General features: G+C 31.8%; 2 protein-coding genes and 1 long non-coding RNA gene across 12 annotated transcripts in view; all 3 read left to right on the plus strand.

Moving 5' to 3' along the window:
- LOC120085880 (probable leucine-rich repeat receptor-like serine/threonine-protein kinase At3g14840) overlaps nt 1–8,592 on the plus strand; it is a 14,132-nt gene extending 5,540 nt beyond the window's left edge. For 3 of the 5 annotated variants that reach the window (XM_039042134.1, XM_039042133.1, XM_039042137.1), the window contains 19 exons: nt 1,927–1,998; nt 2,103–2,174; nt 2,280–2,351; nt 2,436–2,507; nt 2,616–2,684; nt 2,765–2,875; nt 4,342–4,413; nt 5,137–5,202; nt 5,296–5,355; nt 5,454–5,489; nt 5,597–5,637; nt 5,788–6,149; nt 6,284–6,476; nt 6,648–6,797; nt 6,889–7,007; nt 7,093–7,303; nt 7,387–7,624; nt 7,746–7,896; nt 8,049–8,592. In XM_039042134.1, coding sequence (XP_038898062.1) covers nt 1,927–1,998; nt 2,103–2,174; nt 2,280–2,351; nt 2,436–2,507; nt 2,616–2,684; nt 2,765–2,875; nt 4,342–4,413; nt 5,137–5,202; nt 5,296–5,355; nt 5,454–5,489; nt 5,597–5,637; nt 5,788–6,149; nt 6,284–6,476; nt 6,648–6,797; nt 6,889–7,007; nt 7,093–7,303; nt 7,387–7,624; nt 7,746–7,896; nt 8,049–8,402 — 2,521 coding nt within the window. In that variant the 3' untranslated portion in view covers nt 8,403–8,592. The remainder of the gene's footprint in view (nt 1–1,926; nt 1,999–2,102; nt 2,175–2,279; nt 2,352–2,435; nt 2,508–2,615; nt 2,685–2,764; nt 2,876–4,341; nt 4,414–5,136; nt 5,203–5,295; nt 5,356–5,453; nt 5,490–5,596; nt 5,638–5,787; nt 6,150–6,283; nt 6,477–6,647; nt 6,798–6,888; nt 7,008–7,092; nt 7,304–7,386; nt 7,625–7,745; nt 7,897–8,048) is intronic. The other 2 variants (XM_039042135.1, XM_039042136.1) reach the window with 2 other exon arrangements.
- A 26,816-nt stretch (nt 8,593–35,408) lies between these two features.
- On the plus strand, nt 35,409–36,086 carry LOC120084724. The gene is made up of 2 exons (XR_005483759.1): nt 35,409–35,633; nt 35,712–36,086. It is a non-coding gene; the product is annotated as an uncharacterized LOC120084724 (long non-coding RNA).
- Nucleotides 36,087–38,392: 2,306 nt separating this feature from the next.
- LOC120084723 (probable leucine-rich repeat receptor-like serine/threonine-protein kinase At3g14840) lies at nt 38,393–52,707 on the plus strand. 6 transcript variants are annotated; one of them, XM_039040537.1, is made up of 24 exons: nt 38,393–38,513; nt 39,505–39,682; nt 41,650–41,721; nt 41,814–41,882; nt 41,961–42,032; nt 42,123–42,194; nt 42,267–42,338; nt 42,446–42,517; nt 42,603–42,674; nt 42,776–42,847; nt 42,922–42,993; nt 43,742–43,813; nt 44,435–44,500; nt 44,607–44,669; nt 44,752–44,787; nt 44,889–44,929; nt 45,131–45,507; nt 45,591–45,786; nt 49,256–49,414; nt 49,627–50,046; nt 50,162–50,399; nt 50,776–50,926; nt 51,551–51,926; nt 52,563–52,707. In XM_039040537.1, exons 1-23 carry the CDS (start codon nt 38,411–38,413, stop codon nt 51,887–51,889), a joined length of 3,084 nt encoding a protein of 1,027 aa, XP_038896465.1. In that variant the 5' UTR covers nt 38,393–38,410; the 3' UTR covers nt 51,890–51,926; nt 52,563–52,707. The 6 variants fall into 6 exon arrangements, 5 of the variants coding, with proteins under 5 accessions (XP_038896465.1, XP_038896467.1, XP_038896464.1 ...); XM_039040539.1 differs by having other exon boundaries at nt 49,627–49,739; nt 49,836–50,046; nt 51,551–52,703; XR_005483758.1 differs by lacking the exon at nt 52,563–52,707 and having other exon boundaries at nt 50,793–50,926; nt 51,551–51,688.
- The last annotated feature ends 19,382 nt before the right edge of the window (nt 52,708–72,089 follow it).

Below are 72,089 nucleotides of genomic sequence, written 5' to 3' on the forward strand. Positions count from 1 at the left end.
TGCGAAAATATCTATCAACCAATTTTTTAAGTTTTCGGATTTTTTTTCTTCACATATCTTCTCGTTGCAAGAAATAGTTTCACTTTAATTTTCAATGTTTGCTAGCATATGAAAGAAAAAATGGATCATTCAAACCCCATTTAGTAACCATTTCATTTTTTTTGTTTTAAAAAGTTATATTTTAGATTTTTGACGAGCTATTTTAGGTTTTCTGTTTTGAAAAAAATAAAAACCATACATGTATTGATTACCATTTTGGTTTTTTATTTTAAAAAAAAACAAAAAACATGCTTGGTAATTATTTTTTTGTTGTCTGTTTGTTAAAATTGAAATAAAAATATGTTAATCATTTTTTAAAAAAATAATAAATTAAGTTTGATGACTTATTTAGTTTTATTTTATTTTATTTTTTATAAAAATAGAATTAAACTATTCTTACAATAACTTTTCATCTGAAATACATACTTATAAAATTATATCTTTATTTTTAATTTATGTGTTTTTTTAGATCCATATAAATAAAAACATTATCAATATTTTATACGCATAGATTCATCACAAATAAAATGAAGAAAATTAATAAACATAAACATATAGTCAAAATGTTAGAAAATAGGTTCATTTGGAATGCAATAATGAAAATAATTAATCTAAACCTAATGAATTTACATTGTATACTTAAGACAATTTTGTTTATTCTATGGTACTCACAACATGTAATGAATAATTATTTCTTAAGGATAAGACAAATTACTAACATGTGAATGAACACTTTAATTACATGATTCGACAAACTTATAATTTGTAAATAATTTTTATATAAAAGAGATGAGAATTGGAGTAATAATCCTTATGTTTGTATGTATTTTTAGACCGATAAGAAAATCACATATTTAAAAACTATTAGCATTTTTTTAAGAAAATATACACTCTTCCTTAAGATCGTGTCTACAAAAAACACACAGAGTTTTGGTTTTCTAAATTTTAAAATAATAATAATAATAATAATAATAATAGTAATAATAATATTTGTTAGAAAAAAAACGTAGAGGACAAATATGAAAAATGAGATATATATTCTATTCAACTAATCATGCCTTTATATAGGTTTACAAACATAACCATAGGAATGTCAATGGTTTAAAGCTATAAATGTTATCAAATGCTCATAATTCACATAACTCCTATAACTCAAAAATCACTATTGCTTACAAAAAACTAAAAGTACAAAACCCAAAAATCACACTAAATGTCACAAATAAAGTTTAATAATAACAAACATTTCAACAATATTAGTGACCGTAGTAGTAACAACAATTAAATTTTTTTATATTTTTCAACCAAACTTTGAATTTTGAAATAGTTTTGAAAAAATATTTAAATTATTCTTGTTAAAAAAAATAAAATGAAAATTGATATGGAATTGACATGTATAACAAGAAAATGTTTTGAAAATTATTTTCCATTTAGTTTCATATAATAGCATTTTCTAAGATTTGAAGCCAAAATCTCAGGAGACAAAAACAATTGTTACTTATTATATATTTTAATAACCACTATACCACAAAGAAAATCTGAACAAATGTCCAAACTTATTGTTAACCCTAGTAAAAAATAAAGTATAAAAAACAAATTATATATATATATATATAGATAGATTCGGAGGATGTGAAAAGTGTCATTGAATGAAATTAGTCACCAAACAAACTTTTTTTTTTTTTTTTTTAAAAAAAAAAATAAAATAAAAACAAAAAATAAAAAACAAATTGGTTACCAAACATATATCTTGAATTTTGTTAGTTTTTTAGATATATTTCTTATATATTTTTGTCCAAGAAAAAAAAATACAATATTTAATTTTCAATGTGCTGTAATATTTAATTATACTCATGAATTAATTTGGAAAATGTTATTTTGCATGCATAGGAACTTAGAAGTCAATCATCTATCAGGAAGTTTACCTACAACACTTGAAAATTTGGTGAAGCTGGAAACATTGTAAGGCCATTTAATTTTATCTTCTTAATTTAATTAATCTGGAATCTTCTTGGTTTTTCCTTTTTCTCTGTTCCAATTGCAAACATATTATTATTATTATTAAGATATCTTGGCTCGAATAACTTTACTGGAAAGCTGCCGGCATCTCTAGGAAAGCTAACCTCATTGACCTCAATGTGAGCAAATTTAAAACGTTTTTAATTAGTGTCCATATTAGTTCCAATACTTATCTGTATTGACATTTTTCTCTCTTTTTTGTTTGTATTGCAACATTAATGCAGTAAAATCAGTGACAATAACTTTGAAGGAGAAATACCAACTTTCATTGAGAATTGGACAAATGTTGTGAGCATGTGAGAGATTCTATACTTTCTCACTTATTTAAATTTCACCATTATTATGCATAACCGAAGTATTTTTTTTTTTTATTGCAACAGAGAGGCTCTAGCAAGTGGATTGAGTGGTCCTATTCCTTCTCAAATTGCTCGTTTGACCAAATTAACCGACCTGTTCGTAAGCACTTTTGATTTCGTGGTTCTTTTATTTCATAAAGAAAAAAGAAACATAGGGGATGAAAGAAAGTTGAGTTTTGTTTTTTCCTTTTCATACACATGCAGAAGAATCAGTGACTTGAAGGGGAGTTCAAATTTTCCACCTCTTCAGTATTTGAACGAAATCGAATATCTGTAAGTGTCTCTATATCTCTTAATAACATGTTATTAATATAGCACCTGAACCAATTAATTTTGTTTTTGGTTGATTGCAGAATATTAAGAAGTTGCAATATCACTGGGTTGTTTCCCGACTCCTTAATTGGTTCATTCATGTACAGCAACAACCTCATTTATATGTCCACGTTCCCCCGCTTGAAAACTTTGTTAGTATCACTTCAGTAATTGGCCTATAATTTAACTATATGAATACTTTTTCGATCATGCATGCATACTATATTAATTAAGTACAAGTTTTTTTTTCCCATCAATACGTGATAGAAACTAAAAAAGAGGTAATCTATCACACAATCGTTCTTGTTATGCACAATGTTACAACAATACAAACAACTTAGAAAAAATACAAAACCTAAAACAATAACTGAACACAGAGGTAAGCTTAGTGTAGCTCAGAGGAGCCTAGGAGAGAGTTCAAGAGAATCCATGAGAGAGCCTAAGAGAGCTTAGAGAGAGCTCAATGGGACTTGTGAGGTAAGCTTAAAGGAACCTAAGAGAGCTCAGAGGAGTCTAAGCCTAGAAGCGAGCTTAGAATAGTATGAGTCGAACTTAAAAGGAACCTAAGAGAGTTCAAAGGAGCCTAAGCCTATAAGAGAGTTTAAGAAAGTATGGGTTGAATTTAGAGGTGCCTAAGAGAGCTCAAAGAAGCCTAAACCTATAAGAGAGCTTAGGAGAGTATGAGATTGAGCTTAGAGAAGTCTAACCCTAGAGGAAGGCTTAGGAGAGTTGAGCTCAAGCTTAGAAGAGCTCACAGAAGCCTAAGTCTAAAAGAAAGCTTAGGAGAGTCGAGCTTGGTTGAGCGATTGTGGCTAAAGTCGCGCATATTCATAACGGGCAAGTCTTTAATAAGATGTTGAGAATTTAACTGATGCATTAGTTACAATAATCGCTCAAATATTTAACTCGACGGTTTCAAGCATTAAAAAGGAGCATTATGACCCTCAACATCGGTTACATTTTACTTCCATATAAAAATGATCAAGACCATTAATTGAAGGTATGTAAAATATCCCTGCTATTTTTCTATTTGTCTAATTATTTAGAAACATAAAACGGCTTGAACGTCAGAGTATGTGTGATTAGACACCACACCGATGTTTATTTACTTTTTTCTTGCAGGCATTCGGACGAATCTCTCCGAAAAAAAAAAAAAAAAAGTTCACGGTTAATGATTTTTTGGCATCGATATTTCGGAGAAATATTTAGTTTTCTCTTATTTTTCGAAAGAGGACCTAATGATGGGTAAATATAATACAAGAGATATTCTAACAAATGGAACGAAACATTTAATAAAAAAAATTAAAATAACTAAGGCAACCATCCTATACAAAAATCTACAACAAGCATTACAAGAAACATCCTCCTGTCAACGGCTATTACAAATACAACCTGAGAGACAAAAGGTACAAAACCCTTAAACAAAAATGGTCAACACAGAAACTCTAACAGAAGTGGTTGATAAACTGTTGTGTTGCCTAGAATCTCTTATATTTTCATTTTGAAATTTGTAGTAATTATCAAATTCTCATAGTAGCAAACACACTTTGTTGGTTGCATGCTACCATTCATTAAGTTAAATTACATTACCTTACCATTTGATTCAAATATTTTGCAGAGACCTCAGCTTTAACCAAATAAGTGGCCACATTCCTTCCAACTTTATGTATCTTAGAAGAGTAGAGAACATGTAAGAAACTTTAATTATAATCTTGTGGGAAGCTAAACAACTCAATTTGACAATCTCTACCAATGATTAATGAAATTCATATTATTAATTATCTTGTAGTCCTACGGGAAACTTATGTCCAATAATATAAATTAATGGGGTAACAGTATAGATTACTGATTACAGATTAATATGAAATATTAAAAGTGATTCACTTCAATGTTCTTTATATATATATTGTAAATATCTTTTATTTTTTATTATTAACAAGTAGAGTTGTTATTTGTTAATCAAAGCTGGCTTCTTGTTTATTTTTATACATACATACATACATACATTTATAATTAATTTCATATGTTGTTCTAATTGTCTAGTGAAGGGAAAATTCTCCATACCAATATTTTTACAACTTAATTTGGTTTAACAATAATAGTTGAAATTATAGAAACACATGGCTTGATGGAAAAATGTTGGAATGCTATGCAATAAATTGAATTCTAACACTGCTTACTGGGAATAAAAGGCCTTTTGTCTTCTATATTCTTTTTAATTATTTAAAGCACAATTTCTTTTTAAATTTTAAAGGATTAATTGTGTCAGTCAAAATCTCCCTCTAGAGTGCAGCCCCAACTCAGTATTAATGAAATAGTTTATGTTGAGAAGTAGTATCATAATATAGAACACTCCCTAATGTGCAGGAATGTCGACAATCATATTGACTTGTGCTAATATTTACATGTTTAGATTTTTAACTGGAAACTTACTAAATGGTCCAGTGCCTAATTGGATGCTAGAGGAAGGAAACAACATGTAAGTTTCTTTTTAGAAAATTTACCCTAGGATTAGTTTCTTCCATATGTTATATTGTTCTTGAATTTAATTATCATATACGTCTTTCAACAGTGATCTCTCTTACAATAATTTTGATCATCCACTATCTTATAGCTGTCAATCAGGAAATACGTAAGAGTGCCATTATTTTTTTTATTTTTTTATTTTTTTTAACCATATTGTCATTTATATTGATATACTTTTTAAGAATATGATCGTTTCTCATGCAGGAACTTGTTTGCAAGCTCGAGAACAAAAAATAATTCGTAAGTCTTAGATATTTCTTGGGTGTAAACATGTAATTGATTTGATGCTATTTCACTTAAATAAATAGACACTGCATTAACTAACCGACATCTTGTTGTATTATCAGTAAACTTGTTTCTTGTCTCGACAACAAATCTTGTTCTGACAGTAAGTCAAAATTCTATTTGCGCAATTTCTTTGTTCTTTTAAAATTTCATAAGTGGCAAAAAAAAAAAACAAATCAAGAGATCATGTCACAAAAGGAGCAATTGTATTGTTATTTTGTAAAATTAATAAATATGTTGATACTGTTTGCAGATTTGTATGGTCTCCATATAAATTGCGGTGGAAAAGAATTAATCATTAATGCTACTAAGTTTGAAGGAGATGAAGATTCAGGCAAGGCAGCAGTGTTTGTCTCAAGTAAAACAAATTGGGGATTCAGTAATACTGGTCTATTTTCGGATGATACTAGGTGTCCAGCTGACTATACTCATAGGAATAATCGTACCAATGGTCTATATGAGACTGCTCGAGTTTCCCCAGTATCTCTTACATATTATGCGTATTGTCTTGTAAATGGAAACTACAACATAAGCCTCCATTTTGCAGAAATTGTAAATACAAATGATACAATTGTTGGCCGTTCTGGAAGACGCATTTTTAATGTTTACGTTCAGGTAAACTATGACCTTTTGTTATCCACTTGGTAGACATATCTTCTCTCAAAATGTATTTACTTCTTCAATATTCAAGCATAAAAATTTTGTCATTACTAGCTCAAAAGTCCCTTAATTCATATCTAACATTGCAGGGGAAGCTAGTGCTGGAGGATTTTAATATCGTAAATGCTGCAGGAGGTGTGCTCAAACCTATCATAAAACCATTCCAAGTTGCTATTACTAATAATACTATAGAGATTCGATTCTACTGGGCTGGAAAGGGGACATATTCCCTTGAGAGTGGAGCCTATGGCCCTCTGATATCAGCCATTTCGATCGAGTACGGTAGGTTGATTCTTATCATAGTCATTCCAACCTTAAGACGTTTTAAGAGATAATATCATATATTTTGTATTTCTAGTCTCATGCTTCATATGACTGGATGCTAGTTCATCTCTTGTTCATCATTTTATTTTACTATAAATTTATGTAATTATTATCTGTCTTCAATTGAAGCCGACTTTGTGCCTCCATCAAAAGCTCGAAAACTCTTACCAGTAGGTGCAATACTTGGAATTGTGGCTGCAGTTGCCTTTAATATTGTTTCAATCCTTGGAATTCTATGGTGGCAAGGTTGCCTTGGACGGAGAAGCAGACTTAGTCAAGGTAATTTAATGGATGTAAATTTCATTGGTTAACTTGTGGGCATTGTGTTATAAACTTTTTATTCTTTCATTTACACACGCTTCTTATGCAGATCTCGAAGGTCTAGATTTACAAACTGGTTCATTCACGTTAAGACAAATCAAAGCTGCCACAAATAATTTTGACGTTTCTAATAAGATTGGAGAAGGTGGTTTTGGTCCTGTTTATAAGGTGTTTTCACAATTCAACACAATATCAATCTCTTCCTTGTGATATTTGTATGGTTCTGATGTGAAGTTCTTCTGTGAGAATGTAGGGTTTTCTCTTGGATGGCACTATAATTGCAGTGAAACAACTTTCGTCCAAGTCAAAGCAAGGAACCCACGAGTTTGTGAATGAGATAGGCTTGATATCTGCTTTGAATCACCCACATCTAGTTAAGCTTTATGGATGTTGTACTGAAGAAAAACAACTTTTGCTAGTATATGAATACATGGAAAATAATAGTCTTGCTCAGGCTATGTTTGGTAAGTTTTTTATTATGTGCTTAAAAATTATGAACGAATTTTGTGAGTATTGACCAAATTAATTAACGTTTTATGAATTGAAGGACCGAAAGAAAGTCGATTGATATTAGACTGGCCAATAAGGCAGAAAATTTGTATTGGTGTAGCCAAAGGCTTGGCTTATCTTCATGAGGAATCAAGATTGAAGATTGTTCACAGAGATATCAAAGCGACTAATGTATTGTTAGATAAAAATCTCAACCCCAAGATTTCAGATTTTGGTCTTGCCAAGCTTGACGAAGAAGGAAATACCCACATAAGCACACGAATTGCTGGAACTTTGTGAGTAATTTTGAATAAACTGTTATTTTTTGCCAAAATTGATCCAGCTAGCTTTTGAATCTTTGAATTCTTCTATAAATACAATCTCAAATTAGTTATGTCTAATATCTCGATTTTGCAGTGGTTATATTGCGCCAGAGTACGCAATGCGAGGTTACTTAACTGATAAAGCAGACGTTTACAGTTTTGGCATTGTGGCCTTGGAAATAGTTAGTGGAAGGAGCAATACTACTTATCGATCAAAGGACGACTGCTTTTATCTGCTTGATTGGGTAACTTAACTTTCATTCTTAGGGGCATTTAGTTTTTTTTTTTTTTTTTTTTAATTACATTTTATCCGGTTATGTCGATTGTAATCTTACCGGTATTCTTGTTACTACTTTGGTTAATAAATAACCATTTATGCAAATTACTATGGTTTCAGGCACTTGAATTAAAAGAAAAAGAGAGTTTAATGGAGCTAGTTGATCCAAGGTTAGGGTCCGATTTCAACCAGAGAGAGGCAATGATCATGATAAATATTGCTCTGCATTGCACCAATGTTATTCCAACAGAAAGGCCTAGCATGTCTTTAGTGGTGGGAATGTTGGAAGGCAAGGTTGCTGTGGAGGAGTTGGCTTCACATCCAAAGGAGTCAAGAGCAAAGATGAGTGCAATGTGGACCATTTTGGAACAGAGTTTGAAACGAATTGACAATCAGAACCAAGAAGAGATTATCTCTATGGACATCTCAAATGCCAATTATTCTTCAACATCAACGAGCAAAAATGTATTATGAGTTTGATTTTGTGACTCTTGAAACTACTTCTACAACTGCTTGTAAAGCCTTAAATGATATGTTGTGATCATCTCTAGATTTTGATTTTCTATTATATGCACAATTTACATATCTTCCTTCCAAATATAATGTAAACTATTTATTTCTATTGAGATGACTCTTTTCTTATTAATTACACCAAATTCGACAATCAAAATTTCATTAAGTTTTGTGTGCTAACAGATTTAGATCTTGGATTTTCTTTATTTTCACCGATATCCATTGGCAAAGTAGAGATTCTGAAGAGTGAGAATGATATATATTTTGAAGACTTTAATATAATACCAATAATATATATTTCATTTTAAATAAGATCGTTATATACTATCAAACAACAATTAAGATAAACAGCTACAAATTAAGTCCTTGGACCACATGCATTTAAAAGTTAAGGGATCAAATCATCCGCTTACCATATAAAATATTAGACAATATCATAATTATTATATGGGTATTAAAAGTTCTGGTTCGAATCATAAACAAAATTTATTATGTACAAGGTCTCGTAGTCGTAAAACTACTAATTGTAAATTTATTTATTATATACACATAAATATATTGTATTTGTGGCAATAAATTAATCAATTGAAATAGAGAATATAAACAAACTGAAGATACATATTAGATTGGAAGCAGATTGCATATCAAACTTAACTATTGTAGATAGGCAACTAGGGGCCATATATCATTTTGATACAGCTTAATTTCCCTTTTCAAAAACTCCGAGAGATGGGTTTTACACATCTTGGCCCTTGTGTTGGGTTGGGTGGTTTTAAATATCAAATCCAAAATTATGTTTGGTTTAACTATTATCAATATCTTGAGGTTGTAATCACAACTTCATGGATTACAATTGTATGGATTATCAGTGACCTCTGTTTCAGAACTAGGTGGAAGCCAATTGGAGGAAATCGAATTCCATAGCTCAGCTTCTCTCTTTAACAGAGGTCTTCTGGGGAAGAAATTCCAATTAGAATCATTGTCAGAAAGATTAGAATTAGATGAAATAGCATAAAGGCGAGGATCCTGCGTGCAGAGAGTACCATTGGCGTTCCAATGTGATGCAAAAACAGTGTATTCGATGACCCATTTGATGTTGCCCAGCATAGCCGCTTGGAATTTAGAAAGGACCTTTTGCACTGACGAATTTGCATCAACAAACTGCTTATCTATAAAAGAATAAATTCCTGAATTTATGTCTAAATCTCGTAGCCAAAACAAATTATTCATAAATAAATAAAGTGTTTATGTTACAATTCCCCCACTTGTAGTTACTAAAGAGTGCACGTGTTTAACAAAGGCAGCCACTTGTCAGGCAAGAGTAGGAAATTGCATGCATTAGGAGAAGAAAACAACCTCTTTAACAATTCTGAAACTAGAAAGAGAGAAAGGGAAAGAAAGACGGGAGAAGATGATGAAGAACCAAGTAGCAACCCACTGTTAGTGGTTCCGAAGAAATCGTGATTCAGTTAGTTTAATTTATAACTAACTTTATCTTGTAACGGTCTGTTGTTGGTATGTGTTATAACTACCACTGATCATAAAACAAATAAAAGTTTTACATGATTTCTATTTTTTTTGTAAACAAGATAAGTTGTACGCAATCTTTAAGTGAAAAGAACGTGAATCTTTTCGTGGACATAGGCATATTGGCTGAACAATGTAATCATATGTATTTCCTCTTCTTCTCTTTATCTTCTTCTTTCGTTCGACATCAATCTTTCTGCAAATCACGAAAACACAATCTTGTTATCGAATTGTATCAAATTCCAGAGTATCGAGTTGAATCGTGTATCAAATTTCTTCTATCGAGTTAGAGGTTTTCTTCTTCGAGTTACTTCGGGTAAAGATTAAGACTCATCGAGTAGAGTCGAGTATCGATCAAAAAGAAATGTTCACAGTGTGGGTAGGTAAGTCCTGTTAAGAAAGAAATGTTCACAGTTAACTCATGTAGCTCAATTAGAGCGAAGGATGACTTGTTAGACGGGAAAAATAGCTAGACGACACTAAAGCCAAAGACGGGATTTTAGAAGAGTTTAAAGGAGTTTAGTAGTGGGATAACCTCCCTTTTTAGATGAGGGTTTGTGCAATGATCCAGTGGGGAACGAAGGAGTTCCAAATATTGTAACTAGCAAGTACTTATATAGAACCAACATGTTTATGGTTGTTGAATCCTGGTGTTATGCGAGAAGCCAGGATTATTTGAGTGGTGAGCCTAGTCACAACTAAAAAAAACAAAATTATTTGAGTGGTGGAGCTTTTTATTGAAGAGAGAATAAAGTATGGACACTAATACCCAATCTTCTATTGATTTCTTTCCCAAACTTGTCTTGAGAAATATTACAATATCACTATATATAATCTCACAAAGTGTCTTCTTAAATTTCTTCAATAAATCACTAATAAAAGTAAATGAAGAAGATTACAATAATCAAGACAGAATTTCAAAAGTTGCAGTAATTCTTGACTCTTCGTTACTCAAACTGCCATAACTTTCCATAGAAATCACCAAACGACTTGAGACTTGAACCATCAGAAAGTACACATCCGGGCATCATAATCCATAGGTCGCATATTTAATTTAGACATCGTTTGACCTTCCAAATGCCTGCTAAAAACCGCCTAAAAACATGACAATTTGAGTTTAATACTCAACCTAACATTCTCATGAACAACATTCAACACTTTCTCATCTTTCTTAATTCTTATGCTTGTGGTTTCTTGGGCCGACTATAGCAGTAGCTGGAATAACCCTACTGTGGTCAGGTTGTTAATGTCGGTCCTTTTCTCACAGTTTTTATCTTCCTCAGATAATGATGGTTCTTTGATAGATGTGTCGCCACCAGAAAATCCTTCCATTGGAATAGGATTCTGGTTTGGTTAGTGTAACTCGAATTGTTGAGGGGATATTGCCACATTTTTTATGGACCAATACTGTTTCGAAATTGGTTGAATTCGTCAAATTTAGTCGTCGCGTCTCTGTTGAATGTACCATGAATACGTGGGTCGTCTCGACTGACCAGCCATTTCCCGGTGGTTTATGTTACAGTATGTACCATGAAACAGTCTTATCTTCTATAGCTAATGTTAATGGTTGCTGGTATGAACCCAGTATCGTTGCTTATGATTTTGATCATCGCTTCAACCAGATTCGACTTTCTCCAAGTGCTTCGTGCAATCTTCTACAAAGCCTCCATGAGCATCTCTGATTTGGACCAACGTGTCCATAATCCAAGCATGTAATGGAACACCGCGAAAGCTTGTCCACCTCCATAACTAAGAGTGAAGCAAGGCGAGACATGGGCGAGACATGCAAAGTAGACTCCATTTTTTTGAAAACATAATAACGACCAACAGTAACCCAGTCATGATCGCCGAAAATGATGGAGTTAGCATGCAATTAATGGAAGCAAACAGAATCATTAAACACTCTAACTCATCAATTTTGGCAAAGAAAAAAGCATGCTCATAAAATAACAAAGAGGGTTTAAACTTATACCTTTGAAGACCTTCTTCAATCCACGAAATTAGTTTGAATATTTACTACAAAAGGATGTAGACTACCACTTGATCTTTCTTACTAAGCTCTTGGATCTTAGATTGAGTTGTGAAACTCAAAATGAGTTGAATTTAGGGAGGAAATTTAGGGGAGAATTTATTTTTTGCAGGAACTTGAAGAACTCTTCTTCGATCTCTTTTCTTAGAAAAAATCTAGTTTGCATGAATGTTTTCTCAACTCAATCTTATGAGTTTTGTCCAAGAAACTCATGCACTGAGATTACCTAGCCTTAAGACAGCTTCTCCTTCTCCAATTTAGTGGAGTTGAGTGGAAGATCAAGGTGTTCATTAAGTGGGAAAATCCCACTTTTAGTGGATTTCTCCAAAATCCATATTTCTCTTTAATTTTGAAATTCATTTCAAAATTAAAATCATATTTCAGTTTTAATTCTTTTAATTAAATTAAAATTTTATTAATTTTACAAAAATTAAGTTAATTAATTAATTTTTCAAATAAAATTAATAATGAATTAAATAATTTAATTAATTCTATTAATTTAATATCAAATATTAAATTAATTAAACATCAATTCTACTACCATGAATTTCTATCCATGAAATTAATATTTAAATCAAATTTAAATATTGTTCAATTGTTCAATTTTGTTTAATTAAACAAGTAATTATATCACATATAATTACTAATTCCCTTAATTTGAATTTTGAACGTTTCAAATTAAACCAATCATTTTATTCTAAGGTTTATTCCGTTTATGAGCTAGTAGGGGAACCTAATGGACCTACAAATCAAGGACCCCAACAATCCGAGATTAACTGGTTAAACTCTTTAAACCAAAATTGACCACCATTCGTTAATTCCAGGTCACTCCATTAGAGCTCAGAAGTTACACTCCCCTCAATGTAGATATATTGTGTCTACTAGATATAACCATAATTAGTAAGTTAACCATTCACAGGTTGTTTATAATAACGACTGGGTCAATAGCTGTTTTACTATCCCACTAATCTTCTAATGAACAATTGGTTTATGATCCAATCATCAAGAAGGAATCCCTCTCAGGCCAATGAGAGGGTGGGGCCCTTTGTTCAAGACTCGGAGTCAACACTTAAGGGAACAACCTCTCTACTATGCCTAAAAAGTGAGTAGATGTAAATTTCATCTTGCACCCTATGTCCCCAGCTATCTATCCGAAGTGAAATAGGAGGCTTATTGAGCCGACGCTGTTGAGTCAACCCTCACCTATGAAAATCTAAGGATAATCTCAAATAAACAAGAGTTCATAGTTAGTTCAGGATTAAGGTCAAGTTACCTAGGTCATCGTTTTGAAATAGTCAATCTTAAATAGTAAACAACGTTATAAAGTAAGAGTGACTTATTTCTCGATACGGTCTTATGCAAACTCATTGCATAAGATGCCCCTACTCGGATATCTCCACATGAACGATTCAGGATCACATCGTCTGTACTAAATACAAAGTAGGTCACATCCAATAGTGTTACCAGAATAAGATACCCAACCTTATTTATATACTATAGACCGTTTTGGCTATTTACTTGAACTTTATCCATCTTTATGTCTCCACATAAAATTTGAGAATTCAAATAATAGCCATGAATCTTTAGTTTATCGGATTTAGTCTTTACAAGTGCAATTTACATATTCAACAACAACTATATTAAATAAACTTCAATAACATATTTATTGCATATAGAATATGTTTAATAGTACAAACTGTGGGTTTTAGGACATACAACCCAACAAACTCCCACTTGAGTGGATTTAAATATATACAAATTTATACAATGTTGAGTAACGAGAGAATAAATACAATAAACTAAGGCATCAGATATCCAGTATTTCTCCCACTTGTCCTAGTTCTGTCTATTTCGTAGTCCTATTCCTACTAGGTGACCCCCGAACACTTTAACTAGAAGAGCCTTTGTAGATGGATCAACTAAGTTATCTTTTAAGGTTATATGTGTGACGATCACATTTCTTCGGTGTACGATCTCCCAGATGAGATGATATTTACGCTCAATGTGCTTTTCTCACTCATGGCTTCTAGGTGTTTTAGAATTTGTAACTGCTCCATTGTTGTCACAATAGAGGGTGATGGGTTGATGCATATTTGGAACTACTTCCAAATCAGTTAAGAAATTTCTAAGCCATACTACTTCTTTGGTTGCTTCTCATGTAGCTACATACTCAGCTTCCATGGTAAAGTCAGCAATACAACTTTGCTTGATATTTCTCCATACTAGTGCTCCTTCATTGAGAGTGAATATTAATCCTGAAGTTGATTTATTAGAATCCACATGGTCTAAAAATCATAATCAGTGTGTTCTATAAGGATCAGATCCTTAGCACCATACATAAGCATATAGTTCATTGTTCTCCGAAGAAGCTTGAGGATGTTTTAAATGGCAGTCCAATGATCATATCCAGGATTGGACTAAAATTTGCTAATGATTCCAATTGCATAGCGTATGTCGGGACGTGTACACAACATGACATACATTAAACTCCCAACTGTTGATGCATATGGAATTTCTTTCATAACCTCAACCTCTTGAGATGTCTTAGTGATGGAACCTTTGAAGGTCCTCGAGCAGAAGTGTGGAGATCGATCCAAAAATTTATTTTCACATAATTAAAATTACAAAGTACAAATGTTATGCATAATCATAAATTTACAGCATGCAAACAAAAAAGAAATGAGAGAATTATGGTGAGAGAGCTAACCCTTGAAGAACGGTCTTCTTTGTGTATCCTCTTCTCCAAAAATCACAAACTCGAAACTCCACAATGGATACCACCACTTGATTACCTTAGTATTTTTTGGGTGAGAATTCAAGAATTTTGTGGGCTCTGGCTAATTTGGAAAAGAGAATTTTTTAGAGAGATAAGAGGAAATGATGGGATTCAGATTTTCTCATAATGTTTCTATGGAACTGTAATCTCTTTGTGAAACCACACCAGGAAGAAGAAGAAGCACCCATTTTCCCTTGACCCACTAGCACGTATTAGAGAGAAAAGAGGGGGGAGAGAGTTACATCTCCCTCCCAAAATGATTTTTAAAATAAATTAAATTTATTTATTTTTATAAATCAATTTAATATATAATCATATTATAACTACCTTGTCATATAATATATATTAAACTATTTGTTATATCAAATATAACACATAACCTATAGTTTCTATTCTCTCACCAATGACATTTAATATAAATCTCATTTATATTAAAATTAATTATATGAATCAAATTCACATAATTAATATTTGAATCATATTCAAATATTGATTTCCTCTCAAATAAACTTTATATTATAATGTATCAAATACATTATAGTAATTATATGATATATAATTAGATTAAATTAATCATATCACATATAATGAATTCTCTCAATTAATTTAAACAATTAAAAAATCCTACAAATTAATTCTCATTAATTCTCGTTGAGCTACAGAAGGGACCTCATGGACTTGTAGCTTGAAACTCCGATGGTATGTGAATAATTAATTAAACTCCTTTAATTAAATTAGTTTAATTAATTATTCACCATTCATTAACTGTCGAACACTCCACAAAAAAACGACTGCTACACTATTTGCACTACAAATATATTTCTATGTCCATTGGATATAATTAGTCAACAGTACAATGACCTTTCACAAATTGCTTGTAAGTACAGTCGAGCTAAAATTATCGTTTTGCCACTGTAATTACATCTAACTCTTTAAGTGCCACTATTTCTCTAATGAACAATAAATCATAGCCAAACTATGACCAAATCACTCTCGAGCAGAGAGAGTGTGGTGTCACATTGTTCAAGCCCTAGAATCATCCCTAAAAGGAGCAATTTATCAACTTTTCTCGACGTTAAAGGAAGGAGTGAATTCCTTCTTATGTAGCTGTGTTACCAGCTCCCTAATCAGACTTATTGATTTAGCGATCTGGCCACTCTCACCCATACAAATCAAAGAACCGCCTTTATAGACAGAAGTTTACAACTTACTCAGGATTTAGGTCATATTACCTATGGTCATCCTGGTGAAATGTATGTTCTATTATGAACGGCGTTATATAATGAGACTAGTCATTTCGTTGTACGGTCTTATACAAACTCCTTTGTATAGAATATCCCTGCTCACATGTCTCTCCACATGAATGATCAGGATCAGATTATTTGCAGCACTTTACAACAATTGTAACATCTAAAAAATGAGCCATACTCGCAGTGTCACCAAGATAAGGTATCCAACCTTATCCATCCACTACAGACTATTTAGGTTATCACTTAAACATGATCCACCCGTATGTCTCTACATACATGTTTAAGCTACAAGATAACATTGGATGTTAGTTTATTGGTTTATGGGTATAATGCAACTAAATGTCAAATAAAACATCATATATTTTATTAGATAAATAAGATGTTTATACAATACAATTACAAATTATAGGATCCTACGAGATTTAGGGCATCAACTCCAACAATTAGGAGACTGTTCTTTAGACAAATGAATTTCTTGCCTGAAAGATAATATACCTTTCTTGGGATTTTGTATTTTATATTTAGACAATATATTTTCTATATAAGATGCCTAAGATAATGCTAGTGTTTTGTTCTTGCGGTTCCGAACTATTTGGATCCCAAGAACATATTGCGCTTCTCCAAAATCCTTCATTTAGAATTTCGTGGCTAGCCATCTCTTGAAGTCAACTAGAAAATCTACTTCATTCCAATGAGTAGAATATTTTCAACATATAGAACCAGAAAAGCTATAGTTTTGTTGACAATTTTCTTGTAAACACAAGGTTCGTCTGATAGAGTAGACTAACATGTAGTGGAACAAATCAGAATCAATAAGCACTCTAATTACACTTATTTTGAGTTCAAAAACATGCATTAAAACAAAAATTCAGAGAAAGGGTTTCAAGAACTACAATCTTTGATGAATCTCAGCAATACCAGCTTCTTTCTACGAATTGGATCTTCGAAACAATAGAAGACTACCACATAGACCTTGTCTACTATTCTCTAACTTGAATTAAGAGGTGGAATCTCTGAATTTGAGCTGGATTTAGTGAGTTCAAGAGATGTTTTGAGCTTGAGAGTTTTTTCAGAATTTTCAGAAGAATTGAGTTTTTCATCCCATTAAACTAAAAATGAACATTTTATATATTCAATTCAAGTAAGCACTTAGCATTAATGCAATTTGACACTTCAAATTGCATTAATGTTAATGCTTAGGTGTTCAATTTAGTGGATTAATCCAACAAAAGTTAGATTAATCCACTATCAATTATTTTTAATAAAATCAATTTTTTCACACAAGAATTAAATGAAATTTCATTTTCATACAAACAATTTTAATTAAATTCAATTATGAATTTCAATTTTGAAAAATGATTTATTTAAATAATAATTTAATATCAAATATTAAATTAATTAAACACCTAATTAATAAATGAATCCTATTCATGTAATTCAATATTTAAATCAATATTTAAATATACTAATTTCTCCAATTTTCGTTTAATTTGACTAAATTAAACATTTCAATTATATCGAATACAATTGATCAAACCCTAAATTGAATTTGAACATTTCAAATTCAAAAACCTCAATTTTGATTTGAATAATTCATATCCTCTAAATTCACTAATTCAAGATAAATTTTACGAGTTAGTAGAGGAACCTTATATACCTATAGATTATGAGCTCCAACGATTTGAGATTAATTGGCTAAACTCTTTAGACCGAATTAATCAATATTCGTTAACTACCAAGACATACCACTATAGCTTGACAGTTGCACTTTCCTCACTGTAGATATATTTCTGTCAATTTTTAACCATAATTAGTAAGTCGATCTTTCATAGGTTGTTCGTATTTACAGCTAGGTTAAAATTATCATTTTACTCCTGTAAATACATTTTGCTCTTTAAGCTCCCACTGATCCTCCATTTGAAAATTTTGTTTATAGTCCAACTTATAAACTATGACTCTATCGATCATGAGATGGTGGAGCTTCATTGTTTAAGACTAGAAATCAGTGCTTAAGAGAACAACCTATATGTTAACCCTAGGTCGGGTAGGAATGAATTTCATCTTACAAAACTATGTCCCCAACTATATATTTGATCTTATCCCCAAAATAGAAGGCTTATTGAGCAGTGCTATTGAACTACTCTCACCTATGGCATTGGATCATTGTTTGGCGATGGCGGTTACTACACTATATGTTCTCTTTAAAAACTACTCTGACCTTGATGTTCTTTTTAATGTTTATATCTGAAGACTTCGTTTTTTTCTGATTGGTTTGCACTAGATTTGTTGATGTTACAACATTTGCTAAGACTTCTTTAATGACATTTACTCATGTTTGATTTTTGGTCATCAATGTTATGTCCTTAAAAAAATATAAGTCAAAGGGGGATTTTGTTGAATGTTTTTTTTATTGGCTTTATATTTTTCTAAATACCCGGTGGTTTCTGTAGTTGTCTCAAATGTAGTTTTAACATCAGGTTTTGACAACATAATATTTTCCTACAAAATACTTTCCTAATCTAGAAATATCTAGCAGATTGATGTAGTCTGATATTTTCTTTATTGTGGAACGACTTATTTTCTCCTATTTGGGAGATGTTTCCTTTTCTGGATTCATCTATAAAAGAAGTGTCTTGGTATTTTTTCTGATGAGCATTTTTATTACGTCGATTTGTGTTTTTCAGAGCAAGACTTTTTTAGTACTCCGGTCTAAGTGTTCTACATTATTGTCTTGCTTATTGCGCACTTTATTCTCTGGGGCAAGTTTTTCATCCGTTGATTGCAATACTCTGAAGATTATTTGGGCGTAGAGGGAGCTTATGCCTTAACTATTAGAGAAGAGATTCTCAGTCTTAGGGAGGGCCTAATACTTAGCTTCAGAGAATCGAGTTCTCCATCTTAAGGGGATCCTAAGGTTCATCAGTGAAAGAAGTTCACTATCTTGAAGGGAAGATATCACCGCGAGAGGAGTCTCATCACTAATATCAAGCTCAGGGGGAGCTTAAGTATATTTGAGAGGAAGTCTGATACTTAGGGGGAGCCTAGGTGACCTGGAGTTGAGCTCTACGTAAGCCACTATAGTAATTGGTGTATCATAAATAAATACTTGAAAGAACTCTTATACAAGAGTACCTCTGAGCGGAAGCGAATCTTTCCAAATACATTGTGACAGAATTACCACATTTACATTCACACAAACAGATATGCATCAAACTAACAAATTACCGGCATACTTGAAGATAAATAAACAAGAGAAGGAGTAAACTCACTAATTGAAGACTCTTTTCACAGCAAATCTCGCTTTCTCCATGAATGGAAGCTCTCACTCTCGCTGGAACATCTGACTATCATTCAGCAAAACTCCAGTCGTCAGCCATAAAAAGACTCCTCACGAATAGATGAAGAATGGGAACGACACCATCACTTAGAACACTTAGTATTCTCGGAGTGAAAATCCAAAGAATGGCTCTGTTTAGATTTGGTAATGAAGAGAAAGAAAAGAATCATATACAACGATCAAGCAAGTGGGAGAAAGGCCAGTTTATCGTATAGACAAGTTTAGGTGAGGTATACAATCGTGTAGGAAAAAGTAGGCGATCATCTAAACGATCATTTAGTAAAAGCTCGGTGCTAAGCGATCATTTAGTAAAAGGTGGCTGATCATTTAGTAGATGCGCGCGCACGTGTAAGCAATCGTTTAGTAAAAGTGAACTATCGTATAGTCTCTCAATTGCAAACACTTCATGAGCAATTAACCATGTTTTTTCCAAAATGAATACAGTTTTCATTTTATTCTCCAGTTACAAAAACTGAATGGAACTTCCCACTAATGCGTGGTTACGGAGAAAACGGCTGCCAATTATTTCATAACTGTCCAATTAATTAATAATAAATATAATCATATTATATTCATTAACCTATAGTTTAATATCATATATCAACCATACTGTTTTCTCCTGCACTAGATATAAATCATATTTATATCCAATTCCTCCAATTAATGTATCTCATATATAAAGTCAGTCATATCATATATAATTAACCAGTTCCATTATATCATATATAATCGAACTCCCTCTTGTCAATTTGAATATTTCAAACTAACCCAAAAACTGATTCTCAACTTGAATCAAAGCTGCCAAAGGGACCTTATGGACATATGGCTCGAAGCTCCAACGGTATGTGAATAGCTGACTAAACTCTTTAGCCACGAGATCTACTGATAACTGACATAAATACCATTTATTATGAGACTTTTATTTAGAATTATGAGGGCTAACAAATAGAAAACGCGGTGATAATACTTAGAATTTGTGAAAATTTGAGTTTTACGTCGATTAGCACCTAAATCCTCACCGACCCAATATTATGCGTTACTCCGTGCCAAAGTGTCTATTTTTGTAGCTATCGTAGGAATCAAACGCGTGCATTGGAAATAAGCACTCGCAATCAAACGCATGCGCTGAAGCCATGCAAACGCAAAGATAAATGCATACGCTAAAAACCGAGCTATTGCGTAGATGAATGCATGTGGTGATCGCATGCGTCCATTGCATGGAAGTTGCGACAATCAAGCGAATGTGATAATCACTTGGAGGTTGCAGCCACGGAGTGATAGCCATAATAGAAGATCGCAAGATGGGTAGAATGTATTGATACTTCAGTTGAATCAAGCTCGAACGCATACCTTGGGAGTATCAACAAGATAAGACGATGTGACATTGCCCATATCGCGACAAAAGCAGCAGTGAGCCATAATGCAATCATGATAGTTGTTGGCTTTTAAACTCTATAAATAGCCTTTTGGACCTTCATTTCAAGGCATTCGAACTTCTATCTCAAGGTAGAGGTTTGCGATCACAAATGAAAACTTGAGCAAGATTTTCAGTAAGAATTCTTCATCTCCACGAACCAGACCGAGTGACGACCGGAGCTTTCGCTAGAGATAGAGCTCGAGAGAGATATCTCCACCATTCAGCCATGGCACCACCGGCAGCCTTGACGCAGAGTCCTTTGTTTCTCCTCTAACCTCTGTATTGTATTACATTTTAGCTTAAGATATTAAGACACTTTGTAATCAATGCATATCTTGATTCCTTCAATTCCATCTTCTTCATCATCTTTATCTTTATCATCGTTTACTTTCAGTGTTTATTTATCAAGGCGATCGCATACTTAATCGTGTAGGCTAGAGATAGGACGCATGTAGCAACCCACCGAGAGATGTGCGTTGTGCAAGTATAGTGAGTTAATCCTATTTGCTTGGTGAAAGGCTGTAGCAACGCTTATCTATGGTTTGTTGCAATGCTTGTCTCTAAGTTAAATAGCCGCGTTTAATTGCCTGAGAAGGTAAGAGATGGAATGCAATAAAGCAAAGTATGTATTATTCCTAGAGATAGGCACAATCTTATGCTCGACGCAATCATCCTCTATAGAGATATAGTCATGCGGTTGACCACCGAAAGGTGTGCGATGCGTTAGTGTGACGAGCTAGGATTACTCGAGCGATTTAATTTACTAAACATTACTATGCGTTAATGGTTATTGCGTATCTACCTATTCTTACCACAAGTCTTCTATTGCTCAATTTGTTTAGTTAGGAGTAAGAGTAGTGTATAAATCCATTAAACTTCTTTTTATTTTTATTCATCGCCTCAAATGCATTGCTTCACAAACATTATTGAGTGACAAGTCCTTGTGTTCGACCTCGGATCACCCAAGAAACTTGCGTTCGCGTGATACTTGGCGTGAGCATAAGAAAACTTGTGATAGGAACGCGTGGTCATTGCACGCCAGATTAACGCATTTTCATTCCGACGCATGGGCGTAAACGTATAGCTTAATTCATGTATAACGCATGATTGCGTGCGCAACCCCAATCTCATCAATTTTCTATCCAACATCCACCATTTATTAACTGTCAGGCATTCCACTAAAGACCAACAACTGAACTCTCCTTACCATAGATATATTTCATTGTCCATCGAATATAACCAATCGTCAGTACAATAAACCTTCATAGATGCTCGTAAGTACAGCTGGGCCAATTTATCGTTTTGCTCCTGTAGTTACATCTAACTTCTTATGTACCACTGATCCCTCTATTGAACAATAAAACATAGTCCTACTATGTGTGGACACCTCTCGGGCCATGAGAAGGTGTGTGGTGCCACATTGTTCAAGCCCTAGGATCAGCCCTTAAGGGAGCAATTTATCTACTTATCTCTGCTTCAGGGTAAGAATGAATTTCATCTTGTGTAGCTAAGTTCCCAGCTCCCAAATCAGACGAATCCTCAAAGTGGTAGGTTTGAGTCGGCGACCTGGCCACTCGCACCCATGCAAATCAAAGCACCACTTTCAATGGTAGGAGTTACCAACTCATTCAAGATTAAGGTCATGTTACCTATGGTCATCCTAGTGAAGTGAGCTCTCTGTCATGAACGACGTTATATAACGGGACGTTAACATTTCGTGGTTAAGTCTTATACAAACTCTTTGTATAGGACACCCCTGCTCACATACCCCCACACAAATGATCAGGATCAGACCATCTATAGCAAGTCACAACACTTGTAACTATTCTACAAAGCGCGACGCATCCGTAGCATTACCAGGATAAGGTTTCCCTTCTATATCCATATACTATAGACCATTTTGGTTATCACTTAAGACATGATCCACTTGTATGTCATCATATACATGCTTAAGTTACATAAAGACAAGCAGGGATTTTAGTTTATTTGTTTGTGGTAAAGCAAATCTAATATAGATATGTTGATTCAGATTTTGCAGGTGACCAAGACAAAAGGAGATCATTAATAGGTTATCTATTTTTATATGGTCCAAATTTACTATGTTGGAAAGCAAATCTTCAGTCAATCATAGCCCTATCGACTACTGAAGCAGAATATATGGCATTATCAAAAGCTATAAAAGAAGCATTGTGGTTAAAGGGGTTGATGAAGGATTTTGGTATCAATCAAACAGTAGTTAAGATCTACTGTGATAACAAAGTGCCATTCATCTTTCCAAAAACCTTCAATATCACTCAAGAACTAAACACATAGATATTAAATATCACTTCGTAAGGGACAGAATAGAAAAAAGTAAAGTCAAAGTTCATAAAGTTCATACCAGCAAGAATGATGTTAATATGCTTATTAAACCAGTTTCAAAGCTTAAGCTCTCCAACTGTCTTGGTCAGATCGGCTTCCAGCTTCCTAAAAAAGGGTGAAAACAAGTTAGATCTGGAAGGAGAAAAGCTTGCATGTTGAGCTTAAGGTGGAGATTTGAAGTATAAAATAAGCTCAAGCATACAAAACAAATCTTCAACAGCTTATTACATTTTTATTTACAGTTCGTTATGTAACTACTTGTATCAGCTAAAAAGTATAAATATGCATCATTTAGAATTTCGTAGTACAATTTTTCATAAGCTTACAAGAAAGCTACAAGATCTGTAAAGAAAAGTGGGACTTAGCTCTTGAAATAAAAGTTCTTCTCTTTCCCGTGGATGTAGGCACTATATTGCTGAACCACGTATATCTCCGTGTAGATCTTCTTCTCTTCTTTCTCTTTATCATATTGCATGTTCATCTTCTTTTTCATTCACACAACAAAACTCACGCAAATAATCAAGAAAGAAAAGGGTTAGAGAGAGGTTTCCTCCGCTCCTTGATCGGCGATGGTGGTGGTTCTCTTCCCTCTTGTTCTTCTTGGCACCACAGCACAGCTCTAAAGATCTAAAACTAAGACTAAGCTAAAAATAAGACTAAAAACTGAGAGTTGAGAACTTGGAACTAAAAAAACTCCTTCATCTGGTGGGATTTCTTCTATTTATAGGCGTCAGTCTTCTCCAACTTGATGATGAGCAGCATTAACTTCCATACCTTGGTCAGTCACCTGACACTCATATGCTTTTCAGACGCCAACCGCTGCAGGTGCCCATGCTTGCAAGTGGTGATTTGACACAAACAGCCTGAATCAATGAATCTTTCTAGCGTTGAATCCCTCCGACGCATGGCCCAGGTGTTAGACTTTGCCTGCAAAACTTTTCTTAATCATGCGTTAGCCTCTTGTTGAGATCCTACAATATCATGCGTTAGTGCCGCAGTACTTTAGCAATAAACATTATTTTGCATGAGTTTGATAATGTTCGAGTAATTCCATGCATTTCTTCTAAAAATGATGAGATTTTATTATTAAAGACCCTAATTGTTCCAACTTATGAGCCACAATAACTTATATTTCTACAAGTTATCACTGACTCACATACAATCTCTCTTTCTTTATTTCTCTGTCAATTTCAATGCCAAGAATCCTTCTAGATTCCCCTAGGTCTTTCATGTCAAACTCTTTCTTTAGAAGCATCTTGACTTGCCCCAACTCTTCTTTGGAACTCCCAGCCAGTAGTATATCATCTACATAAAGGAGTAGATAAACTAGTTCTTTGAAGCTTTTAGAGTTTGTATACACACACCAATCATAGGAGCTTCTCTTGAATCCTATTTTGGAGATTACTTCATCAAAGTTGTCATTACCAACACCTTGGTGACTGCTTGAGTTCATAGATTGATTTTTTTAGTAGACACACCAAGTCATCTTCTCCTTTCTTCACATACCCTTGAAGTTGCTTCATATAGATAGTTTCATTCAACAATCCATGTAAGAATGATGTTTTCACATCCAATTGTCTAACTCCAAGTCCTTTTGAACAACTAGGGAGAGAAGTAGCCTAATGGATGTGTGTTTCACAATAGGAGAAAAGACCTATGTATAATTAATTCCTTCCTTACCCTTTTGCAACTAGTCTTGCCTTGAATCTAGACTTTTGGACCTCTGAAATATCTTCTTTGAATTTGTATATCCACCTACATGAAATAGGTTTGTACCCTTTAGGCAAAGGCACTAATGTCCATGTATTATTAAGGTTAAGAGACCTCCTTTCATCATTCATTGCCTCAATCCACTTTCTAGCATCAAAGCTGCTAGTTGCTTCCTCAAAACTGGTGGGTTCATTGTTGCTTAATGAAATTGCAGCACTCAATGCAACACTAGCAAAGTCAGATTGTAAGTACCTTATAAAGGGCACAATGGTTCTCCTTGTCTTGTCCGTTGCTAAGGAATAATTTTGTAGGTCTTCTTGTATCTCTACTTGTTCTATTGACACAAATTCACTTGTCTCAACAGTGTCATTGCCTTCATCTTCTAAATTATGAGAAGAAGTAGAAGCTCTCTGATCATTTTGAGGCTCAACCTCAAACATTCTACTATTGGTCTTAGACATAGGTGTAGATTGTTTCTCGGACATCATAAACATCTCATTTTCTCTTAACACAACATCTCTACTGTTAACACATCTCTTTTCAATAGGATTCCAAAGTCTATATCCTTTCACTCCAGGTGTAAGCCTAAAAACATGCATTTGACAACCTTAGGTTTCAACTTACCTTGGATTTTATGCACATACCCTACACACCCAAACACCTTCAAGGACGAGGGGGAAGGGGGCAGGATCGGTAAGAGGCGAGGTATGATACTGGGCCAATACTGGGCCAAAAAATAGAAGCTTACAATTTTTTTTTTTATACATTATGTGTCAGGCAAGAAGAGAAAAGGGGCTGGGCGTTCGGTCGGAACTAGGAAGGGGCAGGACCGAGAAGGGGGCGGGATCAAGTGGGGATCGGAAAGGTTCTTTACTATTTTTACCCCGGTCTTTAGTCCGGCCGAGTATGATATCAGGCCAAAAAAAAGTAGCTTACAATATATATTCTTTTTCTTTTTAAATATCCTAACTCATTGTTGTGTTATGTTGACTTCTAATTTATCTATTTCATGAAAAATGTAGGTTATAATGTTAGAAATGAAGCTTCATCCTAATAATCATTTCCCTGCAGCCCTTCCATGTCGTTCCCATATAGGAAAGGTTATCCCTAAAATTTAAAAAAAAAATAACTTCGACACAATTAGCCATGTTTAGACAAACATGGTTTGCTCCTCTCCTTGACACAAACATCATCTTCAATGGACAACTGATTCATTATATTTTTCTTCGAGGGACTGAGGAACCTAGAAGAGATGTTATTAGTTTTAATCTTCTAGGAAATAAGGTATCATTCAGCCAAATAGAGTTTAACCTTATTACAGGACTGAAATATCAAACTAAAACTGTGAGGGGAGAAAACTATTTTGTTAAACTTGGAGCAACGCCGATGTTGTTTACATGTCCTTCAACCTCTCTAGGATGCGCCGATATTGTTTACATGTATCAGCATGCATCGGAAGCAACGAGGATTAATAAGCATTCTAATTTATTAATTTTGGCTGTAAGTAAAGCATGTGTATACAATAATAAGAGGGTTTGAAGAAATACCTTTGTAGAACCTTTATAATCTCGATTCTCAGCTGCAAACTTCTCCAAATCTTGCTGTGGACCACCTCAAGATATTCCCCACTATTCTCTTGGAGCTTTAGATTGAGTTGTTGGACTCAAAATAAGCTTGAATGAAGAGAACTTGGAGAAAAACTCACTACAACAACCCATTTGAAGAACAACTTCTTCAAATTGAATTTTTCAACAAAAAACTCTATTTGTGCATGCCCCAATTCCACTTTCATCTTCTCTATTTATTGCAGGACTTTTATGCAAAGAAGATAGCTGCATGAGATGCAGCTCATGCTTGGAATATTGAGGCCAAACTTAAGTGAGATTAGTGTGAGTTAGTTCATGATAGTGGAGAAATCCCATTTCTCAAATTTGTGTTCTTTCCAAATTTTTCAATATCAAAATTGATTTACAAAATTCATTTTAATTTGAGAATCGAAAATTTTATTAATTTGATAAAGATTAATTTCATAAATTAATTTTTCTAAATAAAATTAATAAATAATTTAATTAATTCTAATTAATTTAATATCAAATATTAAATTAATTTTACACAAATTCTACCTTCATGAATTTAATATTTAAATCATATTTAAATATTAACTAATTCTCCAATTCCGTTTAATTCTTAAAATTAAACGTGTAATTATATCTCATATAATTACCAATTCCCTTAATTCTAATTTGAACGTTTCAAATTAACTTATCACGCTACTTTAAAGCTAATCCATTTATGAGCTAGTAAGGGGACCTCCGGACCTACAGATCATGAGCTCCAACGATCCGAGATTAATTGGCTAAACTCATTACACCGAATTAACCCCCCATTCGTTAACTAATGGGTAACTCCACTAAAGCCCATAGTTGCACTCCCCTCACTGTAGATATATTATGTCCACTCGATATAATCATGATTAGTAAGTTAACCCTTCACAGGTTGTTTGTAATAATGGTTAGGTCAAATGTTTGTTTTACCCCCGAGATTACCTCTTGTTTCTTAAGTCTCACTGATCCTCTAATGAACAATTGATTTGTGATCCAATCAACAAACCGAGTCTCTCTCGGGTTAATGAGAGGGTGGGGCCCCTTGTTCAAGACCTAGAGTCAACACTTATGGGAACAACCTCTCTACTATTCTTGAAAGTGGGTAGGAGTGAATTCCATTTTGCACTCTATGTCCCCAGCTATCTACCCGGTCTTACCCCTGAAATTGAGATTTATTGAGTCAGCACTATTGAGCCAATCCTCACCTATGCAAATCTAAGGATAATCCCGAATAAACAGGAATTCATAGTTAGCTCAGGATCAAGGTCAAGTTACATAGGTCATCGATTTGAAATAGTCAGTCTTAAACAGTAAACAACATTATAAAGTAAGAGTGACTGATTTCGTGGTCCGATCTTGTACAAACTCATTTGCACAGGACGACCCCACTTTTCATGCCATAATATGTACGAATTGGGATCACATCGTTTGTAGCACTTTACAACTCTTTGTAACAACTACAGAATAGGCCGCATCCGATAGTGTTACTAGAATAAGGCACCCAACCTCATTTATATACTATTTATCATTTTGACTATTTACTCGAACCTGATCAAGTTTTATGTCTCCACGTAAAGTTCAAGTACTCATGTAATAGTCATGGGTCTTTTTAGTTTATTGGATTTCTAATAAACAATACACATATTCAATAACAACTTATTAAATTTTCATAATAAGTTTTATTGTTTACAAACCACGAGTTTTAGGACATAAAACCCAACAATCTCCCACTTGGACTAAAACTCTAGTGGTAACTTATATATCAAAATATATAATATTGAGTTTTTGAGTTTTATAGAGAAATATAATAAACTAGGCATCCTATACCCATGGTTTACCATTCAGTATCCCATACCCGATATTTCTCCCACTTGTCTTAGGTTATTAACCTAGTATTCCTAGTCTTACTAGGTGATTCTCAAAGACTTTAGCCGAGAGAATCATTGTAAACATGTCAGTGTACAATAGACTTCTTATTAAACTATATGGGGAATGCATCTTATAATCAATAATGACCAGGAAGTCTTACTTTCCTCCCACTACATTGAGGTACTCTTAACTCTTTGAGTAAGACGCATCTAACCTATCTAAACAACTCTTGTTTAACAGTGTTAATTCAATATCTCTTTATTGATTTTATGCAAGTTTTATGGAAACAAATAATAAGGTGATCTGGAACACCATTCCAATAATAGGAATGATATTTGAGAAAACAATCTAAGGCTACAAGAAAGTTTATCGCTCGATTTCAAGTTATATCAAATAGATCTAGAAAACTTTAAACTTTCTATATTTTGATTTAATCGAAGTATTTTGGTTTTATTTTACCTAACAAGTTTTGTACGCTGTGAACGTTTCAAGTGTTCTAAACTTATTGTTTAGGTTAAATAACTACTTGTCTTAATTGATTTCTAGCCATTTAAAATATCTGAATATTTACAAATGGCCTTTAATTAGGTTGGTTCTTAACAGAAGTTGTTATGAGATAGAACAGACATAATTTTAGAAAATGAAAATTTCATTTACAACAAAAATATATACATTTTGTTCTTTATAAGATAACAAAAGCAGGTAAAATTATCATCAGATAGCAACATCTCCCACTGGTTAAACTAAGCAAGCGGTCTTCAAGAACTAGTTTGCCTGTTTTGCTTTCTCTACTCTCTTCTTAGCAAGGTATTGAGGGCAGTTCCTCTTCCAGTTCTCTTCCTCGTTGCAGTGGAAATACTTTCCTTTGTTTGCAGCATTATTCTTGTCTTTTTTCCCAATGGGTTTCTTCTTCCCTTTCCCTTTGCTCTTCTTAACAGGAACACTTTTACTCTGTAAAGATGAAGCAACATCATACTTTTTGGAGGACATTCCTCTCTTCCAACAGTAGTAACGTTTACTTCTGATTCAAGATCTCTAGTTCTCAACATAGTTTGGTAAGCATGTAGCTCATTCAGCAAAGTAGTCAAACTGTATTCAATTTTATTCATGAGTGCATTCATGCAGAACTGTAGAAAACTCTTCGGAAGAGATTCTAGAATAAAACTGATTTGACTTCTCTCGTCAACAACAGCGCCATTTACTTCCGCCACATTAAAGTGGGCCGTCATGTCCAAGACATGTTCAGGAATAGATGCCCCTTCTTTCATGCGGCAGTTGTAAACATAATTTATAACATCATGCCTTAGGGAGAACGGCGGTTGCCCAAACATCCCTCGTAGAGATTCCATAATCTCTTTGGCAGTACTTATATCTTCATGTTTCTTTGCCAAAACATCAGATATGCTGGAAAGGATATAGGCATGGGCTTTATCATTCGCCCTGATCCATCTATCATATGCATCCCGAACAGTTCGATTTGCGTTAGAACTTGGAACAGCGGACAATCCTCTGTTAAGACGAACCGTAAATCGTCTATCACCAATATAGTATTCAAATTTGATTTACAGGTTACATAATTATCCCCAATCAGTTTATCAGACACCAACGATTGTACTAGTGAACTCGTCATTCTGAAATTATAAACAAATTTTATAAATAAATTGATTTTTAAACTCAATCAAGTTTTAGCAAAGTAATAATATACCCAAGATTATTTTTGCAACAATACTACAACAAGACATTCTTGACTAAATACTATCTTCATAATAACTCATATTCCGATAGTCATTTAACTATCGTTTTTTGTCAGAAATTACCAACTCTTTATTAATCTTGTAAGTGTAACCCTCTGTTCTTAGACTTTAGAAGTCTGATCCTAATGATACTCCCGAAGTTGGAAAGTCAAAGTTGAAACCGACTTTAGAAATCCAATCCATTTCTAGAGTTTGAGTTATTCTGAATCCTATGTTAAAACCTTCCAAGGGGATAACCATCATTAAACAACAGCGAAGCTGACTTAAAGACGATAAGCAGGCGTAACATAGGAAGCTCACGATTCAAACCAATAGAAGAGACCGTAGGATATGTTGACACATATCCCTCATTCGCTTTGGTCTTGATCTATGACGAACACTTTCCGAATGGAGGTTACTTCTAAGGTGACACGAAGTGCTGCACAGATCTCACGGTGGGAATGGACGTGAGAATTGAAATATATCATATATTTGATTTTTCAGTGAACAACTTCCCCTCATTCACCATGATCAATTCACACAAACACTTTCCGAATGGAGGTCACTTCCAGGGTGACACGAAGTGCCGCATGAATCTTTCTGTCTGAACATCTTGAGAACGTGAAAATTTTAAAATCGAAACATTACATTTGATCTTAAAGTGAACAACTTCCCCCATTCACCAAAATCTCAATTCATGTAAACACTTTCTGAATTGAGGTCACTTCCAGGGTGACACGACGTGCCACATGATTTTTTGATTATGAACTCTTAGAGACGTGGAGCTAAAAATAATGTAAAAGTAAAAAACATGCAAGATGAAGCAATTTGGATCTAAAGCACTCTAATTATATTAATTTTAAGGATTAAGCATGCTTGTTCAAAACCGAAAAACATAGTTTGTAAAGCAAACCTTGATATAGCTTAAAATTGAAGCAATCCTCTAGATGTTTCTTTTATCATGAATACTTCGTGGACCATCGCTAGAGTCTTTCCCGCTATTCTTCAGTCTTAGAACAGATTGTGGGATCCAAGAACGTGATGAATTTTAAAGGAAAAAAGGAGTTGGAGAGAACTTGGAGCTAAGTATTTTGAGAGGAAAATTACAGCTTCAAAAGCCAGCTAAATCAACCAAATTCTTAGCATCTTTCTCCTATTGAAAGAAGAAATCATGCACAACAAAATCACCTCAAAGTGACAACAAATTGAAGATTAATTATAGTAGGATTTGAGGTGTTTTAAGAGGTGAAATGTGAGAAAAATCCATTACCTCAGATTCTTGAATTTCTAAAATTAAAAAATTTAGATGAAAATTAATTTTCTTAAAATTAATTCAAATAATTAGTTTTAAATAAAATTGATTTTAAAATCAATTTTAAATAAAATTATTCTAATAATTAATTTTAAATAATTATTTAAACGATTTAATTAATTATATTAATTTAATATCAAATATTAAATTAATAATTAACACCAATGTCGATCATGAATTATTAGAATTAATTTTAATGATTTTATTGCTTTGATTTTACAAATTGGTTCCCTATTCATGTGTACAATTTTGAAATATTTCCAACTCTCCATATTTTAATTCATAGTTAAACGATAAGACGTTAGGTATATCGAATATAATTAACACTTACCTCATACACAAAATTTGAACGTTTCAAATTTTTTCATCACACGATTCTAAAGTTTGATCCGATATGAGCTAGCAGAGAGACCTAATGGATTTACAGCTTATGAGCTCCAATAATCCGAGATTAATCGACTAAATTCTTTAACCTAGTTAACCAACATTCGTTAACTATCAGGACACTCCACTATAGCCCAGTAATTGCACTCTCCTCACTATAGATATATTTCTATCCACTCGATATAACCATGATTAGCAAATTGACTATTCACAAGTTGTTTGTAATTATGGTTGGGTCAAAATGACCATTTTACCCCTGTAATTACATCTTGTTCCTTAAATCTCACTGATCCTCTAATGAATAATTGGTTTGTGGTCCAACCACCAAATCGAATCCTTTTCGGGCTAATGAGAGGGTGAGACTCTTTTCAAGACCCAGAATCAGCATTTAAGAAAACAACCTATCTATTATCATTAGAATTGGGTAGGAGTGAATTCAATGTTGCAGGACTAGGTCCCCAACTATCTACCCAGTCTTATCTATAAAATGGTAGGCTTATTGAGTCGGCAAACTTGGGTCACTCTCACCCATGCAAATTAAAGGATAATCCCGAATAAACAAGAGTTCATAGTTAGCTCAAGATTAAGATCGAGTCACCTAGGTCATCATATTGAAATATTAGTCTTAATGGTAAACAACGTTATAAAGTAAAAGTGACTATTTCTCGGTCCCTTCCATAGGACGCCTCACTCGCATGTCTTCACATGGACGATTCAAGATCACGTCGTTTGTGTCAAATACAAAGTGGGTCACATCCATAGTATCTCCATAATAAAGTATCCAACCTTATCCATATACTATAGACCGTTTTGGCTATTTACTCGAACTTGATCCACTTTTATGTCTTCACATATAGTTCAAGTATTCGTGCTATAGTTATGGGTTCTTAGTTTATCGAATTTAGGGTTCTTAAATGCAGTTTACATATTCAATAGCATCTTTACTGAATAAACCTCGATAAGACTTTATTATAAAATAGATTCCATTTATTGTTTACAAACCACGAGTTTTAGGACATAAAATCCAACACATAATTACAGATAGTTGCAGAGGAAAATGAGGAATAATGTACATATATATATACACCCCTGAACTTTGGCGCTTGATTCCCCATCCTCGACCTTAGCCATCTCTCACCCCAATGAAAATAACTTATATACATATATAGATATAAGCGAGATTGGTTTACATATACGTATATAGGTATAATAAGATCAATATATATATATATATATATATATACACTTTACAAAAACCATAACTTCAATGATCAACCCTTTTCTAATTATCATCTCAATTCCTTCATACTTTAATACATTTCTAAGATATGAATGTTGTAATATTTAAGTTGAAGGCTAGACTACAATATTTGTAATATTTAAAATTTAAGTTTTAAAAATCATGGGATTGAATATATTAACTATATATATCTTTGGACATAAGATATTATTGATTTCATTGGGAAATTTATAGAGTTTTATTTGAATAAGAAATATGTTGAAAATGACCCATTTAATATAGAAATTTCTATAGGGTTAAGAATAAATTTTAAAATGATTAAAAAATGAACAAATTTAAAAAACAAACAAAGAATTTCCTCCCATGGGATCTTGATCCTCGCAAATTCCCTATAGGAAATTTTGAGGAAATGGGGATTGAAATAGGGATCACAGATGGGGCCGAGCAATCCTTCCTTGGCCTCGTCCCACCATAGACATCTTTAATTCTTGCAAGCATTGTATTAAAAAAAAGGAATAAATTGGTGAATCTACCGCAACCAATAAAGCTTATAGTTAAAATTGATACAATTATTGAGTCTGAAGTTTAAGTTGATACCATTCTATAATCTAAGAGTGTAATTTGATTTTTTTTTTTCCAAAAAAGATATATTATTTGTTATTATTATGTATGTTTTCTAATTAGACTTGTGACATTCAATGCAAAATTCATTTTGATTTTGAATAATTAAACAAAACAACATTTCTTTTTGAATTCTAGAGGAATAAATAGGGCCTTAATCACAAAGTGATGGTAAGTTTCGCTTGATAGCTATTTGATTTTAGATTTTCGATTTTTAAAAAAATCATGTGTTGTTTTATAACTTATTTACCATAATTTTCATTTTTCAAAGTGATTTTAAAAAATATTTAATGGTAGATAACAAAATTGAAAAAAAAAGAAAGAATAAGTGATAGTAGTAACTATGAGATTAATTTTAAATAATCAAATACAAAAAAGAAATATGATTATCAAATTGAGTCCCATTAAGTGTATGTTTGGTAACGTTTTCGTTTTTCTTTTTACATTTCTTATTTTTTATGAATTCGAAACAGGAATATGTTTGGTAACTAATTCATTTTCTTATTTCTTAGGAAAAAAAAACAAAAACAAAAACTTATTTGACAATCATTTCTTGTTTCTTGTTTATCGTTTATTGTATTTTTTCTCTCTAACATTTTCTCTTATTTTATAGTTTAAATATAATTTAATTTTGTAAAATATAAATATAAAACATACATTAAAATATAAAAAATAATTATCAAATGCAAATAATAACTAAAATAATCTACATTATCAAATACAAATTAGTCTAAATGCAAAATTAACAACAATAATATTCCACTTGAGTCATTCGTCTTAAATGATGTTGACTCAAGTCCTGATCAATTATATTATTATATAAATATTATGGTCGTAAAATATTAAACTTAAGCTAAATGAATGTCTTATGAAACAAAATTTGTATCTTATAAAATTCTAGTTAATTTCAAATGTACTAAAATATTAAAGTTAAAATAATATATAATTATGCATATGGCAAATTTTAAAACTCAAAATTTAAAATAAAAAATTTAATATATCTATATACTGAAAACTTGAAAATTGAAAACTAAAATAATACATAAATCTAAATATTGGAAAATTTTAAACTTCAAAAATAAAATAAAATATAAATATAACAAAATAATAGATAAACATGTATATTATAAAATTTAAAACTTAAATTTATTTAAAATAAAAAATTAATATATATATTGAAGATTTAAAAATTGGAAATTAAAGTAATATATAAATCTAAATATTGGAGAGATTTAAAATTCAAAATAAAAATAAAGTAGAAATATAGTAACATTTATGTTTTTAAAAATAGCCAAATTAATAAAAAATAAATAAATAAAATATAAAAGGTGGAACAAAATAAAAGAGATATGAAAAAACTGAAATAAAAATGCCTTTGTAATTTTTCAAATTTTTCATTTTTTTAGAAACAAAAAACTCAAAATTTGAGAAATAAGAATCGAAAATAGAAAACATTAAAATCGGACCTAATTTTCCTGAAAAATTTTTAGAAAATTTTGATTTTTTTAGGAGTCTTTTTAAACTTAAAAAAAATATTTAAAAATATTTAAACTTTATAGAAAAAAATTCTATTTTTTTTTTAATTTTGATTTTTTTAAGACCTAAAAGTACTTGTACTTGTACTTTTAAATTTAAATTTCTTTTTTTTTTTATGAAGTGTAAATTTTTTTTGTGAATTATCTATTTATATTTTTTAAAAAAATAAAATGTCCTTTTTTTTTCTAATTATAATTTTATGTTAATTCCTAAAACATTTATTTTATTTTATTATTATTTTTTTTTGGGACAGATATCTCAAGTCCCAAAGTTTGGCCGGCACACTTCCATCTCAATTCTTCTTGTTACCTTACCTGAAGGAACTGTACGCACTTGTAATGTCTCTTCTTTGGGTAATGGAGATTAGGGTTTGTTTAATCATCATTCAATTACTCGTTTCATTTTTCTTTTAACCCAGCGATCTCTCTCGAAACTATCTAGCGGCGAAATTCCTCGCGAATGGGGCTCTTCCAACCTTGTCAACCTGTATTTACGCTCCCTTTCTTTCCCTCTGTGTGCGATTGCCATCTTTTTCATTCACATTATTAATCCAAAATGTTGCAGTTCTCTGCTCGGAAATCGACTAACGGGTTCAATTCCAGACGAGATTGGGAACATCACTACTCTTAAATTAATGTCTACCTGTGATAACTATATCAACCACAAAGATCAAGATATAGCAAGAAGACCAATTTGTAAGTTACATAAACAATGAGGAACTCATGGTTTTGGTTTGTGAAAACTTTCCCTAAAATTATGTCTCGTTTTCATTCTTTGATAATAATTGGTATATCTAACATTTCTGTGCAAATTTAGTCTTGAAGTTTGAACGGTTTGTCTATTTACATTTCTAACAGTAGGAAATTGGATCCTTTTGAATTTATCTTCCTTTTTTTTATGAAATGTAAAGTTAGGCTGAGAGGATTCATTTGATATCAATGTTGATGTCATTTGTGGAATATTGATGTGACATATTTGTTAGATCAATCTTAATTGAGTTTTTATAATGTGACAATTCATGGAGTAAGAAGAAAGTCACGATTATTTTATTATGTTATTAGAGTAAAATTCGATTTCTATTACCACAAATATTAGTGAAGCAAACAACTGCTCATATTTCTAAAACTATAACCATATCGTTGCAGTTATTAATAAAATACTGTCTTAATTTTATTCAGATGTGTTGAGAAAATGTTCTGGAATTCATTGAATAATTTGCAAAAATATAATTGTAATTATATCTTCAAACTTTTGATTGTAAAATTTATACTCATCAAATTTATACAAGAGTTAAAATTGAACTTTCAAACTTGCATAATTATAATAATTGTGTAAGTTTGAGGATTCAATTTTTATCATTTGGGATCCAATTGCTACAACTATTAAGTTTGAGAGTTCAATTTTAAAGTTATATAAATTTGAGTGTTCAATTTTTGTCATTCAAAATTTAAGGGTCTAATTAGAATTAGAATTAGTTTTTTATGCAATTTATCCAATTTTATTTAATTCAACCAATAAATATTTTAAATTCTAAATTAACTTTTATTCTTATTGTAATTATTGATATTCACATTGTGCTTGAAACATACAGCGGTAAGAACATGAGAATCAAGGAAAAAGGAAGGGGAAAAAACCCTCCTTTCTGGCAGTGAGTGATCTTCAAGCTAAATTGTAAAAAATAAAAAAAAAACAATACCTACGAAGTATAAATAGTGACAGATCATTTAGTAAAAATAAATGTAATGAGTGAGGCTTGATCCTAGATCTAGAGAGGATAAGAAAATAAATTTACCTGTAAGCTAGTAAACAGTTTTGTTATTATGCCAATTTATATATATATATATATAAAGAGCATAAAGTTGTCTCAAGCCTCCAGGCCATATCAAAACCGTCCCTGAGTATAACTATGGAAACTAAATCATAAGCATGGTGGGTGCTTTCTTTATATACTGTCGATTTAGATGGTATATTAAAGATGTCGTTTTTGTTCTGAATGATTTTTTTTATAAAATGAATTCTAAATAGTAATGTCGGTAGAAATTTTATCTTTTAATTGCACATTTGCAGTATGGAAATTAGTTAGAAAACTTGTTGTCATAGCTTGAAAATTTATTAGTTTAGTCATTTAAGTTAATGTCCTTTGCTGTCGGTGGGTGAGAAAGAAAATAGTCCAGTTTCAATAAGAAAAGTCCAGTAATATTTATATTCAAAAAATAAAATTGAAAAATTATTTTAAATGAAAAACTGTTGAAAATATTTTTAAACATAACAAAATATTATAATCTATTAATGATAAATAAGAGTAGTCTACAATATATATCACAGACAACGGTGACATTTTGCTATATTTATAAATATTTTTGTTTATTTTACTATATTTGGAAATAGTCCTAAAATTTTCTCCTTTTATTCTAAATGTTGACTTTTATATTATAAGTCAAATAAATAGTTTTCAAATTTTCACTTAAGACTTTGAAATAATTTTTAAGTTAAATTAACGAAAAATTATATCTATATTAAACAAAGTTTTTTTTAAAAAAAAAGGAAAAAAACTTGAACAATTAATAACAAAAAAAATTTATCAAACAAAAAAGTCCAGAAATATTTAAGGACATATGGACAAGAAGATAGTTATTATAGTCCTAGATTAGTATAGTTATGTTGTTTGGGGTGTAGATTATTTTAGTTTGAATTATAATAATATGTATTTGAAATATTTTAATTTGAGAAAAAATAATAAACATTGTAGTAAAAAAAATGATGAATGTAAAATAGTTTAAATAGTAAAAACTGTAGCAAATAGTAAATACTATAGTAAATGAGAGTTTTGAAATAGTGTTGACGGTAACTAATTGAGGATTATAAAATAGTATTTCCCATAACGTAGATCTTATCCCAAATGCCCTCTCAAAGATTCTAAGTAGATAAAAAAAATGTCAATGAGCGTTTTCCATTGCATTCAAAACAAAAGGACCCACCCTTTATAATATACACTTTTTTACTTGAAATATTATGTCAATTTTAAATAAAATATGGTTGGACATATTGTCAAAGTTGGATGCATATTATTGATATCTTGACTTGAGATACAAAAGAGTTGACTTGTCCTTATCTTAGAGACATTAACTCATCAATTCAATTAATACATTTCTTTCTCACTCTCATACAACCATTGATTAGTTTGGAGATAGCAAACACTTTTTTTCTTATAAAAACAAAAAATTTTGTATCAATTTTTACACTCAAAAGGTAATCAAGAGATCATGTCTTTCATTGTACCTTCTATTCTTGTTGTTCCTTTCTTCATTGTTTTTTTCTTTCTCACTATTCTTGCTTTTCAAGTTCCTCAGTTGCCTCCCGATGAAGGTAATATTATATCGTTATCTATGTATATATTTTTATAATAGTTTAAAACTTTTTAAGTATCTAAAAAGAACATGTTTTGAGTATGCTATTATCATCATATTTGTTACGAATTCTTCTTAGGTTTATATATTACTTTTGTCTCTTTACTTTTTGATTTTTTTTTTTTATTTTAGTCATTTTAATTTCAATATATTCATTTGGTCTATGTGCTTTTAAGTTGTTTATTTTGAATACTCGTACTTTCAATCTTGGTTCATTTTAATTCTAAAAAAGTGACCATTTTTGTCTCTTAAAATGAAATAAAAAAAGAAAATACACAAGCTAAAACAGTTGCCTTTAGAAGTATCATGACCAAAATGGATATTTTGAAAGTATAGATAGATAAAAAAGAATGATTTGAAAATACATAGATTGAAATGAACAAAAAAAAATAGGATCAAAGTGTATTTAAGGTCCTGTTTGTGAACTATTTGGTTTTTTGTTTTTGTTTTTGAAAATTAGTCATATTTCATCCACATTTTTTTTATAATTATTTGCATCTTTTTTAAGTACAATGATTGAATTCTTAGTCAAATTTCTAAAAATAAAAACAACTTTTTGAAAGTTACTTTTTTTTAGTTTTCAAAATTTGGCTAAGTAATAACAAAGGAATAAATTTGGAGGTGGTGATAATGTTAGTATACTTAATTTTTAAAAACAAAAACAACAAACAAAATAGTTACCGCACGTAGCCTAAATCTTTTTTTAATGATAAAAAAAGGACTCATTTGAATGTTTGGACATGAAAATATTATTATCAATCAAAACAATTTATGTAAATTGAAAATTGATGTTGAAAATTGAAAACCCAAAAAAAAAAAATAATAATAATAATTAATAAAAGAAGATTTGAAGGTGGATGTTTCTCAAGGTTTGTTTGTTCCTATAATATTTTTATATTGACATTAAAACTAAAACTGATGAGAATTTGGGATGAAAATTAATTTTGCAGTTGAAGGGTTGAAATATGTGGGGAAAATATTAGGAATAGATTGGAATTTAAGTGCAAATCCATGCAGTCCAGAGTTTGCTTGGGTGCCTGCGGATCATCAAAACGACCTATCGGCAATAAGTAATATCACATGCAACTGTGAATATCTTAACCATACCGTTTGCCACGTCACTCATATGTACGTCTTATTTATTTATTTATTATTTTTATTTTAATATAACTCACTTTTACACCTGACTGTCGCTTACCTTTTAATTTTAGAGAAATTATTTTAAATTATAAAACTACTGAAAATATTTACAAACAATAACTAAATATCATAGTTTATCTGTCAACAAAAATTATAAGACTATTATTTATATCTATCATGATAGATAGACAAAGATAATAATCTATCACGATCTATCGCAGATAGACAGTAAAATTTTACTATTATTTATAAATATTTTATTTTATTTTACTATATTTAAAAACATCCTTTTGTTTTATTACGTTAATAATATTTTCATTTTATAGATTGGTTATAATGTAAATTACTATTAGGTAATTTGTGTTTTTGTTTCAAATAACACAATTTCACCGTGCATACAAAATACTTTTTTATTATAATAATAAATAATGTTATTAAGGTCGGTGGCCATTATCCATATATGGACGCACACGAAGCTTTTGATAATTAGAAAGTATCAAATGATTTCAATCTTGCATTTATTTGAAGGAAAAATAAATAAATATAAGAGAAAAAAAATACACTCATGCAAAGAACTCGATGTACTATGTTAATGAGCATTGATGTGTATGCGTATATATAAGTTAAAACAAAAAATCTCACAAAATTCTAAAATTAAAATCTACACTCAAAACATACTAAAACGACAAATAGTCCAAAAGAAAAGTATTTGACTATTAATACACATTCTACTACTAATATAGGATACAACTTTGATAAAACATTTAAGTTCTAAAATTCTTTGGTGCTTCCATTATTCTATTTATTCTTACTATGATCCATATACCTAAATTAAAGTGTACAATTTTATTTGTTTTAGATATACAAATGTCAAACATTTAACAAAAAGGAGAGTAAGAGAGTATTGAAGACGAAAGAGGAGAAAAAAAATGGAAAATTGTAAAACTAGTATGCTTTTTAGAAATTCATAAAAATAGTTTTTCTCGGTCCATTTCGAACAAGATCGACCACCGAATTAGTTAAAAAAATCAACTTTTTCTAACTCATCGATTTTTTTGGGTCTTCTCGATATATCTCGCCTGATTACACATCGAGATTTGTTAATTCTTTTATGTAATCTTCCCAGATTTTATATCAAATCTTATATTATTTTCAATTTTCTCCAAAATCAGTTATGTTTACTAAATATTATATCAAATTATTATATAATTGTTCAAATTTTTAGAATAATATATGTTTTCACAATTATATGAATTTCTAGAATTTCAAATGGGTTTTTCAAGTACCAAAATAGATTTTTTAAATTGATTCAACATTTTTAAATTTTGGAGAATATCAAACATTTCGAAAAATTGGATAAGATTTGAGATATACATAGAATCTTGATGTTAATCCTGTTCGAGATTCCACGAGAAAGCTCAAATATATGAATTTCGATGTTAATTATGTCTGAGATTTCACCGAGAAACCTCAAATATATAGAATCTCGGTGTTATTTTGCCTGAGATTATTATCAAGATGCACATAATCTGGCGAGATGTATCGAGAAAACTCCAAACAATCGATAAGTTGGAAAAAATTGATTTTTAACTAAAATCTCGTGGTAAATCTTGATCGAAATGAACCGAGAAAAACTATTTTTACGATTTAAAAAAAATGTTAATTTTATAAGATAAAAACTTAAACGTGTTATTTCTTACAATTTTTTAAGAAAGAGGGGAAATAGAGAAGAAGAGAATTGCTAGATTTTGTTCATATAATAGTAATGATATTTTTCGAATTTTTGTTAAAGATGAGGGATATTTTTGAAAATTTCGAAAGTTGAAATATATTTTTGATATAAAATACTAACGGTTTTCGTATAAAATTAACGGTAAGTGATATTTTTGAACTGATTTTGTAAGTTATTTTTGAAAATATTTTAGCCTAAGATATTGTTTTTGTTGGGAAAGCAGAGTTCTGCAATCGCTGAATTTGGGAGGCACACTTCCATCTGATCTTTCGAGGCTTCCTTACCTGAAAGTACTGTAAGTACTTCCTCTCTCTTCACTTTGCAATGGAGTCTCTTCACGTTGCTGGTTTCTTCCACTACCCAACTTTCATGTTTCTTCTAATCCAGTGATCTCGTTCGAACTTATATCAGTGGCCAAATTCCTCCACAATGGGGTTCCACCAAGCTTTGCAAAATGTATTTTCTCTCTTTTTCTTCTTCTCTATGCCTCATCATCATTGGATTTGCATCCAATGTTAATCCAAACTTTTGCAGTTCCCTACTTGGAAATCGGCTCACCGGTCCCATTCCAGAAGAGATTGGAAACATCACTACTCTTCAAGAATTGTGAGTTCTAATTAATTACCACATCTTTGATTCTCTTTTCTATTCTTAGATCATTTTAACATGATGTTATAATTAATTATACCTACACAGGGTCCTAGAATCCAGTCACCTCTCAGGAACCTTGCCTTCAACCCTTGGAAATTTGGTCAAATTGGAAAGATTGTAAGACCTAAATTCCTTGCTGTTGTTATGTTATAGCTTGATTTTGATTCATACTTGTAAGTTATTGTTTAGACTTCTTGGCTCTAATAACTTCACTGGGGAGCTGCCGACGTCTTTGGGAATGCTAACCTCTTTGACCCAGTTGTAAGATTTATAAAATTTTTCAGTCTTCGGATTATGTTTCCTACATTCATTCATACAGTCGTTTTTCTATAACATAAGTAGCTTATTGAAGTATTGCAATTATGCAGCCGAATCAGCGACAATAACTTTGTAGGACAGATACCCAGTTTCATTCGGAATTGGGTAAATATTAGTCTAATGTGAGAACTCTGTATTCTACGCTCAATTCTAACTCTTCTCTTTAACCATGAATCCTTTCTCTCTAATTTAATTTGATTGTGACAGAGTGATTCAAGGAAGTGGGTTGAGTGGGCCTATTCCTTCTGAAATCGGACTTTTGAATGAATTAATCGACATGTTAGTATGCAGTTTTATTTCACGGCTCAATTATCTCAGGAAAAGAAAAGAAAAATATATATTTTTTTCTCACTCATACTCGTGAAAATTTCAACTTGCAGGAGAATAAGTGACCTGAATGGAGCTTCATCACCCTTTCCATCGCTTAATAATTTGACCAACATAAATTATCTGTGAGCAGCTCTGTTCATTTCTAACTTGTTGGAAGCACCTTAGCTAATTAATTTTGTTTTTGATTTTCTAACAGAGTGTTGAGGAATTGCAATATTACTGGAGTGCTGCCTGATTATTTGGCGAAGATGACAACTTTGAGGATCCTGTCAGTATAAGTTCATTATATCACTTTTTAGTTTCTTGCTCATATATTTTACCTTTTAGCCACAAATATTAAACTATTCCCCTTGCTGCATAGTATAGCTTAGTATTTGTAGCTTTTCTTTATCAGTCCAGATGTATTTTGGCATACTGTTTCTGTTATTTCTCAGCTTGTGATACGGCACCGCATGTACTGCCACTGTTCTGTTTATATCACTGTTAACCTCAGTATGCTTTAGCTGAGTGTATCTCATTTTTTTTTCGTTGATTCTTTTATTCTTTATGCTATTTTTCTAATTGGAATTATATCTAGACTTTCATGTCTCACATGAAAATCTAAAAATTTATCAGAACGAATGTCAAGATCTGTTATTCACTCTAGATGTTGAAAGGTGGAAAAGAGCGGCACCATGTGATGAGTTAGTCCTGAAAGAAGCAATAAGAAGCTTATGTTTTTTGAATTGGGAAAATATAATCTCTTTTTTTTTCCCCCTCTTTTTATTAGATTCTTTTGCATGGTGACCATGAATCACATAGGCTGCTAGTAGTGAATATTGAGTGAGCTGCCTGGTATTAGGTGTGTTAAGAGAATAGGAAGAATCAAAATAGTTCTCTTTCGATCAAAGACTAAAAAATAAAATAGTTAGTTGATCCTAGTAGCAATGCATGGGGCTGATAAGTCGGAAGTTCCTTTTAATTATATTTATGACAACTTAATTTGCGCTCACTTTTTCACTTGCAATCTCTTGCAGAGACCTCAGCTTTAACAAAATAAGTGGGGAGATTCCACCCAATTTTCATGATCTTGCAGGGGTGCAAACAATGTAATAAACTGTTCGCACAAATTCTAATTATAACTACATATAGTCATTCTCTCATGGCTTTGCTATATAAATGGGAAAACCTTATAAATGACTGTCTCACTATGCTATATTTCAAGAGAACTGGTTGAATTTGATATGTGTTAATAGTTGGAAACGAGCAAATAATATTATCATACGTTTTAACTCCTTGAAACGGTTAAATATATAAGCTAAAATTCTAAAAATCAAGGCATGTTGTTGGATATTTTTCGGATTTGTTAAACAAGACACAAGAAGCCTAGTTTTTACTAGCTGATTTATTCTAAAACAAGTGTTGCACTTACGTCGGCTAACCTAGAGTCACTTAAGTCTTTAACCTTACATGAACATTGGACCATGAGATCTTGAAGACAGGAGGGGACCGAAATCATAATCCACACAAGATATTAAAAGTGCATTTATAAGACCTCCCTCTAGGCTCTACTCTACATCGTTATGTGTGCATAACCAGCAATATTATAGATTGTATTTCCCAATGACATTAGAATTTACATTGTGAGGTTGCATCTTCATGTTAGAGCTCCCTGATACAGAAAGGTCATCACATCAATTATACTCATTTTTCAATATTTACATGTTTAGATTTTTAACTGGAAACTTGCTAAATGGATCAGTGCCTGGATGGATGCTACATGATGGAGAGGTCATGTAAATTTCCCATGGACTTTTTACCCTTTAATAAGGTTTATTGAAATGATAAGTTTTTTAAATATACCTGTTGTGAAGAGGTTTAATCATATACTTCCTTTTTCAGTGATCTCTCTTATAATAAATTTGCACCACTCCCTGCGGATACAAATTGTCAAACACGAAATATGTAAGAACGTTTTTATCTCTCTTCTTTCTACTTCCTGTAATAATTTCCTTTAGGAGATACAAAGTTTCCTTTCCTTCCTCAGGAATTTCTTTGCAAGCTCTTCTCTTGACAATGATTCGTAAGTTTAAGTTTTCTTGGATATAAAATTTTAAAATTTCTATATTTTGTTGCTATGTCAATTATATTATTCTGGTATACTGACTAGTATTGTTTTATCAGTAAGCTGGTATCTTGTTTGAGGAAAATCACATGTGGACAAGGTGAGTTGGGATATGACATTTTCATGTGCGTGATTGTAGCAACCTTGGGAGAGGTTAGGAGAATGATGAAAAACTAAAATGCTTTGTCAACTAAAGATGGTGGAAGATGGTCTATCCATTGAAAAGCAGCAAGAGGCATATGTCTTTTTTTTCTTTTCTTTTCTATTTGTAATATCGATAAGCACGCTGATATTCTTGCAGTTAAGTACCATATCTATATAAATTGTGGTGGTAAGGAAGAAATCATCAATGGTGTTACGTTTGAAGGAGATGAAGATACAGGCAAACCATCGCAGTTTCGTTTAAGCCAAACAAATTGGGCATTTAGCAATACTGGCTCTTTTTTGGATAATCATCACCGTACATATGACTATATTGCCGTCAATTCATCAACGTTGTCTATGAAAAATTCTAAACTGTATGAGACTGCTCGACTTACTCCACTGTCTCTGACATACTATGTGTACTGCCTAGCAAGTTCAAACTACACGATAAGCCTCCATTTTGCAGAAATAACATTTACTAATGATAAAAGTTTTACGAGCCTCGGAAGACGTGTATTTGATGTTTATGTCCAGGTAATCAATGATTTTTTTTTTTTTTTTTGAATATTTCCTCATTACAAGCTCAAAATCCCGTAAATTGAAATCCAAACTTGCAGGGAAGGCGGGTGCTGAAGGATTTTAATATTGTAGATGCTGCAGGTGGTGTTGGTAAAGCTTTCATACACAAAATTCCGATCTCTGTTACTAATGGCACTTTGGAGATACGATTTTATTGGGCAGGGAAGGGGACAACTGTAATCCCTTCAGGGGGAGTCTATGGTCCTTTGATTTCTGCCATTTCAATAGTTTCGGGTAAGTTGAGTGACATGTTAATTTAATTCTCTTCTGGTTTATTTTTTTCACATATATTATATGATTTCATCACAGTATACATATTATCTATCAGTAATAAAAGTTTATTCCCGTTCTCTCTCATGAAATTGCTGTTATTAAATTCTACAGTTACATATATTAGTTTCTAATAGTAATAGAAATTAATTCTCTATCTGCGGAACTAAACTAATTCTTCTGTCCAACTTCATAAATTATTGAGTATATTCCGATAGAAGAACTAATCTTTGGGAAGATAAACATTAGATTGGATCATAATAATAATCTTTTAAGTCTTAGGTCCTCTTCAGTTTATCAACTTGCCCACCACTGCAACTCATAACATTTGTTCCAAAGTTTGTACTAACTAATACTCAATGAGCCATAATTATATAAAATATAAACACTATAAGTCTGTCTAGTGGTATGAGGCAAAGGAAGGAAGGGAAAGAAAATTTGGAGGTAATGAGTTCAAATTCCATAATTGCCACTTATCAAGTTGTTATGTGAGATTAGATTAGTTGGAGAGAATTAAAATGGCCTAAACATTATATATATGTTTGTCATATCCTCCCATATTACACCATAGTTCTCAAAGAAACCAAGTGTTTCAACGCAGTCTTTTTATAGCCCTTCTAAACTAAAGTGTTAAATTTGTATATTATTGAATAATCGACTTTATTTAGATTACATTAAATTATCAAATATATAGACTCTAGTAGACCCAACAAAGGAAACTAACCTAAAAAGAAAATATTAATATGGAAAATACAAATTAGAAATAAACTCTAATTTCCTTTTAACACTCTCTCTCAAACTCAATGTGATAGATTGGTGAACAACTTGAGTTTTGCAAAGATAACTTCTGAAACAAATCAATAGATTTGGGATGGAAACAAAAACTCACGAAGATCGAAAATAGAAAGTAAGCTAGTAGATTTGGGATGGCAATATAAACCCACGAAGAACGGAAACAAACTTCTGGGCTGAAAATATAGATTCTCATATCGAGATCTATAACAAAACCTACAAAAACTTCTGGACTGAAAGATCGAGATCTAAAACAAATCCCACAAACGATCGATTTGCAAATGGAACAAAGACTTTTTGTGCAAAAGAAGATGTGCCATAATCGTATAAACCAAATTGAACCAACTTAAATCACATCAAATTGAGTGAACCAAACCAATTAAACTAATTGAAACAAGCTTAATTAACCGAAACAAAACACGTGTAACTGAACTGAACCAAACCAAGAGGATCGAACTGAATCCATCGTCTAACCGAACCGGATCGGAACGATTAAATCGGACCGATCAAACCGAACTGATTGGAGTTTCAAAAACCGAGAAGATAAGAAAAATAAACAAATAGAGAGGGAAAAAAAAACTTGAATCAACACCGACGCTCGAAAGATCAAGATCAACGGTGTGAGATGAAACAGAAACAGTCAAGGACGTCGACGGCATCAATGACAGTAAAGACTGAAGTAGTGGCGACACAAATCGGTGGAAGATTGAAGAACGGGGTTGGATGACGCCAGATCTAGGCCGAGACGCGGAGGAAACGGCGTGAGGCGGATAGATAGCGACGGACGCAACTGAGAGTCGTAGATCTGAGCGGCGCGACATGAACGAAGGACTGAGGGAGAACTGGGATCTGAACGCATTGGGAATGCCGGACGGGGAGGAGCTAAGCAGCGATGAGCAAATCTGACAAAGAACGGTCGGATGCGGACAGCTGAAAGGGCGAGACGACCGGACGACGAGCCATAACTGAAAAAAAATGCTTAACGGCTGATTTGTGGTTAACGGAGGAGGCTGTACACCAGATCGGTGGTGGATAAGAGAAAACCCTAATTGACGACGGATCTGCCTCTGTCAACGGCTGTTGACGGAGGCAGAGATGGGACGTGGCGGCTAACTGGGGAATTTTCTTCTGTTACCATATTAAATATATATATTATTAAATAAATAGAGTACATTAAATTACAGAATATGGTAGTTAAAAGGAAACTAACGAAAAAAAAAAAAAGAAAAATATTAATACGAAAAATACAAATTAAGAATGACAAGTGTTAGTTTAGATTCAACGAACTAATGCAGTCAAAACCATAACTGACCTTCAATGGTTTCAAGGATCTATTATAATTTATACCTACTTTCCCACGTTAGAACTAGAAATAGGATGCACTTTAGGCTGTTATTTGCTATAAATACTTAGGGCTAAACTACAAACCACATTTATTCTTTCAAAAATTGCTATATTACCTTTTAATTTTTTCATAAAGGTTCCAAAACTATCTTTAAACTAGAAGTCTTTAGATGAAAATTTGGAACTAAAATGTGTATGATGGACTTAAAAACTGCCACACCATTTTAGGTTCTAATTTTCCTCTTACATTCTAAGAATTTTGAAACATTTACGAAAACATGTGTAACCTTTTTTTTTAAGCATAAAACATGTATAACTTAATGTCTCATAAAGTTTTTAATTAATTAAAAAAAATTTAATAATCAAGTATCAACAAAAAATTAAACACGTTCTTTTAAAGGATTTAAAGAGTTGGGATGTAAACAGATTTCTCAATAAGTTTAATAATAATTATCTTATCTTACTATTTTTTAAAAAAGTGGATTAAGGGGAAAATGTTATTGAGTTGGTCGAAAATAATAATAAAAAATGATGATTAAAGAAAAAAACACTCACAGTGTTGTTACGGTATTATTAAAAAAAAGTGTTACCTACTTTTTTGAATTGTTTCAATATTTATTATTGATTAATTAAAATTAGAATTTACATTAATAGAATTATTTATTATCTTTTCACATTCTCAAATCCCTACACAATATATACATATTTAATAAGATGTTAGCATATGAAAAAAAAAATGATCTCTTTATCTCTATAATTTAATTTTTAAAATTTATGAATTTACCTTTAAGTATATTTAATGATGAGATTTCAAAGGTTTTGTAACTTGACCTATAATATATATTTAATAATAATGGAATTTTCAAAAGTTAACTAAATTTTATTAGTTAATTTTTAAAAAGGTCTAGAGTACGTTGAAATTAATAATTTAAATGACATGCATAAAAGTAAGAAACAAGAAAGAGGCAAAAAGAAGATTTTGAATATTTAAAATTTTGTCAATCTTATTCACAAAAAAGAATTATAAAATTTAATGACTTTATTTTAATTATATAGATATAGATAATTTTTTGAGTTTCAATAATTTCTAACCTTTTACAATCATATAAATAACTATTTTTACAAAGCATAATGAACGAGCATGGGATGCATACACAAACTCATTTATAAAAATTTGTTCTTAATACACGATAAAATAAAGTGAGAATTCTATCAATATGATAATATAATTGAAAATATCACGCACAAATGCACGTGTTAGTTTTATATAATTATTGTCCCTCTTTTCATGATGCAGACTCTGATCCTTCAGTTGAGCCTCTAGTAGAAATTCGAAATAACTTATCTATCGGTGCAATTGTTGGAATTTCGGCTGCAATAGTCTTATTTATAATTTTGGCTCTTGGAACTTTATGGTCGAGAGGATGTCTTGGAAGGAAAAGTAGACATCCACAAGGTAATTTAGATGAATTGTTTTTGGTGGCGAACTTGTATGTTAGGATTGATTTTTAGGATTCAAGGTTCAATATCTTATTTAGCCAATATATAGTCTCGAGTTCAGTGAGCCGGATGTTTGATTCCGTTTCTCTTGGGTATAGGCCCTATCCAGCTATACTTTGTTTATTATCATGACAATAGGCTTCATTCATTTTGACTCTTCCTGTGCAGATTTGGAAGGTCTAAATATTGGTCCATTTTCTTTAAAGCAAATAACAACCGCGACGAATAACTTTGACACTTCCAATAAGATAGGGGAAGGTGGTTTTGGACCTGTTTATAAGGTGATATCACTGATTTGCTATTTTGTTTTGTTCGTGAACGTTTCTTTTGCAGATATCTTAGACCATATGCAACGTAAATTTTCTTTCAAAATGAAGGGTATCCTCTTAGATGGCACCATGATTGCAGTGAAGAAACTTTCCTCAAACTCAAAGCAAGGAAAACGTGAATTTGTGAATGAGATAGGCGTGATATCTTCTTTACAACATCCATATCTAGTAAAGCTGTATGGATGTTGCACTGAAGGTGATCAACTTTTGCTAGTTTATGAATATATGGAAAATAATAGTCTTGCCCGGGCCCTATTTGGTAATCTTTGTTTTCTGGACTTTATTATAACCAATTTTTATTAGTATTCTTAATGCATTTCAGCGAGCTGATTAATGAAAGTATTGACCATCTCTCCCAATATAATAAATTGAAGGACCTCAAGAATGTCAATTAGAATTGAATTGGCCAACGAGACAAAAAATTTGCATTGGTTTAGCCAAAGGTTTGGCTTTTCTTCATGAGGAGTCAGGATTGAAGATTGTTCACAGAGACATCAAAGGTAGTAATGTATTGTTAGATGAAAATCTCAATCCAAAGATATCTGACTTTGGTTTGGCCAAGCTTGATGAAGAAGAGAATACCCACATGACCACTCGGATCGCTGGAACATTGTGAGTCATTATGATTAATTCGTTCTTTCTGCATTATCCAAATAATTTTTTTGCTGTTTTTTTTTTCCTATTTAGCGTCTAAAGTCTTGTCAATATAAGTATAGTAATTAATAAATAGTCATTTATGCTTTTGTGGATTAGAATCCACCAACCCCAAGCCTAAATCAACATGAGCAGCTCCTTGGAACAGAATATAATAATAGTTATTTGATGTCAAGAAGTTTAATGGAGTTGAAATTTCTTTGGCTTGCTGCAATTACTAATAGACATTTTTCTCCTAACACCATGAACGCTGTTTGAAGTTTTGGCATTTAAGTTTATTGATCCTACAAATGCTAGATAGCTAGTATTTATGTCTAATATCATACTTTTGCGGCGGATATATGGCTCCAGAATATGCAACACGAGGCTACTTAACGGATAAAGCAGACATTTATAGCTTTGGTATTGTGACATTGGAAATAGTTAGTGGAAGGAGCAACGCTATGTATCGGTCAAAGGATAAGTGCCTTTATCTTCTTGATTGGGTAACTTGATTTCATTTTTGTACAAGTGTAGCTTTACTTTTTTTTGGCGTTTAACCTTGTTAACCACAAGGAACTCAGACTTATATGTGAATTTTAACTCGGGTCCATCTTGATATTTTTTTGGTTGACAATTGCAATGAAAATTCATCTTTACCCTTAAACTATATTTGTTTTTCCATTTACTTCTTCCGCTCACTTCAAAACCTAAGGAGGTGTTTGGGGCAGTGAGTTGGTTATTTATAGTCAGTAAGCTATAATAGTTTATACAGATTATTTTAGTTCGGGTTATAATAATCTATGTTTAAGGTGCAATTTATTTTAATTTGGGTTCGAACTAGTAAACATTATCACAAAGAGGAAAAGAAAGGATGAATAGGAAATAGTAAATACGATAACAAAAAGGGATTTGAAATAATAATATTGTAGTTTAATGGTAGATTATAATAGTTAGAAATACCAACTATTATAATTAGAGTTATAAAAGCCCATTCCACCCACTTGAAGTTGGGGGCAAACACCCTAAGTTTCTATTTATTTCACATGATCCTGAGATCAACGAATATAACTTGAGGAAACATTGGGAAAGGTAAATTAGCTAACCGATGCTTTGATGGCACTTGGCAGGCACTTGTAGTGAAAGAGAAAGGCGATTTAATGGAACTAGTTGATCCAAGGTTAGGCTCCAATTTCGACCAAGGCGAGGCAATGGCAATGATCAACATTGCTCTTCTATGCACCAATGTCTCTCCTTCTGCTAGACCCACTATGACCTGCGTAGTGAGCATGCTTGAAGGTAAGGCTGCAGTCGAGGAATTATCCACAAATCCAAATGACTTGAGAGAAGAGATCAACGCAATGTGGACCATTATGCACCAGAACCAGAAATTGACTGACAATGACATCCAAACAGAGAGTGCATCGTCTTTGGACATTCTATGTACCAGTTCTTCCACATCCATTTAGACCACAAATTTGACTCATTTCTAATGTTTTGGATAAGGTATGTGGTATATCTAAGCTTTGATTTTTTCTCTCTCCTTTATAGGTTTGATACTATTTTGGTCTTAGTATTTTCGGTCTCAACTCGTCTCTGTGTTTTCAAAAGGTTCATTTTAGTTCATGTACTTTCAATTATTTTTCATTTTAATCCATGTTCAAAATATCGGTCTTGGTCCCATACTTTAAAAAAATTGACCATTTTTATCCATGTGTTGCAAAATCTTAACACATCTTTTATGCACGACTGAATGGACTAGAATGATCACTTTCTAAAGGTGTAAGGACTGAAACAAACGTTTTGAAAGTACAATAACTAAAATAAGCAAAAGTTGAAAGTATAAGAATCAAAATTGATGTTTTGAAATTATATAGAGACTAAAAAGAACTAGAGAATAAATGACCAAAATAATATTTAAACGTATTACGATGGAAGCTTAGACATACATGTACCATATTCAAGACATTGTAAATGCAGTTTCAGAGTCCAGTTTCTACTCTAAATTGATGTCAAAGAATTGATACCACTTAAAATATAGGAGAGATTAAATCTTCTTCTACTTGATTCTAGTAGAATATGTTTATAAGATCTGCAAGCTACAGTTTCTCAACAAGGCAACTCTTGGTTCCTGTTTACCAGGTGGGATCCTCCAAAGGCCATGCTATTATTATTGGCTTTAATTTTGTAGAATCCATAGTTCTGGTGTGTAAAAGCATTCCTTAAAATTGCTATCTACTTTTTCTGTCTTTATTAATAAGAGGTGTATCTAATATTACAATCGAAATTTTAATTTGAACAAAATTTGTATTTTCTTGTTTGTTAATTCAACTTTTTGAATTTTTTAAAATTATGTAAAAAAGGATAAGTTACACAAAGAAGCTATAATTCTGAGGAAAAAAAAAACTTTCAAATATGTGATGGTCTTCTAGCATATTCATATAAACAATTTAATCAAATAGTTGATTGAATAAACTAATATTTGTGTAAAATTAAGGATCACAATAGAAACAAGAATATGGAGAAAATATAACATAACAATAATATATAATAAAAGAAAATAACAAAATATAAATTAATGACTGAGAGTTTATAGAAATGATATTGAAGTTTAGAAATCACTCTTAATATCTCACCAATGTGCATTTCTCTTAAATCTATCAAATGTCACTATTTATAGATAACTTGGCAAATATGAGGTGGAATTAAATGGAAACTAAGAGTTTGTAATTGTAAAACATATGAACATCATAAATGCACATGGGGTTAGTGGGAGAATGTCATTTGGGCATCTATTACATATAATACTCCCCTTAGATGCTAATTAAATATATGAAATATGTTTTATTAAAATCTTACTAGGAAGAAACCCAATAGGAAAAAATCTCAAAAATACATATTTCATATAATCTAATAATTCTAGAAGAATACAATATATTTTTTTCCCTAATGAAAACATCGTCGCCGTATTCAATGTTGTGCACCAATTTTTTAAAGATTGCAATAGTAATGACTTTGTAAATAAGTCTGTTAGGGTATCTTTCGAACAATTTGTTATACAGTGATGCTGTTTTCTTGAGTATAAAAAAAATTTGGTTGTTGGGTTTCCTTTCTTTTCTCATGAAATAGTGGATTATTATTATATGTATATTCATCATTATATTTGTAATATTTTGTAATTTTTTTTTCTTATAGGTTGATACTTTGATATATGAAGACCTTATATTTGATTCATAATTAAGAAGAATAATATTACACTATTTTAGTCTAATTTTTTAGAAAAAAAAAACCCTAGCCACCATTGTAAAAATCTAGCCACCACCGGAACCCTAGACGTCGAAATCATCGACACACCCTGCTTCTTAACGGAACCTCTACTGTCCTACGATCATCCGACGTTTCTATCTAACCTTTTGCTGGAATCGCCGCCATTGTCGGCAACCTGTCGTCCGAACCATCGCTTGTTCCTCGACCCGCGTCGTGCTAGATTCATTCTGCCACTCACTTGCGTGGTGCCAGATTTGGTTGTGTCCACTCGTTTGCCCAGGCAGTCCGCCAGCCATCTGGTTCTATCCACTGTCTTCCGCCGGCCACTGGCTGGACCTTGCAATTTACCCTAACTTTAGATCTAGCTGTCGTTGCTGTCTCTCTCTCTGTGGCACTCTCTCCGACGGTCAAGGTGCAGTTTACGTGTTTTTCAGGTTCGTGCGCCAATGCAGTTCGCATGTTTTCAGTTTTTGGTTGGTTTGGATTTGGCAAAACGCTAGTGGAAAAGGAGTATATAAATCTCACCTCGCACATATATAGATCTGATTTGGTTCAAATACAGTGGTTTGGAATCAGATTTGGTCCAGATTTTAGTTTCGTTCATCTTAAGTATGGCTAGTCTGATTTATGGTTTGATTTGGTTTGGTTCTATTCATATTTGTGGTTAATTCAAAGTTTTTTTTTTTTTTTTTTTCTAACGTGGATTATTTTTTCTAATCAAATTGTTGTTGGTTGTTGATTTAAGTTACCTCGTTATGGAACAAATTCATCAACTCCTGATACTGTTGCAAACCAATTTTTCATCGGGTAATCTTTGTATTTCCTTGGCACAGGTGGAGTTATCCACAATTTTTTTCTAGTAATAGTTCATCTCCTTGGATCATTGATTCAGGAGCTATTGATCACATAACTGGTTCATCTCACATTTTTTATACATACTATATTTCTCATGAAAATAATAAAACAAAATTAAAATCACCAATGTGAAGAAAATTTTCGAAAAAGATCCTTTGAGCGCGGAAGCAATATCGACCCAGATTCCATTTTTCATTGAATGTAAGTTTTATCGTAAACAAGAACAAGATATGCATTTACTTAAATTACAACATGCTTTAAAAAAAAATACTTAGGGTTTCAAAAACTTTTCTTCAAAAACTCTCTCGAACAAAACATGAACGAATCACATTCTCCACGCGGGCCTCCTTCTTCAAAAGGGACACCACCATTTGAGAATCATTTGTATTCTACTTTTCTTCTCTCTAAATTTTTAAGTGAGTACTCTTTTCTCAATTTTTTTCATGAAGATGAAAATCTCATCCACCATTTTTTCACACAACCCACATATATTAATTGAGAAAAAAAATAGGGGGAAATAGGGGGAGGGAGTTGTATCTCCTTCCCTTTAATTAATTTTAATTAAATTTATATATATATATATATATCTGTCTCTTATACACATCTAGATGTGTATAAGAGACAGATGTTAATTATATCACATATATAATCAATTTAATTAATTATATCATATATAATTAATTCCCTCAATTAATTTGAACACTTCAAATTAATCCAAAACTAATTCTCAATTAAATCCCTATTGAGCTACCGAAGAGACCTTATGAACATGTAGATTGAAGCTACAACGGTACTTGGATAATTAATTAAACTCTTTAATTAAATTACCCAACATCCATTAATTACCGATCATTCCACTAAAGATCGACAATTGCACTCTTCGCACTATAGATAAATTTTTGTGTCTTGGATATAACTAATCAACAGTATGATGATTCTTCAGAAATTGTTCATAAGTACAGCTGGGCCAAAATTATCATTTTGCCTCTATAGTTATATCTAACTCCTTAAGTACTATTGATCTCTCTAATGAACAATAAGTCATAGTCTAACTATGACCAAGTCCCTTGGGCCAAGAGAAGGTGTGGCCACTATGTTCAAGACCTAGAGCATCGGGGAAGGAGTAAATTTCATCTTGTGTAACTGTGTTCCCTGCTCCCGAGCCAGACGAATCCCCAAAATGGTAGAGTTGTTGAGTTGGCAATCTAGCCACTCTCACCCATACAAATCAAAGGACCGCCTTCATGAGCAAGAGTTCAAAACTCACTCAAGATTTAGGTCATGTCACCTATGGTCATCCTAGTGAAATGTAAGTCTCTATTATTAACGGCGTTATATAAAGAGACTAATCATTTCGTGGTTCGGTCTTATACAAATTCTTTGTATAGGATACCCCTACTCATATGTCTCCACATGAATGATCAAGATCAGATCATTTGTCGCACTTTACAACACTTGTAACACCTACAAAGCGGTTCGTATCTGTAGTGTCACAAGGATTAAGTACCCAATCTTATCCATCTACTACAGATCGTTTAGATTATTATTTAAACAAGATCCACTTGTATGTCTCTACATACTTGTTTAAATTACATGAAATAACCTCGAATATTAGTTTATTGGATTGAGTATATGCTGATAAAATAACACTTATTTTTATCAACAACAATATATTTATACAAAGTTTACAAACTACGAGATTATAAAGAGATTTAAGACACCAATCCCAACACGATGATAGTTTCTCTTCTATTGCGGGAAAAGCAACCATTAAATTGATTGATACTCTTTTTTTGCAGTCCATTCTCCATGTTCCTAAATTAGAATGTAATCTTTTATCTATTAATAAACTTTGTCGAGATTCTAATTGTCATATTATTTTCTTTAATTCTCATTGTATCTTTCAGTATCAGGAGTCGGGACAGTAAATTGGGAGCGCTAGGATGCTTGGTGATCTCTACTACTTTGATCGAGCCTTTTTTAGTAATAAAATAACTCAGAGTCTTAGTAGTATTAGTTCTCTTTCTGATCATAAACAAATCATACTTTTTGCATCATAGATTAGGAAATCCTTATTTTCTCTATCTTAAACAAATGTTTTCAAATTTGTTAAAAAAAATATGGATTATTCTTCTCTTCATTGTGAAAGTTGCATTTTTGGAAAAAGTCCACACATTTGTCCCAAAACCATACAAAACCTCCAAACCATTTTATCTCATTCATAGTGATGTTTAGGACCCTTCTAAAATTTTGACTCATAGTGGTAAAAAGTTATTTGTTACTTTTATTGATGATCGCACACATCTATCTTGGGTCTATTTAATGACAAATAAATCTGGGTGAAAAATCTTGTTAAATATTTTTATGATATGATTAAAACTCAATTTCAAACCAAAATTAGTATTTTACACTCTAATAATGAAATTGAGTATTTCAATACATATTTGAGCGATTTTTTAAAAGATAAAGATATTTTACATCAGTCTACTTGTCGAGATACCCCTCAACAACAACAAAATGAAATTGTTGAACTAAAAATTAGGCATTTACTTGAAGTTGCACGTGTCGTAATGTTTTCGATGCATGTTCCTAAGTATTTATGGGGGGAAGCTGTACTCATGGGCTATTTGATAAATAGAATACCTAGTAAAGTCTTGAATTGTAGAACTCATCTTGAATATCTTAAAATGATTTTTCTAACTTATCACATATATTCCTATTTACCCATAAAGTTTTTTTGTTGCACTAAATATGTTCACATGCCTAGTCCTTTTCGATTGAAATTCGATTATAGAGCTAATATGTACATTTTTTGGGCCATGCTTCAAATAAAAAAAAAAGGTTACACATGTTTTGACCCTCAAAGGAAAAAAATTATGCGAGTATAAACGTGTCTTTCTTAGAAAAACAACCATATTTTACCAAAAATTCTCTTCAGGGAAAGAAGTCAAATTTATAAGATAATTTTTGGGAAACCTTTCCTTATATTAGTCACCTTGACATGTCTGTCCCAAGTCCTACAATGATAAGTATAGAAATGTCTCATTCAGGGGGAGAAATACTACAAATTGACCCTACAAATCAAATTCTTGAGTTAAATTTTTATACTAGAAGAGCAATTAATCAAAGGAACCATGACCAGAGAGTTGATTCCACACAAAACCGATTTGAAATTCCGATAAAATGATACTGGAAATACCTCTATAATTCCCAATGTTGAAAGGTTTGGTAATTCTTCTTCTATTTCTAATCTTTCGAATGTTCAAAATACCTTATCCATTATCTCTAACCTTGATATACCCATTTCCATTAGAAAAGGTATTAGAACTTGTACTAAATAACCAATTGTAAATTACATCTCATATGAGAAATTGTCAGCAGTCATAAATGCTTCACATTTAGGATAGACAATTTATTTGTTCCAAGGAATATACAAGAAGCCCTAGATGATCCAAATTGGAAAACGACTGTTATGGAGGAGATGAATGCTCTAAGACAAAGTGGTACTTGGAAAATAACAAACTTACCAGAGGATAAGAAGACAGTGGGGTGAAAATGGGCGTTTATGGTAAAGTGTAATATACTGATGGCAATGTTGAAAGGTATAAGGCCAGATTAGTTCCTAAAAGTTTTACTCAAACCTATGAAATTGATTATCAAGAGACTTTTGCTTCTGTTGCAAAAATTAACTCTATCAGAATCCTTTTGTCTTTTGTAGCTAACTTGGATTGGCTTCTTCATCAATTAGATATGAATTTTTTTTTCCTCAATAGTGATTTAGTAGAAGAACATTTTTACCATCAAATTTTGAAATGGAACTTGGAAATACCAACTTTTGCAGATTAAAGAAATCATTATATGGTCTCAAACAGTCTCAAGAGCTTATTTTGAATGCTTTGGAAAAAGTCATTGGTTTTGGATACTAACAAAGTCAAGCAGACCATACAATCTTCTATAAACACTCTGAGAATGATAAAACTGCTATTTTATTTGTCTATGTTGATGACATTATTCTCACAGGAAATGATGAAGAAGGTTTTATTGATCTTAAGATCAAGCTTGTTAGTGAGTTCCAAATCAAAGACTTTGGAGCCTTAAAATATTTTTTATGGATGGAGTTTGCAAGATCTAAGAAAGGAATTTTTGTTAATAAGAGGAAATATGTTCTTGACTTACTTTGAGAGACAATTTTACTTGGATGTCGGACAACAAAAACTCCTATTGAACCAAATCTGACATTACAAGATGCAAATCCTAAAGAAGTAAAAGGACAAAGACAGATACTAAAGATTTGTAGGTAGTTTGATCTATTTATCTCACACACGTTCATATATAACATTTGCAGTCAGTATGGTGGGTCAATTTATGCACTCACTAGGATCCACTCACTTTGAAGCAAAGTAAAAAATCCTGAGATACTTGAAAGGAATCCCAGGTAAAGGTATAATATTCCAAAAACATGATCATTTTTAAGTTGAAGTGTACACTGATGTAGATTGGGCTGAAGTATTTCTAATAGAAGATCTATTTCTGGCAATTGTTCATTTATTGGATGAAATTTAGTTACATGGCATAGTGAAAAACAAAATATAGTAGCCATGAGGAGTGTTGAAGTGGAATTTAAAACCTTAGGCCATGGAATTTGTGAAGGTATATGGATTAATAGGATCCGTAAAGAATTGAAAGTGTCTTAAAAGACACCTATACGAGTTTATTGTGATAACAAGACTACCATTGCTACAACTCATAATCTAGTTCTACATAATAGGACAAAACAAATTGAAGTTGACAAACATTTCATAAAGAAGAAGACTAATACATGTGTAATATGCATATCTTATCTTCCAATGATAAAACAAACAACAAATATGCAAACAAAAGGCCTTTTGGAAAAACAATTTGATAAACTTCTCAACAAGTTGGCCATTGATGATATCTACAAACCAGCTTGAGGGGAAGTATTAGATTTTCTTTCTTTTCTCTTGTAATATTGGATTGTTATTATGTGTATATTCATCATTTATGTTTGTAGTATTCTGTAATATCTTTTCCTTATTGGTAAATGGTCTTTCTTCTATATAAGAAGACCTTGTATTTGATTCATAATTAAGAAGAATAATATTACACTATTTTCTTCTAATTTTTAACTAAGACAAGTCACATGTTTCACCATGTTGAATCATTGATCTTAGCTACACATATTCACAACTAGCCTCATGAATTGCAAGAATTTTAGCATGATTTGAGAAAGTAGTTGTTATGGTCTATTTCGGTGATCGCCATGATATAGTAGTTCCTCCATATGTGAATAAATAACTTGTATGAGATCTAGCTTTGTGTGGATCAGATAAACATCCAGAATCTACATAACCAACTAAATTGAAATTTGATTTATTTGAATAAAACAAACTCATATCAATTGTTCCTCGGAGATAACGAAGTATATGCTTAATTCCATTTCAATGTCTTTTTGTTGGAGAAAAACTATATCTAGCTAATAAATTAACTAAAAATGTAATATTTGATCTTGTATTATTAGCAAGATACATAAGTGCACCAATTGCACTAAGATATGATACTTTAGGACCAAGAAATTCTTCATTGTCATCTCGAGGTCAAAATATATCTTTCTTTACATCTAGTGAACAAACTTCCATTAGAATGTTTAATGGATGTGTTTTGTCCATATAGAACATTTTTAAAATTTTTCCTATATAAGTTGACTGATGAATAAATATCTCATATGTTAAATGCTCAATTTACAAGTCAAGACAAAATTTTCTTATTATGAGATCTTTCATCTCAAATCTTTCTCGAGATATTCTATTGTCTTTGAAAGCTCTTAGTGGGTGTTTGACAACCCAAGAAGAGTTGTGTTGCGTTGGTATTTTTTTACCAACTCAATGTTTGACAACCAACTTTAAATGTTGGTGGTGTTGAGTTGATTATTTTACCAACTCATCCTAACTCACCCCAACTCTCTCTAATTCTCTCTCCCTATAATGTTTTTAATGGTTCCACCCATCAGTCTCTGTTGGCAATTACCGCTACCACACTCCAGCGACATACTCTGATGACCACCTTTGGATGGCCAACTCCGACGACCAACTCCGAGTTCTGGCAACCAACTCCGACGACACTCCGGTAACCAATTCTGACAACCAACTTGGTACAAAACAACTCTGACTTCTACATTCACACGACCAACTTCGACAAAGAATTTCGGGCTCCACTAACCACCTCTGATGACAACTCCAGTGACTAACTCCAACAACTACCTTTTCACACAAGCAGCTTCGACGACATACTTCGACTACCACCTTCGTATACCCAACTTCGACGACCACTAATAAAAATAAAATGGTGGGTTTGATCATCCACCACTTTATCACTCTCACCTGTTTTTCCACGCATTTTCATTACTCTCCCAACCCTCTCAATTACTTTGTCGTTTCTCTCTCTCATGCGTCTCTTCACATTTACTCTCCTTCTCTCATCTTCTCTCTTCTTTTGCCTTTTGGTTCGCCTTGCTCATTTTCTCTCTTCTTTCTCTGTCTGGCTCATATGAGTTTTATTTTCTCTTTTCTTTCTCAACTTCTCCTTTCTCTCTTTTGATTTTCTTTCTATGGCTATTCTTTTAGATCTAATTATTCTTCTTCTATTTCATTTTTTTCTTAGATCTAAAAAATATTACACACAACGTCCTATTATTGTGTCACTAAACAAAAGTTTAATGATATGTTTTAAACAACCTCTCCCTTAATGTTTTCAAATATTGCATAATTCTAATGAAATAATGGAATTTAAAATTATGGCTCAAGTTTTTTTTTTTTAAAAAAAAATAGTTTGTACACCGATGCAACATAATAATAGAAAAAATAGACATCAATATTTCTAAAATCATTCCACTGGTTTTAGAAAAAACAAAATCCATATTCCACAAATTAGTAAAAAAAAAAAGACTATCTAAGAGTTGGTTTTATGATTTAAATTGTAAGATTTTTTTTTTAAGATTAACATTTAAGTGTCACCCCTTCTATCTAAAACAATGCCAATAATTTCATTTGATGGCATTAATCTTTTTGCTTTTTAAATTTTACAGTAATTAATGATTAAGTTGGATTTTTGAATGAAATAATCACTTCTATTTGAGTGTTTAAAAAATTGAATTCAAAATTTGTGTTCTGTATATGAATACTTTGTAGAGAATTTGTTATGTTTTGAGAATGGAAAAGAATTTGAAGTTTTTTGTTTTTATCTTAGAAAAGTTAAGAAAATATGTGTATAGTTGAAAATTAAAATCAACAATTGTAAAAAAAAAAAAAAAAAAAATCAATTTCATTTACAAAAACGGCACCAGATACCTCAACTCAACTCAGCTTAACTCTGCACACCAAATACAAACAATGTAACTCTCCAGATAATAATTATCAACTCAACTCTCTGCTTTTATTGCACGCCAAACACCCCCTTAAAAGGTTTCGACTATATTTAAATCATCAACATATGCTGTTATAATAGCAAATCTGAACTGTGGTTTCTTTATAAAATCACATGAATAGATTGGTTTATTTTGATATCTTTCTTTAAACAGATATCTACTCAGGTGATTATACCACATTTGTTCTGATTATTTTAATCCATATAATGATTTCTGTAACTCTATTGAATATAATTCCCGAGAACTTGATTTATATGTTTCAGGTATCTTAAATCCTTCTTAGATTCTCATGTAAATGTCATATCAAGATATCCATTTAAATATGTTGTAACAACATTCATAAGATGTATGTCAAAACTTTCATACACAATCAGACCAATTAAATTCTTAGTGTAATTACATTCACCACTGGAGAATATGTTTCCTTATAATCAATACCAAGTCTTTGTGAAAAACCTTGTGCAACTAGTCTTGCTTTATATCTTATGACCTCATTATTTTCATTTCTTTTTCTCACAAATACCCATTTGTATCCCACAGGTTTGACACCTTCTGGTGTTTGAACTACTGGTCCAAAAACCTGACATTTTGAAAATTAGTTTAATTTTGTCTCGATTGCTTCTTTCCACTAAAGCCAATCTTTTCTATGTCGATATTATTCAACAAATTTTGGTTCAAGATCCTCACTTTTTGATATAATATCAAGAGCAATATTATATGCAAAAATGTTTGTCAATAAGCACATTAGTTCAGTTCTATCTTTTTCTTATCATGACATAGTTTATTGAAACCTCATTATTATCTTTAGGTATTCCACCTTCTTTATTAGTCATGTCCAGAGCTTTTTCATGGGTATTAGTATCCTCAACTAGGTTTTTTTTAGTATTGTCTATTTTCTTTTTTGAGAATTTTTATCTTTAGAACTCATTGGTCCACCACGCTTCTAGCGTGTTCCAGACATTAGTGATTTCTTGTTGTGCTGGAATTTATTTCAAAGGAACAGTTACAGCTAGTACATGTGACTTAGTTACTTTCTCAGCATCTATAAATGCATTCAGTAATTGATTTTCCATATTTTGCGAATGAATTATTTTTTGAACTTCAAGTTTATATTGATTTGTATGGGGATCTCAATGAGACAATAATGACGCATTCTATGTAATTTTTTTTTCCAACTTCTTAATTCCTCCCCTTAATGTTGAAAAAATTGTCTCATCAAAATGATAATCGACAAATTGTGTAGTAAATATATCACCAGTTAGAAATTCAAGATATTTAATAATTGATGAAGAATCATATCCAACATATATTTCTAACCTTTTTTGAGGATTCATCTTAGTACATTGTGATGGAGAAATTGGAACATATACCGCACATCAAAAAATTCTCAAATGGAAAATATTTGGCTCGTGACCATAAGCTAATTTTAATGACGAGTACTTATGGTAAGCTAGTGGCCTAATGCATACAAGTGACGCAACATGCAAAATAGCATGTACCTATAAAGATGTAGAAAGCTTAGCTTTCATAAGTAACGGTGTAGCAATTAATTGCATACGTTTTATAAATGATAATGTTAAACCATTTTGTATATGAACATGAGTTACAAGATGTTCAACACTTATCCCAATTGTCATAAAATAATTATCAAAAGCTTGGGATGTAAATTCACCAGCATTATCAAGACGAATAATCTTAATTGTATAATAAGGAAATTGTGCTCTTAACTTAATTATTTGAGCAAGTAATCTTGCAAATGCAAAGTTTCGACTTGATAATAAGCACACATGTGACCATCTATTGGATGCATCTATTAATACCATAAAATATTTAAATAGTCCATTTGGTGGGTTAATAGGTCCAGATATATCACCATGAATTCGTTAAAAAAATGTAAGAAAATTCAGTTCCCACTTTAGCTGGTGATGGTCTAATTTGTCTTGAAAGCAAGCATCACATGATAATTCATTAGATTGAATAATCTTCTGGCTCTTCAATGGATGACCATGTGAATTCTCAATAATTTTTCTCATCATTAGAAATCCTAGATGACTTAATTTGTCATGCCAAATTGTTATATATGAATTCATGAACTTCAGGTTCGTTGTTAAATATGTTTCAATTACTCGTATACTATAATCTAGAAGATAAAGCAGACATTCCAGTATACATATTTCATGTGAGACATTAGATAGGACATAAAGTTATTCTATCTCATTCTTTCTATCAGTCTCAATAAATAACCATTGCAACACATATCTTTAAATTTCAGTAGGTTTCTCTTTGATTGACTAGAGAATAATGAATTGTCAATTTAAAATGTATTCCTCTAGGAAAAAATAATATTTACTTTTCCAAACCTTTTAATCTAATTTGCAAAACCTAATATTGTATTGACTTTTGCTCCAACATTGTCAGTTCGAAAAAAATATTTTCTACTTGTAAGTATTGTATGTGTAATTGCACAATCTGCTAGAAATAAATCTTCATTCCTTATTTTTGAGTCATTCAACATATAAAAACTGTAAATGGTTACTTATTAACCAAAATAATTACAATAAGAGAAACAAAAGTTCAACCTTAAAAAAAAAAAATGAAAGATAGATTATAAAAAAAAACAACAACAACATTTTTTCTCTAAATATTCTCAAAATCAAAAGAAGCATTTGCTATGTCATTAACTGTGTCAATTTTCTCTTCAGGAGATTCAAAGAAGTCTGTCACATCCAAATTTATCATATTGGACGAGTGAAATATATAATTATCCTAGTATACAAAATTTGTTTCCATATTTTTCCCTTTTTTCCTTCAGGAAAGTTTGATAAAGATCAACTAAATATTTTGATGTATGACATATTCGTGCCCAATGCCCAATCATACAACTTTGGAAGCATTTCTATTCAACATTTCTTGAAAACTTATCATGTAGAGTTTTTTCTTTATGATCATCATTGGTGTGGTTCTTTTGAAATTTGGACCTTTATGATCATCATTTGATGTGGTTCTTTTGAAATTTAGATGATTATAACGATTACTATGAAAAAACAATTATTTCTTCCTCTACCACGATCACGACCATAATTACGACCTTGACCACTATTATTAAAATTCACAGAATTCACTTTAGGGAATGGTGTTGTTCCAGTTGGTCAAGATTCGTGATTTTTTTAATTAATAACTCCTTATTTTGTTCGGCCATGAGAAAACATGAAATTAGTTCAGAATATTGTTCAAAATCTTGCTCTTGATATTGCTGTTGCAGAAGCATATTCGAGACATGAAATATACAAAATATCTTCTCTAACATATCCGCATCAATAATTTTCTCTCTACATAACAAAAATTTTGAACTAATTTTTAATAATACGGAGTTGAAAACACTCCCTAATTTAAAATCTTGAGCCTCAAATGCATCCATTCATAACGAACCTTTAGAAGAATAACCATTTTGTGGTGATCATATCTCTCTTTCAAATTATTCCACAAGATCTGAGAATCTTTTGTTGTTAGGTATTTCATCTTTAATTCCTCTTGGAGATGTTGATGAAGGAAGATCATGACTTTTTCCTTTTCCTGTCTAGATGTCGTACTTCTTTCTTTAATTATTTCTCCAAGGCTCATAGCATCTAGGTGTATTTCAGCATCAAGTATCCATAACAAATAATTGTCACAATTAATGGCAAAGGCTGCGAATTCTAGTTTTGTAAGATTTGTCATGGTAACACTATCACAAGACATTATATATATATTAGAAATTTAGTATATATCAAACATACAAAATACTATTTAATTTATTGACTATAATAAAAAGAAAAAAATGACTTACCTTTAAGACCTACTTCCAGTTGGAAAAATGATAGGAGCTCGTGTTGATAACGTGTTGTAAAATTGAGGGCACAATGAGAAGAAGGTTATGGAAAAAATATGATATAACAATAATATATTAACAAATAAAAGAAAATAACAAAATAAAAATAATGATAATAAGAATTTATGGAAATTATATTGAAATCTAGAAATCACTCTTAATATTTCACCAATGTGTATTTCTCTTAAATCCACCAAATGTTATTATTTATAGGCAACTTGACAAGTATGAGGTAGAATTAAATGGACGCTTGTAATTGTAGGACATATGAACAACATGCACAGTAATATCAAATTATTCAAATTATTCGATGGAGTTTGGGATAAAAAGGTGAAATTTTAAACCTTAAGTGTGTATTTTAACCAGTTGAGCAATCTTTGATCTCCCTTTCCACCTCTTATAGTAATTTGAAAGATTTGGTAGTTATGTATCTAAAACATGTGGGAAGATCAAATTCCACAAACCAATTAATGACAAGTGTAATTTTTATTTCAATTAAAAACACTTGAGACTACTTAAAATTTTATTTCTCTAATATTTGTAAAAGAAAAATATATATATATATATTTAAATATATCTTAGACTACAACTATTTTTGTACATCTCATTCAATAGACTTTCACACTTTGTCATCTCAATCTTTTTCATAGTTCATGCACAAAGACTGCATGTTGAGAGTAATTCGTAGTAACATCTTATAATAGAATACTATCATTGAAAATCTATGAAAATGATAAGTTAAAAAAAAAAAAAAAAAAAAAAAGGAAAAACTTGTAGATGTTGTATGCTTTTAACCAAAACTTTGTAGGTTATCGTGATTTGTCATCCTAATTAAAGGGGAAATTGTTCTAAATTTCTTACAAATTTTACAGGACCGCTACGTTTCTTGTACTTTGGTGTTAATTAAAGAGGAAAGCTGGCAGCAGCAGATTAAGTTGTCAACTTCTCCGGTTAAGCATGAATCAAAATTTTTATTACAGAAGATCTGACAAAATATAAATACATATGGACACTACAAGAATTTTGGATCTTTCCAATAAAACTTTTTCCGACGAAAGAAAAATCGTCAACATAACCCATTTTTCCTACCGCTTTTACCATGGCATCGAGAATAAATAATCTCCCGACGGTCATTTGATTGGGATCGGGATAAATCAGTTATCCCAACGGTAACCCAAACAACCATCAAGAGAACCGACCTCGTCCGACGGTTGTATGACCATCGGAAGAGGGTGAATTTTTAAAAAGATATTAGAATTTTTTATTAGAGTTCTCCGGATGGCAATCCAAACGACCATCGGGAGACCTTGGTTAGCCCAATGGGTTTTAAACCGTTGGGAGGGTCAATTTAAAAGAATATATATTAGGATTTTTTATTGAAGTTCTCCCGACGGTGATTTGTAGGACCGTCAGGAGACCTTGGTTAGCCCGACAGATTTTATACCGTTGGGCAAGAGTCAATTCTAAAAAAAATAATAGAATCTTTTATTGAAGTTCTCCCAACAGTAGTTTGTACGATCGTCAGGAATACCTAATTAGCTCGACGGTTGTACCATCGCCAGGAGAGGATCAATTGAAAAAAAAAATTGCGAACAAATATTTTGTAGAGTTCTCCCGACAGCTATCCAAACGACCGTCAGGAGTACGTACTTAACCCGACAGTTTTTAGGCCGTTGGGATAGGGTCAATTTAAAAAAAAGCAGTAAGAATTTTTTTTAAAGTTATCCCAATGGTAACCCAAAAAACCGGTGGGAGTAACTACTTATCCCGACGGACGTACTTAACCCGACAGTTTTTAGGCCGTCGGGATAGGGTCAATTTAAAAAAAAGCAGTAAGAATTTTTTTTAGAGTTATCCCAATGGTAACCCAAAAAACCGTCGGGAGAGATTCGATTATAACCCACTTCTTCCCCTCATTTTCCCTGCCGCTTGTGAGCTTTCCCATTTTCTCTCTAACCCTAAACGACCATTTCTCTCCTCCCCACACAGATCGTCATTCGTCGCCAGTTGCTGCCATTCACCATCAGTGTTCGCCGTTCACTGCTGTTTGTGCAGTTGTCATCATTCCCTGTCAGGTAAGTCGTTCGTCGCTAGGGTCAATTTATATGCTTCTTTTAACTTATTTACAACATAATTATCTATATGTTTTTTGGATTAACGATTGTCATGTTTGTATACGATTATTATGTTTGTTGAATTGACGTTTGTCAACACAATAATTCGATTTATACGATTGTCATGTTTGTTGCATTTCATCATCATCGTTTCTATTTTGACTAGAGTAGACTGAGTTCTAGTTTGATCCTGACTTGATTGGTTACTTTGGTTACTTTTACTTCAATTTAATTTATTGGGGTAATTTATTGAGTAGAATGGGTTCTAGTTTGAATCCTATAATATTTTCATTATATAGTTTTCTTTTAAATGTTGGAGATGAGTTCCATGTTTATAGTAGATTATTTTGATGTGATAGATATTTGGTTGCATTTAAATTTATTGAACTAGATTTCTACTAGTTAAATAAATTTGTACTAGATTTGTACTAGTTAAATGAACTAATTATTTTTAACATGTACTATATAACTAAAAAAATTTCATGACTTCGAAGTTCCATTTCTAAAATTTTAAAGATAATTGACTCATTGCTCTTCAAGTTATAGTAGTTTTCTCTTTATGGTTTTTTATGCTAAACTCCATATACATGAAATTCTCAAGTAAAATTGATTTCATGTTTTTCCATAAAATATAAGGGGATTTCAATTTGAGAATTTGTAGTAGTGTTCTATTTATGAAATTTTCTAATTAATAAATACATGAAAATTGAGAAGTAGTAGTATTCTCTTCGTGAATATTTCTAATTCCAACTCCATAAATACATGAAAATTTTCAGTAAAAAATACATGAAAATTTGCACTTTTTAAATTAATTATTTTTATATTTAGTTTCATGTTGTTCTACTTGAGTCAGTCATTGTATTCCATTGAGACAATTATCGTAGCCTACTTTAGCAACTTGTACAAAAAACATAAGCATATTTAGGTCCGTGCTTTTGGAGCATGCTTTGACTACTAATCATCATATTTTTCTCTTTTTTCAATTTTTATTTATTTGATGTTATTACTATTATCGATTTGATAATCTAAAATTAAGGCGTTGGGAGATAGTGCCTTTCAATAGAGTGTTTTATGCTACCTTTGTGTCTGAATTCATTAATAGTTGCAAACTTGTTTATTGCCCAAACACTTGGAAGTTTCTTATTTTGGCTACTTCTTGTTGTATCATCTTTTTCTATTTCATTTTGACATTTTTTTTATTGGATTACAAGGGATTGTCAATCCCTTGTAATAAAAGAAAGAGACCCTTAAAGGAAAACTGTATTTTGAAGGATGATTGGGGAAATAAATCTAAAAAAGAAACACAAACAAGAGAGAAATGAAATGAAATTAAAAGTCTTAATATATATTTTAACTTGGATTTATTATTTGTGGTCAAATAGGGTTCTTAAAGAAAACGACTCTTTTAACAAAAAATTAATATTTAAAAATTGAAACTATGTGTTCTAATATAACTAATTATCTAAATCATACAAGTTCAACTTATCACATATATTACTAAGAATGGATAAAGAGTGGATTAAGATTAGGAACAAGTTATCAAATGAGTATACAGAGGGAGTATATCGATTGCTTCAAGTTGCAAAACTTCATGTTAATAACTCAGAAAAAATAAGATGTCTATGCAGAAAATGTATGAAAGTAATGTGGGAGCCAATAGATGGAATTGAACGATATTTATTCATTAATGGAGTTTCTCCATCGTATCTCAATGGGTACATCATGGAGACCCAGTCGACTTGTCTAAGGGATACGAGAGTCACACATCTCAATCGACACATGATGGATTAACTACGACAGAGATGAATTTTATAGATGAAGAAAATGAAATTTTGAATATTATAAATGATCTAAAGTGTCCAATTGCCGATGTAAATGAAGAAGATAACGGGAATGAAATGCACACCAATACCCAAGAAAAAGATAACAATTCAAGGCTATTTGATGACTTAATAAATGAAGCACGCAACCAGTTGTACCCTGGTTGTACAAAATTCTCTTCATTGTTGTTCTTGGTGAAGTTGATGCATATTAAGGTTCTTAGCGGTTGGACTAACAAGTCGTTTGATTTATTACTTGAATTGTTAAAAGAAGCATTTTCCGTTGGAGCATCTATACCTAGTTCATTTTATGAAACTAAAAGAAAATTATGTGACTTAGGATTATGTTATGAGTCTATTCATGCTAGCAAATACGATTGCATCCTATATTGGAAAGAATTTATCGATTGGCAACAGTGTCCAGTATGTGGTGAGCCCCGATACAAAGTTGAAGATGGAAAAAGTAAAAAGATTTTATATAAAATTTTATGACATTTTCCTTTAATACCAAGATTGAAGCAATTAGTTGCATCTAAACATATTGCACCTCAAATAAGGTGGCATAAACATAAACGTGTTGAAACTAATGGAGTGTTGCGACATCCAGCTGATACTAAAGGGTAGAAGAATTTTGATCGTGAGTTTCCTCAGTTTGCTTCAGACCCACGAAATGTTCGTTTAGGACTAGCTTCAAATGGCTTGAATTCATTCGGGAATATGAGTACTTTGTATAGTATGTGGTGAGTGGTGCTCATTCCTTACAATTTGCCACCTTAAAAATGCATGAAAGAGACAAATTTCATTGTCTCTCTTCTTATACCCGGACCAAAATCTCCTAGAAAAGAAATTGATATTTGCTTACAACCATTGATTGAAGAGTTAAAGAAATTATGGAAAGATGGTGTGCACACTTATGATTGTGTTAGTAGCGAATACTTTCAATTACATGCGAGCTTATTGTGGACTATTAATAACTTTCCTACGTATGGTGACTTATCTGGATGGAGTACCAAAGGTTACCAAGCATGCCCTATTTGTAAAGAGCATACATCATCATTAAGGCTAAGAGGAAAGCAATATTTTATGGGGCATCGACAAAATAGCGGGATCATGGTGCCTTCAGAAAGTGAAGATGGAGGAGATCTCCATAATTTATATGGTGTTATCAATGAAGTATTGGACTTCCAATATGCCAAGAGAAGACGTGTAATTATGTTTAAATGTATCTGGTTTGACACAGACCCTAAAAAGACCAAAGAGTACATATGAATTTGGGGTATATATCAATTAATATAGCTCGTTATTGTTTTGTTAACGAGCCTTTTGTATTTACCAGTTAAGTTAAACAAATTTTTTACCTCAACAATCCCAAATATGGTAATAATTGAAAAGTGGTACAAGTAGTCCAAAACAATCGTATGTGGGACATACCAGAAGTAGAACCTGAGAATGACAAACCTGAGTTATTAGAAGTTGTGAATCGTATTCCTTGTACAGTTGATGAATCAATGAACGATATCAGTATATTTAGAGTTGATGTTGATCCTAGTCGTAGAAGAATTGATATTTTAGCGAGTTGGTGATGACTTCATAAATGATGAGGAAGATGATATACAATCATCTTCTGATAGGAGTTTGAGTCTCGATGAACATCTTATTACTACGAAATATTCATGTAAATATGTATTTTCTTTTTCATTTCACAACTTACGTACTGTTGTATAACATATATATTTTTGTTTGCACAAGAACAATGGTAGGTCACACTAGTGAGGAGGCATTAATGGAGTATTTAGAATCTGAGTATATCAGCGCATCATCCTCCATGGGAGATAATTCAGGTTATTTTAGATACATATTTTATTTGTATAGAAAATGTATAATTTGTATTTAAACTAATGTTTAATTAAACTAACGATGTATAATTTCTTTAGAGGTCAGTTATACGATTAATAGGATGGGACATAGATACTCTCAGAATGTTGATTTGGATAAATATATCCAAGCATTTCGAAGAATTCCTATCGAGATCGATCCTATATGGGAGAAACTAATTTGTAATAATGCAACAAAGTTTAGGAATGCCATTGGTACCAATGTTCAAGAATCCTTTTCTATTCGTTATGGAACATGGAGAAATGTACCAATAGAAACTAGAGAGCTAGTTAAAAGTCGATTAATAGTAAGGTGGTTATTTGATATTTTACCAATTATATACATGCATCTGCATGGATACTAATTAGTTTTTTTCCTTTTTAATTTAGAACCATTTTGTGTTTGACTTATCCAACCAACTGGTCAATG

The sequence above is a fragment of the Benincasa hispida genome, chromosome 9 (assembly GCF_009727055.1).
Source record: "Benincasa hispida cultivar B227 chromosome 9, ASM972705v1, whole genome shotgun sequence".
Lineage (NCBI taxonomy): Eukaryota > Viridiplantae > Streptophyta > Magnoliopsida > Cucurbitales > Cucurbitaceae > Benincasa > Benincasa hispida.

Coding starts and splice junctions, on each gene's coding strand:
- LOC120084723 (XM_039040537.1), top strand. CDS start 38,411: ATGTCTTTCATTGTACCTTCTATTCTTGTTGTTCCTTTCTTCATTGTT. Junction 38,514..39,504: donor TCAGTTGCCTCCCGATGAAG/GTAATATTATAT, acceptor TTAATTTTGCAG/TTGAAGGGTTGAAATATGTG. Junction 44,501..44,606: donor CTACATGATGGAGAGGTCAT/GTAAATTTCCCA, acceptor TTCCTTTTTCAG/TGATCTCTCTTATAATAAAT.